This window comes from Vicia villosa, unplaced genomic scaffold (assembly GCF_029867415.1).
Source record: "Vicia villosa cultivar HV-30 ecotype Madison, WI unplaced genomic scaffold, Vvil1.0 ctg.000828F_1_1, whole genome shotgun sequence".
Taxonomy (NCBI): Eukaryota; Viridiplantae; Streptophyta; class Magnoliopsida; order Fabales; family Fabaceae; genus Vicia; species Vicia villosa.
The window spans coordinates 574,198-646,286 of record NW_026705364.1 but is presented as its reverse complement, the minus strand read 5'-3'; the positions used below and the strand labels follow the sequence as shown (position 1 = coordinate 646,286).

Genomic DNA, 72,089 nt, shown 5'->3' with positions numbered 1-72,089 from the left:
GAAGTATATCCTGCAAGTTAAAAGTCCAATGTCTATTGGCACCCCACAGAGTTCTTAACACTAAGGGGATTCTCCCTGGTGTTTACCTCTCCCGAGGTCAGAGACGAAGTTCGATTGACAAGTCACTGGAATATTCTCTAAAGGGCCCTCGTCATCTCTGCATATAGTAATCATTGCATTCACATTGCATCTACAAAAAAGCGTAGCATTTCCATGAATATGGAGCATTACGCCATGGAAAAATTCAAACATGCATCAATGCATAAGCCAAGTTTGTATGTGCTTCCAAGGCACAAAGTAACATATCCCCAAAAGAAATCTTTCTTTCTCCCTCCAGTGTGGATTGAATACAAAGTCTTTCTTCGTCAAGATCATTGTTTCTGTGGTTATTTCCCTTTTGCTGAGTTCAATCGTTTGAATAAACCGTACTTTGTGTGTGGCAATTCGAATGATTGTCACTCTTGTAGAGTTACACCCCGCCTTTTGGCCTGAGAGAATCATGTAGTTCTTATGTTCCATATGTAACAATACCTCTTTCAAAGCCCAGTGATTACTGGCATCCTATAATAGAGTCTGGTCGTTACCGGTCCTCTCTTTGTATTCACTTCTTGTGAGTCCCCTTACTGCCTTTTGCATAAGGAATATCTTTTGCTTCTTGCAAGTCTGCCTTGGTTATTTTCCCGCATGCCGCATGCATAATAGAGTGCGAATGAGGATGGGCATTCAACCCACCTCATTTTTCAATCATTTGAAATCCATACTATGTGTGTGGCAATTCGAATGATTGCCACCCTTGAAGGGTTACACCCCGCCTTTGGCCTGAGGGATCCATGTAATTCTTATGCTTCACAAGCATCAATATCTTCTTGAAAGCCCAGTGTTTACTGGCATCCCCTGATTGATTCTAGTAGTCACTAGCCTTTCTTTCAGTCAAGCCCAATGATTATTGGCATCTCTTTCCTTAAAGTCCCATGGTTATGGGCATCCTTCAAATTCTGGTTGTTACCAGCGAAAGTCCTATGGTTATAGGCATCCTTTGGTCAGTTCTAGTTGTTACTAGTCTGTTCCTTTAAAGTCCTGTTGTTACAGGCATCCTTTGGTTAGGTCTGAGTGTTATTAGTCCTTTCTTTCAAAGTCTGGTTGTTACCAGCAAAGTCCTGTTGTTATAGGCATCTCTTGGTCAGCTCTAGTTGTCACTAGTCTGTTCCTTTAAAGTCCTGTTGTTACAGGCATCCTTCGAAGTCTGGTTGTTACCAGCAAAGTCCTGTTGTTATAGGCATCCCTTGGTCAGCTCTAGTTGTCACTAGTCTGTTCCTTTAAAGTCCTGTTGTTACAGGCATCCTTCAAAGTCTGGTTGTTACCAGCAAAGTCCTGTTGTTACAGGCACCTTTGGTCAGCTCTAGTTGTTACTAGTCTGTTCCTTGAAAGCCCAGTATTTACAGGCATCCTTCAAAGTCTGGTTGTTACCAGCAAAAGTCCTGTTGTTACAGGCATCCTTTAAAGTCTGGTTGTTACCAGCAAAAGTCCTGTTGTTACAGGCATCCTTTAAAGTCTGGTTGTTACCAGCAAAAGTCCTGTTGTTACAGGCGTCCTTTGGTCAGTTCTAGTCGTTACTAGTCTGTTCCTTTAAAGTCCTATTGTTATAGGCGTCCTTTGGTCAGTTCTAGTTGTTACTAGTCTGTTCCTTTAAAGTCCTATTGTTATAAGCATCCTTTGGTCAGTTCTAGTTGTTACTAGTCTGTTCCTTAAAGTCTTGTGGTTACAGGCATCCTTCGGTCAGGTCCGATTGTTATTGGTCCTTTCCTTCAAAGTCTGGTCGTTATCGGCAAAGGTCCAGTAGTTGACTGGCGTTTTTTGTTTATACCAAGCATTTAATAGTATCCCTTGTTTGGAATCAGTGGTAACTGGTGTCCTCTTTCAAAATCAAAATTGCAAAATTCACCTCAGAGTTGTTACTCCAAAGTGCAAATTTTTGGGTTCTTTGGTATTCAATCCACTTACACCTCAAATGTCCAGAACTTGTGTCGTTCGTACATTCAGGTTTAAGAAGATTGAATAGGGGCAGCTGTTGCACCCCAAAATTTGCCCATTTATTTATATCCAATTGGCTTTCATATCACATTCATGTACATACCTCATATAGGTCATTCATACATTCATCCATATCACAGTTAAGGTTCAAGAAAAGTGACAAAAAGAGTTCCTATTAAGAAAATCTCTTGGTTCAGAAGAAAGGATCTGAAGTCTGATTATAGAGGATCATTTCCATCAGCATACTCCTAAAATCAGGTTTTGTTTCTCTCCAGTTCAAGGCTCTGATCAAAAGATGTAATCCTCAAGTTCAAGGTTTTCAAGATAGGGTTTTTGACCCAAGTCAACCCTGTTGACTTTCTGGTGAAAATATAATCAGAAGAAGATTCTAAATGCAAAATATGGTTGCCCTGAAGAAATATATTCATTGAAGCTTCTTTGGTTGAAAATCGATTGAGAATTAGATCGGAAGCGGAGTAATCGGGAAATTCATCTGAAATCAGAAAAATCAGGAAAATATTGACTTTTTAGTCAAAATCAGAGTCAACTGGCAAATATTGATTATTTGGTGGAAAATTGATCAAGAAAAATCAATAAAATAAATAAAATCAAGTAAATCATCAAAAATTCCATTTTTGGAAAGTTAGTTGAAATTTAAGATTTCTAAAAAGGGCAAGTTCTATACTTAGAAAAATTTGGGGAGTTTTGGAATTCTCAAAAATCAGAGTCAACTGGCAAATATTGATTATTTGGTGGAAAATTGATCAAGAAAAATCAATAAAATAAATAAAATCAAGTAAATCATCAAAAATTCCATTTTTGGAAAGTTAGTTGAAATTTAAGATTTCTAAAAAGGGCAAGTTCTATACTTAGAAAAATTTGGGGAGTTTTGGAATTCTCAAATTTAGCTGGGCAGCTGACTTCAGAGCATATTTACACAAGGATCTAGGTCTTATTTCAAGACAAGTTCAAGAGCAACATTGTTCCTTTCATGGCCCTCTACAACATTGTAGTTGGGAATTTTTTCATATGGGGCAAGGATCGAGAGATAAAGAGGCTCAAAATCAGAAGATTTCACTAAATCAAGGCAAGTTTCCAGGCAGCTTTTTCGCCAATGCATGCAAATGATCAAGCACGTGGCGTGCTGACTTTGAGATTGGTTTTAGAGAAATATAAAGGCTCACAAAGTACAAATTTAGTATGGATCTCTTCATCTCCATGTTGGCTATCCATTGATTCAAGAATTAAGCAATTGGGATGAATTTTGAATTATTTATAGAGCTCTAAAGTCGTGACTTCACCGAGCCTCGTTTTGACTAAGGCAAAGGCATGTTCCAAGTTACACTCATGAGGGCCCATGCAATGAGGATACAGCATATTTATGATCACATTGCTCATACTTCAAAGCTTTATTCCAGAGACCTACAAACATAAAAACTCTTGTCCTCCATACACTCTTTACAATGATCCCAAATCTGAAGCAAATGATGAGCTATGGCATGAGTTACACATGTTGGAAGTTGGTACCTTGGCCTGACATATATAAGGTTCACGTGAGCAATGGTCAAGGGAGAGATTATCACCATAATCCTGTGGCAAAAGGATAGTGTTTGTATGTCAGGGGTGGGCGCACCTATTTCCATTTGTAGCCATGCACAAAAGCTGAAACGAAAAGCACGTAAGAACTTACTATAAAAAACAACAACTTGCTCTTTAAGCTGGCAAAAGGAAGGGAATAAATAACTCATAAAAATTTGCTACACCTCATCCTCATGATACAACAATGAACCACCTACCATACACTCCATGCCCTCACTATAAAACCCGAAGTTCACACTACACCAAGAGAGGCTTCACCATGATTTTTCTCTCAATTTCAAATTCTCTTTCACTCTGATCTTTCTCTCTCTCATGACTCTCTCTACGACTCTCTCTCACTTCATACCTCTCTCACCGTAACAACCTCCTTCAACAAATTCTTCTTTAACCATCCTCACCCCATAACCGAAGCCACAAGGTCCTGCTCCATGAATCATCACCATCTTCAGCACTAGTAGAGTTGCCAAGATCCAAGGTTTTCATCAAACTTGAATGCTCCATAATCATCATCATCTCCTTCAAAGAATAAAGAAAGCAATCTCCTCAAATCTTGATCAATATCTCTCCAAGTAAGTGACTCTCTCCATTGCTTTAGAAGCATATAGGCCTGGAACCCGTCATCAGGGATTGGGTTAGGATTTAGACCACCATGTTTGCATTGAAGTTGTTGCATATTCATTGAGCATGTATGCTGTTTGCGTGATATAGACCTCTTATGAGTGTATGGATTGCGTGTTTGAGTTTCTTGCAGCATGAGGATTGCTTTGGTACCTATTTTGTGTGTTTTAGAGTAGATCTTGAATGTTAGGGTTTACATAATTTGGTTCGGTTTGAATGATAGAGAGGGAATTAGAAGAAACTAATGGTAGATCCTTGATCTACACGAGAAATAGAGTAGGAAGGTGGTGCCTTTTTATTTTTCTGGAAAATTTGACCGAGCTCCGCCGTGGGAGCAAACGGAGAAGACGACCGGAATAGTGATTCCGGCGTCTGTTTCTTTTTCTTTCTTTCTCCGATCTGGACGCGTGGCGCGACGGGACTGGTTCCCTTTCCCATTTTCTGGCTTTTGTTTTCTTTTGCATTATTGAGATGATGAGGTGTAGGCATGTGATTGGATTGTGGGTGTTCTTTGTCCTATATGACTTAAAATGTGGTGACCAATTGATTTCATGTGAATGTTATATGTGTCACGATACATTTTCTAAAAACTATAGAATAAACAAAATAAATGTTGCATGAAATAAAAGTGGGATAACAAAACAGTCTGGGCCTCAGCTTTTCTTTCTGCACCTCCTCTGATCAGGCCCAAACGCTAACAAATACTTTTTTTAGTTCAAATTGCTTTGCTAACACACCCCCTTTTCTAGACAGATTTTTGTTTTATGTGCAACTTGTTTCTCATCTAACTTTTGACTCATAAATCAGTTTTAGGTGAAATGAAAAATAAATAAAAATATGTTTTAAACAGAATAATGTGTGTAGAAATTTTTGATATTTTTGTTAGATTTTTAGAACTTAGTTTGTTGTTTTTAATAAATCATTTTCTTTAGTGTGTTCATTCTCCTTCTATGTTTGATATGTCTTGCAAATTAATTTTGTTTAATACCTTAGGATCAAAGTTTTATCACCAACTTTTATGTGACATCAGTAGACTCATATACCATATTGTGTGAAAAAATAAAAGTCTAATTCTATGTTTTGGTTAGGTTTTCATTAGATTTTCTATACCCGATTTATGTACGTTGCCAAACGGATAACCATGTGAATTTGACCTATAATTTGCTTTACCTTTATGCAATTGACTTAGTTTCTTTTTGTACATATAAGTAGGGATGTTTAGAGGTCCTAAGACCTGGAGTTGAATTTTTCAAGTCATGTTTTCTTATTTTACTTGAATCTTCCTTTCTTACTTGTAAATAACTCACCTTTGGTTAACGATTGCACCATAACTTGTCCGAATGACCTATAATTTTGTATGAAACTTCTTGACATGATTATATGATTGTTTAGACACCTATTATAGGTCATTAGCTACTGACTTATAGCGTTTGATCACATCTTTCTAACTTCACTCCTAATTTGAATTCTACTAACTAGTTTTGACCTAGTTTTGTATAGTTTTGTTAGAACTTTGTTTGTTTCAAGTTAATTGACTAACATAGATTGGTATAAGGCCTTGGACGTATAAGTGAACTAATAGCTACTGACTTTAAGCTTTGTTTATGTTTTCATTTCATTTTTGTTTTGATTAATGGATGTTTGTTCGATGTTTGTTCGCTAATCGTTAAGTAACGATTTAGGCGATACTTTGGTAACTTCTTGCGAATATTTTCGTGTGATGTCATGATGCTTTTGTGTTTGATTTAGGACACTTATTTCCTTGGTTTGCTACTGCCCTAGGGCTCTCTTCTCATCTTGTTGGAGTTGTAACTCCATTCTTGTGCCATGTTCCCTTAGACTCTTCCTTCTTTGTTAAGAGGAATTGAGATAGGTTAGGATAGTTATCCTTGACCTTAGGGCCATTTGTAGATTAGAATAACTTAGATTAGAAGATATGTTAGTTCCCATTTGTTCTTTCTTTTTCTTTTTCAATTTTAAAACACTAATAAATAAAGAGACGAATCACATTAAGAAAGTGATAGAGAAATGAGTGGGATTCATTCCCTAATCTGTTTCTCAATCACTTAGTGGCATAGAAATGAGTGGGATTCATTCCCTAATCTGTTTCTCGGTCACTACTTAATGGGAGAGAAATGAGTGGGATTCATTCCCTAATCTGTTTCTCAAACATTAATCAATGGGAGAGAAGTGAGTGGGATTCATTCCCTAATCTGCTTCTCGATCATTACATAATGGGATAGAAGTGAGTGGGATTCATTCCCTAATCTGCTTCTTGATCATTATACATTTTATGTGATTCTAATCGCAAATAAATTCCCCTTAAAAAATACTCAACCAAAAGCACTTAAAACACTTAATATAGGCTCAAATTAAAACAAAGTGACGAAGTGATGCGAAACCTTGTATTGGGTTTTGTTCATCATGTAGTTACATAAAAAACACAAACCCAAGTTCACTCTTTTGCCTTGTTAGGCGCTTAAGAACAAGTTAAGTCCTTTCCAAAAGTAGGCGTATAAGTCTCCAAAGGTCGAGCATCGTGGATTGTGACCTTAACCTCTGTTCAACTAAAAAACACAAAACAAATGGAAACTATGGAGCCGAACTACGGTCGCTCTGATTCCTTGTAAGGGATACGTAGGCATTGGGTCGCGGGGCCTAAGCGAGCACACTTGTAAATAATTCCTTCTTTTCCCCGTATTTCTTTTCCATTCATTTACATTTAGGTTTTAGACATTAGACACCCTTTAGATAGAAACAGACATAGGTGGATACCATCGAGTACGATGGGCGTGAGGGGTGCTAGCACTTTCCCCTTGCGTAACCGACTCCCGTGCCTAGATTCTCTGGTCGAAAGACCTTGTTCTTATTTCGAGTTAGGTTTTCTGATATTCCTTCCCCGCGATGGGATGAATATATTAGTGGCGACTCTGATTCCATTTTTCGCGGTAGCGACAGAGTGTTGTAGCCATGGATTCGATGAAGTTGAAGTTTGAACATGCATGAGCACTTGATAATGGCATTGAGCAATTCTCACGTGGAAGCTAACATGTTAGAGCCCAGATCCACCCTATAAGGCCTCATGAACTCATTAGAATGATTAGATTACATTGATATTGATTAAATGTAAGAAAATGAAAATTAATTATGCATGAAGGTGAAGAGTACTATGCACGTGTTATAACCCTTATAGGACCATATTATGAGTTCATTCTTACTCTATACCACTTCAGGGGATGATTGAAAGTGATTGTTTGTATTGATAATGGTTGGAATATAGAAAACGAAAATTACAAAGTTATGATATTTTTGTGAGAATTTTGTGAAGTTTCTTGCTATCTCCTTTGCTATTTTCGTGTGTCTCCTATTGTGGAAGTATGCTGCCTAATTTATAAGCTAAGAGGTGCTTAAAATCTAAGCTAGAAGCATTGATGAGCTTTGTTGAAACTTTGATTTTTAAATATTAATAATCTTTGAAACTTTGACCAAAGCTTGCTCTCCTTTACTTCTCTTGGTTTGTACTTCCTTTTGCTGCAGAAAATTGAAGATTCTTTGATGACTCATGCTTAGAAACTAAGCTATGCATTATCCTTCCATTTTCCTTTTTTAATTTAATCTTATATGTGATAAAATTAAATCAAAAAAAGAACAAAAATGATGTGGGCTTTGTCTTGGTCGTGGGAGGCCCTTTACATCATGGTAAACATGTTTGGATCATGGAAATTGGGTTTCATTTGGAAGAAAAACATTTTTGATCAATGTTGATTTCATGCATTTTCCCAAAATTTAGCCAACTTCAACAAGGTGTAAATCCCTCAATTGTTATCATATGAAGGAGTTCTTGCACTTTTTGGAAACCTCAAAGAGTCCTTTAACCAATGTCTTTGGTCTCATGTCAAAATGATTTTCCATGCTCCTTGTGTGTCCTTTTGAAAAAAGTGACTTTTTGTTGACTTTGAAAATGACCTGTAATGTCTTGATTCATATTTTTCAAATGGTGAATCTAATGACCACGGGACCAATTGCATTTGAAAGATAATTGAATTTCCTTCAAAATAAGCTTTGGTTTGAATTTTTTGGATGAAGGATGAGAGAGTTATGACCAGTCAAAGTTCAGTTGACTTTTTAGGAGAAAACCCTAATTTTGAAACTTAGGGTTTTGTTGATTTTTTATCTTTCCTTGATGAATTATGATCATCCAATGATCAAATGATGAATACTTTGACAAAATATGGACTTTGACAAAAAATTTCATTTTTGACTGTCTGTTGACTTTTTTGGTCAAACGGATCGTCTGTTGACTGTTTGAGCTGCTGACTGTGCGTCTGAGCGAATTAAAGTTTGAAAATTTGTATGATGGTACTTTGAGATATATGGAGGTCCATGAAATCCATTTGAGGTCTCAAAAACTTGTTCTCCTGAAAAAAATAAGAAACCCTAGTTAGGGACTGTTTGTGTAGGAGACAGTTAAGCGTACCTGATTTTTGTGCAGTGTTGAGTCTCTGCTAATCATGTGATATTCAGAAGACTTCTAGAACAAAAATCTTGGAATTTTGAAATGCAAAAGTTTGATTTGATTGATGGTACAAAACACGGAGAATTGCACTGTCAGCGGTTTGACTGTCAACTGACTGTTTAGAGTGAAAATTCAACAGTCAAAGTTAATATATTTTTTTTGTTTTTGTTTTGTTTTTGTTTTGTTTTTGGTGAAAATTTATTTACATGAGTGGTTAGTAAAACACAGACGTAGTAAATAAATAATAAATACTGTATGCGAGCAAAATTACCGACAATGACCCTGAAAATCATTTAATGCACAGAAAAATAAATATTTAACTGGCAGAAAACATACAAAATATTATCTGGATAATTAAGCAACAATATGACAAATAGTACGACATTTAATACTGACAGTATAAATATTACATACTATAATGAACAGTACGACGAGTAAACGGTACATTAAGAAATAAGAGATACGGCAAACTTTAAGAATGACGATTAATAACCCATGCTACAAACAGTAACATGTAGATGATTGGGAGTGTCAACATCCCAGGTCCACATTTTTCAGGGCTATGCAGACAGAAGAAAGACATGATTACCACCACGACGGTGATGATCATAAGAAAACACGTCTCTATCCGCTTTGCCATTTTTGCCGGGGGAAGAAGAGAGAATGAATATGAAGTAGAAATTTGAGAGATGAGTTAGAATTTGATGTGAGATTTTATGGAAAAACTGAGAGGTATTTATAGAATGAAAAGAAGGATAGAGACGTTGGGGAATGAAGTGATTCCGTACAAAAGGAAAATTTGAGTGGAAGTGAGATTTGAAAGAAAGTGTATGATAGTGTTGGAAAAAAGAGAGATGTATAGAATAAAGTTAGGATTTGATTTTGAAAGAAGAGATTTGAAAAGAAAGGAAAAGATTTTAAAAATAATGGAATATAGTACAAAAATTAGTGGGAAACAAAAAATTAATAATAATTTACTTGTTACTAGTACAGTCTGAATCCCCGGACTATGCGCCTGCAAAAGATTTAACTCTGTACCAATTGCGTCAGTACTATTTATCTGTAAATAAATATCAAATAAATAGCGTGTGTGAAGTAATAAACAGTAATTGGCATTTGCGTAAGAATAAATTCAACAGCGAGCCAAAATACCGTATAAGAAAAATTCTAAAAACCAAGTATTCATAAATCAGGATATGAAAATCCAAGATTATATGAAACTCTTAATTTTTAGATTGAAATTTTCTTGAAAAAAGATGCGGGCAAATTTTGGGGTATAACAGTTGCCCCTATTCAATCTTCTTAAACCTGAAGAAATTGTTTGAAATCTGAAGGTAGAAGATGATTGAATATTATATATGCCCTGAAAATTTGCACTTACCTTGCCCGGAAGTGATGTTGGAATTTGTCTTTGAATGTTGTCTGAGAAATGTTATTGGCAGATTGAAACATTACCTGAGATGGGCTTTCAGATGCCATCTGGGAGATGTATTTGATGGTTTGTTCACCAGAATGAATCCATTGATTATATCTTGATGAAGGATTTAAAACCTCTGCGTTGACTGTTTCGGAACCGTCCAATGTTACCGCTTTAAGTCTTGGAGGATGATCGTTACGGAACTGTCCAAAGTTTTTCCGCTTTAGATTTTGAAAATTGATCGTTGTGGAACCGTCTGAGGTATCAGCTTTAGATCTTTGATGGTAGATCGTTCTGGAACCTTCTGAGGTATCAGCTTTAGATCTTCGATGGTAGATCGTTCTGGAACCGTCTGAGGTATCAGTTTTAGATCTTCGATGGTAGATCGTTCTGGAACCGTCTGAGGTATCAGCTTTAGATCTTCGATGGTAGATCGTTCTGGAACCGTCTGAGGCATCAGCTTAGATCTGTGTTGGTATGTTTTGAGTTGATAGGTGATTTGTAAAGAGAGATCTCTTCAGAATGAATCTTCGGCTTGATTATATCTGAGAGGACTGCTTATCTGAATAGAGTTCAAGGGGAACATTGCATGTGATTGAGAACATCTTTGCTGAAGACATCCGTCTGCCTGAAAAAATCAAGTTAGTGATATGCAATGTTTATGATGTATGTAATGTATGAGATTCTCGAACTAAAGGAGAAATATGCATGTTATGTGGTGTATGAATATGTATGATGTATGATGTATGATGTATGATGTGTGATGTATTGAGCGTATCAAGCTTCTGATTGGGAAAATAAATCCCTGCTAGCCATCTGGAAATGAAGGCATTGTGATTGTTAATGATTTTTGTCGTCTTGTTTGAGTACCCTCGGCTGGGAACCTTTTTTGAGAACCATGGTGCTCTGTTGAAGAATTTTTTATTACCGCTCGGGGATGAAAAGTAATTTGAAAGTTCTGATTTTGATGCCCTTTAAAGTGGGAATGAGGAAGATGCATAATCCTCCGATGCACTATTTGACCAAGTCCTAGTGTGGAGATCACACCTTCTGGGGATAGTAATCTGGACAGCCCTGCTGGGGAATAAGATTCCTCGAATCACTTTGTTGGAGAGAAAAATCTCATTGAGGAATTTGCTGAGAAATGCATTTCTGTTGGGAATTTTTCTTCTGATGCTGGTTTCGGGATGATGTCCAAGTGATTGGGACATTACCTGAATGCTATTCCTGTTTTTCCTGGTAAACATCAATCATATTCAAACGCACATGTTCATTCAAAATTATCATTGGGACGTTTACGTATTCAAAACAAAAAAGTGAAAATGTTGATTTTGAGCATAAGATGTATTGATTTTTGAAAAAGAGCCATGATAGGCTGATTAGTACAAGGAGACAAAAATCCTAGTAGTAGGAAATTGTCATAAAGTTTTGAAAAGTATTTATAAAGAGAAATAGCTATGCGAAAACAATCCAGTCGAGTTTCAATTCTGCTATTGCCAGTCTGTCTTCGAGCATCTCATCCCTCACTTGTTGGAAGAAAGTAATTGGACTGATCGGTGTCTTTGATGTGTTGAATCTTGAAGGTGAGTAGGTAAATAAACGGAACATAGTTGTACGCTTTATTCCCTAACTTTTGCCTAGGCTGCCCTTTCAGGTTTTCAGCCTACCGGGATAATTTTATTTAGCCTCTAATTTTTGCCTGGACCGCCCTTTCGGGTTTTCAATCCACCGAGACGCTCATTTTTTGCCTAAGTTTCCCTTTCAGGTTTTTCAACTTAGCGAGCTTTTCTTTAAGCGAAGTACTTTTTGACTATGTCCGCATTCACAGGGTGTGGGAAATCCTCGCCATCCATGGTGGTAAGCAACATGGCTCCGCCGGAGAATATTTTCTTGATTATAAACGGTCCCTCATAAGTGGGAGTCCACTTGCCCCTGGGGTCACCTTATGGTAAGATGATGCGTTTGACAACCAAGCCACCAGTTTGGTATGCTTGACTCTTGACTTTCTTGTTGAAGGCTTTGATCATACGCTTTTGGTACAACTGACCATGACAAATAGCTGCGAGCCTCTTCTCATCAATCAAGTTTATCTGGTCCAACCGAGTTTGAATCCAATCATCTTCGTCTAGATCGGCTTCTTTCATAATCCTTAGGGAAGGAATCTGAATTTCAATTGGAAGAACTGCCTCCATTCCATAGACTAAGGAAAATGGAGTTGCCCCTGTTGAAGTACGCGCAGATGTGCGATAACCATGAAGAGCAAAAGGTAACATCTCATGCCAGTCTTTGTAGGTTATTGTCATCTTTTGTATGATTTTCTTGATGTTCTTATTGGCAGCTTCCACCACGCCATTCATCTTTGGTCGATATGGAGAGGAATTATGATGTTTGATCTGGAACTGTGTGCAGAGTTCAGTAATCATTCTGTTGTTTAAATTTGTGTCATTGTCTGTGATGATCCTTTCAGGGATGCCATACCGACAAATGAGATTGTGCTTGATAAACCGGGCCACAACATTCTTGGTGACAGAAGCAAATGAAGCCGCTTCTACCCACTTTGTGAAGTAATCAATAGCGACCAGGATAAAGCGATGTTCGTTGGAGGCAGTAGGCTTGATTTCTCCAATCATATCAATACCCCACATTGCAAAAGGCCAAGGAGCCGTCAGGATATTTAGTGGGACTGGAGGTACATGTACTTTGTCGGCATATATCTGGCATTTGTGACAGGTTCTGGAATGATGATGGCAGTCTGTCTCCATGGTAGACCAGTAATAACCTACTCTTAGGATCTTTTTAGCCATTGTATGTCCACTTGAATGAGTACCAAAGGCACCATCATGTATGTCTTCCATAATCTGTTCTGCTTCCTTCTTGTTTACACAACGAAGTAAAGTCGAGTCATGGTTGCGTTTGTATAGGGTTCCATTACTTAGGAAGAATTTGGCAGCAAATCTTCTTAGAAACTTTCTGTCGTTAATGGATGCCCCTTCAGGGTACTCCTGAGCTTCGAGATACCTTTTTACTTCATGGAACCATGGTTTGTCTTCCGTTCCTTCGGCATCGATCTTATTGCAATAGGCTGGTTCATCTTGTCTGTAAATGGTGATCATTGGCGCCTCGTTGTCCCACCTGACCTTGAACATGGATGACATGGTAGCTAAGGCATCAGCTAGTTGATTTTCTTCACGCGGGATGTGTTCAAAAGTGATCTCTTCAAAGTAAGGAATCAAACTCAGCACATATTCTTTGTATGGAATTAGGTTTGGGTGCTTCGTGTCCCATTCCTCTTTGACTTGATAAATCACAAGCGCCGAGTCTCCGTAGACCTCCAGGAACTTGATTCTTAGATCAATTGCAACTTTGAGACCTAGAATACATGCTTCGTACTCGGCTATATTGTTTGTGCAGTTGAAGCATAATCTGGCAGTGAAAGGTGTATAACTTCCGGCAGGGGAAATGATCACAGCTCCGATGCCATTGCCAAGTGCATTAGAAGCTCCATCAAAAACCATAGTCCATCGGGATCCTGGCTTGGGTCCTTCTTCCGGTCCTGGTTGTTCGTAGTCAGTGACTAACATAATGTCTTCATCTGGGAAGTCAAAGTTTAATGCTTGATAATCATCCACTGCTTGATGAGCCAGATGATCAGCTACCACACTTCCTTTGATGGCTTTTTGCGAAGTGTACTGGATGTCATATTCTGTTAAGATCATTTGCCATCGTGCTATTCTTCCAGAGAGAGCAGGTTTTTCGAACACGTACTTGATAGGATCCATTTTGGAGATTAGGAAAGTGGTGTGATTTAGCATATATTGTCTTAGTCGGCGAGCCGCCCATGCTAAAGTACAGCAAGTTTTTTCGAGTAGTGAGTATCTTGTTTCACAATCGGTAAACTTTTTGCTAAGATAGTAGATTGCATGCTCCTTTCGGCCAGACTCGTCATGTTGCCCCAGTACACACCCCATTGAATCTTCTAGCACGGTTAGGTACATTATCAGAGGTCTTCCTTCCACTGGTGGTAACAAGATTGGCGGTTTTTGGAGATATTCTTTGATCTTGTCAAAAGCTAATTGGCATTTGTCATTCCATCTTTCCACTTGGTCTTTCTTCAATAGTTTGAAGATCGGCACACAAGTAGTAGTCATATGGGCAATAAATCTGGCTATGTAATTCAGACGTCCCAAGAATCCTCTGACTTGCTTCTCGGTACGGGGTATAGGCATTTCTTGAATGGCTTTGACCTTGGCAGGATCAACTTCAATACCTTTGCTGCTGACGATGAAACCTAAAAGTTTACCGGATCTTACTCCAAAGGTACACTTGTTCGGATTCAGTCGCAACCTGTATTTCTTGAGTCTGTCAAACAGCTTGTGTAGATGACCCATATGTTCTTCTTCGGTGTTGGACTTTGCAATCATATCATCGACATAAACCTCTATCTCCTGATGAATCATATCATGAAACAAAGCTACCATTGCACGCTGATATGTAGCTCCCGCATTCTTTAAACCAAAGGGCATTACTTTGTAACAAAAGGTCCCCCAGGGTGTTGTGAAAGTTGTTTTTTCCATATCTTCGGGTGCCATCTTGATTTGATTGTACCCTGAGAATCCATCCATGAAGGAGAATACCTTGCATTGTGCGGTATTGTCAACCAGTACATCGATGTGAGGTAAAGGGAAATCATCTTTGGGGCTTGCCCGATTCAGATCTCTGTAGTCTACACACATTCTGACTTTCTCGTCTTTTTTAGGCACATGCACTATGTTAGCTATCCAAGGAGGATAACTCACAACTTTCATAAAGCCAGCATTGAATTGCTTTTCAACCTCGTCTTTGATCTTCTTTGACATATCGGGCCTACTCCTCCGCAATTTTTGCTTAACTGGAGTGCTACCTTCTTTGATTGGCAGGCGATGAACCACAATATCCGTGTCAAGGCCAGGCATATCTTCATAGGACCAGGCGAATATCTTGACGTAGTCTTGCAACATTTGAATCAGTCTTTGCTTGACACTGTTTTCTAGATCAGCCCCTATCTTGACTTCTTTCTTTTCTTAGTCGCTGCCCAAGTTGATAACCTCAATTGGTTCTTCATGCGGCTGTATAGTCTTTTCTTCTTGTTCTAACAGCCTTGCAAGCTCTCTTGGTACCTCACAATCTTCCTCACTTTCGTCCTCAGTTTGGTAGATCGGATTTTCGAAGTCATGACGGGCAATAGCAGAATCGTTATTGACTGGATCCAAAGTGAATGTGAATCTGCACTTATTTATGTGGGTGTGTGTAAGAAAACATAGCTATTTGAAAAAGCAAAGAAAGAAAAAGGATCATAAAATTTGAATATGCAAACGTCCCATGATTTTATTGAATGAACATGATCATGATATGACAAACCCTTATAAAAAGGACCAGTGTGCTTCGGGCAAGGCACACGGCTTTCAAGTTCATGGTTCGATAGTACAGGAACCATTTTTATCTTTGCACAATATAAACAACGAAAACAGGGAATTGCATTTACTCCTGATCAAAGGAGATCACATCCTCAGCTTCCCAGTTGTTCAATCCATTATGGTGAGCAGGGAGTATCCAGCTGTTCCAGTTGCAGTTGTCTTCTTCATCTTCCACATCATTGATTTCATTGGCGGGGAAATGAGTTGGTGATCTTTCAGGATAAGTAGGATGATCTGTTGGATATGAGGATCCAGGTTGTAACACCCATATATAATTACATGCATCAAATCATATAAATATACATGAATCCAAGTATTTGGTACTGAAATACCAATAAGTTCCTAGTCAACACATTATACATATTAATGCCCTAATACAAAATTCTACACAATGGCATAATACATACAAGATGTTCAAAATAAAATACTAAGAACTAGATCAAACAATGATCTCAAAAGGACTCCACAACGGAAGCTTCGCCAAACCAAAAGAACATAAGGAATAAGGGATCAAATTGCTTTCTCCTTACCCTTCGCGGAACCTGTAGTACCTGAAATCAATATATAATGGGGTGAGATATAAAATCTCAGTGAGTTCCCTATCCTATGGATCCTCTCGGCTTTACAAGGTTCTAACCTATAAGTCTCAAGTCATAAAAGGAAACTAGACCTTGAGCTCTCATACTAACATTATATGGAATCATATTTAGAGTTCAACAACTCAACACAAGATTATTAATCGGAAACCAATACCAAGGCATCCCCATATTCCCGTCCCCTTCTACGTCTAGGAGGTGGCACGAGTCATGAATCCTTTGGAAAAATCTTGACATACGAAATGGATTCGGACTCATGAGCCTTTCCCCATGAATCGTCACTTCACATGGCCCGTACACCATCACAAGTCTCTACCCGTAGGTTCCATTCGTACACAAAAGCGGGAATCAAACCTGCCAAGATTATGTGCCTCTCTGCACGGTGAATGCCTGTTAGCATTCAAAGGAAAAATAAAGAAATAAAGAAATACTACGGTTCCGATTAATACATCAACAATGGTGATCGCTTCCGCAAACCACTAGGCCTGTTAGCCTTTCATACTTTGGTGACCGCTCACGCAAATCACTAGGCCTGTTAGCCTTTCCTCATAAGATTCCAAACACGTATGTTCCATATAATGTCTCATCCTAGGTTTTCTTTGTTAAGCTACATAACCTAACAATTCCTAGTTTTCCTCACTTATCCTTTATTCACATAATAATGAAGTTATTCAACCCTCTTGATATAAACATATATAACAAGGTATACTAATCCACCTGCAATAGAACTCAATAACAATTATAGAGTACACAAGCATCATACCAAAAGCATAACGTTCTCAAGAATTCGAACGAAAACCAACCCAAGAAATCAAGAAATTCCCGACTCTCGATTAAATAATTCTCCCTTTGTTCCCAAAACCTACACTACTAGAAAGTACACGCTTCTAGCTTCCTATCACTTCGAACGGTGATTAAAACAGAGTTATGGTTCAAAAGTTACGATCGAAACAGTTTTATCTCATGAAACTAAAGAATTGGCTAAGTAACCTTCAGTTCGCGCCGCGCAACAGCTAGGTCGCGCCGCGAACCTCAGGCAGTGGCAAACCTCACAACATTCTCATAGTGTTCGCGTCGCGAACCCTTGTACGCGCCGCGTACTGATGACAGAACCAAGACCCCTAAAAACCTGCATAGCTCGCGCCGCGTAGCCCCGTTCGCGCCGCGAAGCGCGCGAAAATCAGAAATTCCAGATCTGTTTCTTGCTTTTCCCCATGGTTTAATCCAACCATCTCCATACTTAAACCTGTTCCAGAATCATACTAAAGCATAGAACAACTTATACATGGTACACTTGGGATATACAACACTAAATCATGAACATTCATGGTTTGATTCAAAACCTAGGTTTTTCTATAGAAAACCCCAAAAAGCATAACTTATGATTTCCATCCATAATCAAAAGCTATAAGTTTCTAACTAGAACCCACCTCGATTAAGAGTCGTTGATGTCGAAGATGAGTTGATTCGGCGGAGAAACGACGAAGATCCAAGCTTTTTTCCTCTTTCTCCTCTTGCTCTTCCTTCTCTCTACTTCTTCTCTCTAACTTGCCTTTGAAGAAGAATAATGAAGGAGAAAGCAAAGTGAAGGATATAAGAAAAATATCTTAAGTTAGCACTACTAACTCATATGTCCAAAAGTATCTCTAATACACCAATTAATAAAACCTCAGTGTCAGCTAATAACATTAGAGCATTTAATTTGATACGGGGTATTACATCCTCCCCCCCTTAAATAGAAATTCGTCCTCGAATTTAAGAATTACCTGAATAGATGAGGGTAAGCATCCCGCATTTCCGATTCAAGCTCCCACATAGCATCACCCGGATGCGTCGCATCCCACTGAACCTTAACAAGAGGAATTTCCTTATTTCGTAACACTTTAGTCTCTCTTCCCACGATACGGCTCGGTAAGGGTTCAAAAGTCAAATCTGATTCTAACTCAACTGCATCTGTTAACACTGGCTGAAAGGGATCGGGAATAAACTTCCGAAGTGGAGACACGTGAAAAACATCATGCATTTCCGATAGAGAAGGTGGTAAAGCTAAACGATAAGCTACTTCACCAATCCTTTCTAGAATCTCATACGGTCCCACGTATCTCAGACTTAACTTTCTCGACTTAAACTGTCCCTTCAACCTCAATCTCGGAGTAACCTTCCAGAATACATGGTCACCTTCTATAAACTCCAAAGGCCTTTTACGGTTACCTGCATAACTCTTCTGACGATCTTGAGCTCGTTTAACCTTATCACGAATCATTCTAATCTTGTCCGTGGTCTCTTGAATAATTTCGGGTCCCAAAATTCTATCATCACCAACTCCTGATCAACACAACGGTGTTCTGCATTTTCTCTCATACAATACTTCATAAGGTGTCATACCAATACTCGCGTGATAACTTTTATTATACGCAATTCAACAAATGGCAAAAGCTCTTTCCAATTTCCTCTACTTTCAAGCACACACGCTCTAACATATCCCCTAAGGTTTATATCGCTTATTCCGTTTGACTGTCTGCTTGAGGGTGATTCGACGTGCTCAACACCATTCAGATCCCGTGACTTGTTGAAAAGCTCTCCAACTCGATGTAACTTTGGACCTCTATCCGACACTATACCAGAGGGTACACCATGTAACTTCACCGTTTCTGCAATAAATAACCGTGCAAGATGACTTGTCTTGTAAGTAGTCTTCACGGTTAAGAAATGTGCAGATTTCGTCAACCGATCTACAATCACCCAAATAGAATCATATCCACCTTGAGTACGAGGTAAACTAACTGCCAAATCCATTGAAATACTATCCCACTTCCATATTGGAATCTCTAGTGGTCGTAACAATCCACATGTTCTTTGATGTTCTATCTTTACTTGTTGGCATACGGTACACTCCGATACGTACACCGCGACATCTCTTTTTCATTCCGGACCACCAATAATCTCTTTTCAAATCTTGATACATTTTTGAAAAACCCGGATGTATAGTGAAAGCACCCTTGTGAGCTTCATCCAAAAATCCTTCCTTTCAATAGCGCATCGTCCAGAACACAAATCCTCTGATTAAACATAATCACTCCATCCGTAGCTCAAGTAAACCCTGGTTGAACCAACACCTCTTGTAACTTAGCATCTGACACTTGTGCTTGTTGAACGTCATTTCTCAAAAATAGAATTAACATTCAAGTTTCCCCTCAACACTCCATTTTGGGTCCAAACAAATTGAAGGTTAAAAATCTCGAAATCTTTCCACAATGTATACTCTAACACCATCAATTCGGCTCTCTTTAACACCTTCCGACTCAATGCATCCGCCACTTTATTCGCTTTGCCTGGATGATACTTCAAGTCAAAATCATAATCCTTCAAGTATTCCATCCACCGCCTCTGACGCATATTCAACTCCTTCTGATCGAATAGGTACTTTAAACTCTTGTGGTCACTGAACATTTCAAAATGAACTCCATACAAGTAATGACGTCACACCTTCAGGGTAAAAACAACCGCAGCCAAAACTAAATCATGAGTTGGATAATTCTCCTCGCGGAACTTTAACCGTCGAGATGTGTATGCTACCACCTGGCCCTCCTGCATCAATACACCTCCTAACCCTTTCTTGGAAGCATCGCAAAATACTTCATAGGACTTATTTGGATCAGGAACGATCAAAACAGGAGCAGTCGCTAATCTTTTCTTCAAACTCATGAAGCTTTGTTCACACCCTGAATCCCAATCATAAGGACACTCCTTTCTGGTAGTCTAATCATCGGTAGAGCCAATTGAGAAAACCCTTTTATAACCCTTCTGTAGTAGCCGGCTAAGCCCAAGAAACTTCGGACTTCTGAGACATTGCTCGGTCTCTCCCAATTAATTACCGCTTCGATTTTTGTCGGGTCCACTGCCACACCTCCTTGAGATATAACATGACCAAGAAATCTTACCTCCGTCATACAAAACTCACACTTGCTTAACTTAGCAAACAATTGATTTTCTTGCAATACTGACAGAATAATCCTCAGGTGTTCTCCGTGCTCTTGTGGAGTGCGAGAATAAATAAGAATGTCATCGATAAAGACTACCACAAATTGATCTAAGTAAGGCTGGAATATCCGATTCATATAATCCATGGAAACAGCTGGAGCATTCGCAACACCGAAAGGCATCACCAAGAATTCATAATGACCATAACGGGTTCTAAATGCAGTCTTTGGCACATCTGAGCTTTTCACACGGATTTGGTGAAACCTGACCGCAAATCAATCTTCGAGAACACACAGACTCCTTTCAATTGATCTACAAGTCGTTTATCCTAGGCAAAGGGTATTTGTTCTTGATAGTGGCCTTATTCAACTGACGGTAATCAATACATAACCTCATCCCACCGTCCTTCTACTTTACTAACAACACCGGAGCTCCCCACGGTGAGACACTAGGTCGCACGAAGTGTTTATCCATCAGCTCCTCCAATTCTCTCAATCCAAGTGGTGCCATCCGATACAAAGAAACGGATATAGGAGTCGTTCTCGGTGTCAGGTCAATAGAGAATTCCACTTCCCTTTCTGGAAGGAAGAGAACTAACATCCTCGGGAAAAACATCAGGGAAACCACTAACAGCAATTGTGAAATCTCGAATCGCCACCCGTCTCCTTAGTAAGAACCAACAGAACAAACTCCTCTTTCTCAAACAAGAATTTAATCATGCCTACCGTACCTTCCTGTATAGTAATTAAAACATCTTCCGGAGTAACTTCTCTAGATGGAATAATGATTAGTTTCTCTCCACACCCAATGAATACCGAATTAGCAGAAAGCCAATCCATTCCCAACACAACATCTACTTCCTTAAGTGGTAAACAAATAAGATCAGTCTGGAAATTCTACCATCCACAGATAAAACACAATTCTCACACACCAACGGTGTCTCGACTATCTCATCCCAGGCATACATTCGACCAGTATTTCTTCCTTACATTTGATTCCTATTCTGAGGTCCATTCCTCACCACATGCCTTTCTTGTCAATAATAAAACATTTCACCCTTTTTAAGGTTACGCCTTCCAAGGTGATTCTTACCACAACCACGACACACCGGAGGTGCACTAAACCGAGAACCTTACACTTGTTTCCCTTAGAAAACTTGTGACCTAGGCCGAAACTGTTAGCTTGGCCTTCCTTTCTCATTCTGATTCTTCTTCAAATTTTCCTCAGCTTGAACTTTCTTCAAACTTGTCTCAGTCACATAACATCATCACAACAACTCCGTATAGGTAGTGAACTCCCTCTAGGACACACTATGCGAAATTTCAGCCCTTAAACCAAACAGAAACTGGCCCACCTTCCAACTCTCATCAGGAGCATACCCGGCCTCCCTAGAATAAGCAGCCAGAATTCCAAACTTCTCTGCATAAGTAGCTACCGACATATTCTCCTGCCTTAACTATTGGAACTCCGATTCCTTTTTAGTCCTCAGGGAACTAGGAAAATATTTCTCCATAAAAGTGGTCTTGAAATTAACCCACTCCTTAGGTACTTCTTGAATAGTCATCAACGCAGAAGCACTCTTCCACCATCTCATCGCTGGACCTTTTAGCGAATGAGAAGCAACACCACCTTGCCCTCTTCACTACAATGCACGATCTCCAAGATTCCTTCCACATTGGCCACCCACTCGTGTGCCTTAATAGGATCTAATCCGCCATGAAATTCCGGAGGATTCATGCGAATGAAATCCTTATAAGTCGCACCTGCAGCTTCGGGTACAACCACTGGAACATATGACCGCCATTCCTCTGTTGCATCATCTGCAGCATGAACTGATTCTGCTGCTGTTGCATGAACTGGGGCCACGGAAATTCTCGCCGCCATACGGTTGATTCACTTGTGGGGGTTGAGTGTGGGGGTCTACCACGAGTCCTGCGTCCGTCCACCATGTTCCTGGAGGTCATGAAAATGGGATTAAGTTGATCAGGCTTAATACCATAGTCATAACACAACCAAAATCATGGGAACCCAACACATCTTGGACAGAAAGAAACACTTATAATATCTCATGGCTAGGTCGAGGATACGACCTGCTCTGATACCAACTGTAACACCCATATATAATTACATGCATCAAATCATATAAATATACATGAATCCAAGTATTTGGTACTGAAATACCAATAAGTTCCTAGTCAACACATTATACATATTAATGCCCTAATACAAAATTCTACACAATGGCATAATACATACAAGATGTTCAAAATAAAATACTAAGAACTAGATCAAACAATGATCTCAAAAGGACTCCACAACGGAAGCTTCGCCAAACCAAAAGAACATAAGGAATAAGGGATCAAATTGCTTTCTCCTTACCCTTCGCGGAACCTGTAGTACCTGAAATCAATATATAATGGGGTGAGATATAAAATCTCAGTGAGTTCCCTATCCTATGGATCCTCTCGGCTTTACAAGGTTCTAACCTATAAGTCTCAAGTCATAAAAGGAAACTAGACCTTGAGCTCTCATACTAACATTATATGGAATCATATTTAGAGTTCAACAACTCAACACAAGATTATTAATCGGAAACCAATACCAAGGCATCCCCATATTCCCGTCCCCTTCTACGTCTAGGAGGTGGCACGAGTCATGAATCCTTTGGAAAAATCTTGACATACGAAATGGATTCGGACTCATGAGCCTTTCCCCATGAATCGTCACTTCACATGGCCCGTACACCATCACAAGTCTCTACCCGTAGGTTCCATTCGTACACAAAAGCGGGAATCAAACCTGCCAAGATTATGTGCCTCTCTGCACGGTGAATGCCTGTTAGCATTCAAAGGAAAAATAAAGAAATAAAGAAATACTACGGTTCCGATTAATACATCAACAATGGTGATCGCTTCCGCAAACCACTAGGCCTGTTAGCCTTTCATACTTTGGTGACCGCTCACGCAAATCACTAGGCCTGTTAGCCTTTCCTCATAAGATTCCAAACACGTATGTTCCATATAATGTCTCATCCTAGGTTTTCTTTGTTAAGCTACATAACCTAACAATTCCTAGTTTTCCTCACTTATCCTTTATTCACATAATAATGAAGTTATTCAACCCTCTTGATATAAACATATATAACAAGGTATACTAATCCACCTGCAATAGAACTCAATAACAATTATAGAGTACACAAGCATCATACCAAAAGCATAACGTTCTCAAGAATTCGAACGAAAACCAACCCAAGAAATCAAGAAATTCCCGACTCTCGATTAAATAATTCTCCCTTTGTTCCCAAAACCTACACTACTAGAAAGTACACGCTTCTAGCTTCCTATCACTTCGAACAGTGATTAAAACAGAGTTATGGTTCAAAAGTTACGATCGAAACAGTTTTATCTCATGAAACTAAAGAATTGGCTAAGTAACCTTCAGTTCGCGCCGCGCAACAGCTAGGTCGCGCCGCGAACCTCAGGCAGTGGAAAACCTCACAACATTCTCATAGTGTTCGCGTCGCGAACCCTTGTACGCGCCGCGTACTGATGACAGAACCAAGACCCCTAAAAACCTGCATAGCTCGCGCCGCGTAGCCCCGTTCGCGCCGCGAAGCGCGCGAAAATCAGAAATTCCAGATCTGTTTCTTGCTTTTCCCCATGGTTTAATCCAACCATCTCCATACTTAAACCTGTTCCAGAATCATACTAAAGCATAGAACAACTTATACATGGTACACTTGGGATATACAACACTAAATCATGAACATTCATGGTTTGATTCAAAACCTAGGTTTTTCTATAGAAAACCCCAAAAAGCATAACTTATGATTTCCATCCATAATCAAAAGCTATAAGTTTCTAACTAGAACCCACCTCGATTAAGAGTCGTTGATGTCGAAGATGAGTTGATTCGGCGGAGAAACGACGAAGATCCAAGCTTTTTTCCTCTTTCTCCTCTTGCTCTTCCTTCTCTCTACTTCTTCTCTCTAACTTGCCTTTGAAGAAGAATAATGAAGGAGAAAGCAAAGTGAAGGATATAAGAAAAATATCTTAAGTTAGCACTACTAACTCATATGTCCAAAAGTATCTCTAATACACCAATTAATAAAACCTCAGTGTCAGCTAATAACATTAGAGCATTTAATTTGATACGGGGTATTACACAGGTTGAGGTACCTCTGTTGGCTGAGCGAGATACTCGATAAGGCCGTCCCATCCAGTCGGGATGATGTCTTTGAGGGAGACTTGTGCATTCTGCTGAGTAGTGTACTGTGACAGAAAATAACCCTCGTTATTTGGTGTTTCCCTGGCTTCTTCAAGAGTGAAATTGTCGTCGTAATGTTCATCCCATCCAGTTTGGACAATGTCTTCAATGGCGACTTGTGAGCTCGGAGGAGCGGAATATTTCACCATAAAGTCATATTTGCCACTTGGCTCTCCTAAAGTATCCCAAACTTCTTTAGGTGGACTTTAATATTGCTCAGTGATGGAACTTGTGAAACTTTTGCCATTTTCAAATTGATTGCCCCATCCAGTTGGGGTAATGTCTTCCGCAGCAATAAAAGAACTCTGAGGTGTGGTATACTGAAAATTATACCCGCCGTTTGGTTCTCCCAAAGTATCCCAAACTCCCATGGGAAGGGGTGGAACTTCATTTGGGTATGGCTGGATGATATGGTTCAAGAACACTCCATCGTCTTCAATAACATTTACTCCTTGGCTGATGAAGTGTGACATTAATCCTCCAAAACAAGGACTTTGATCGTTCTTTTGATTTCCATTAGCATAGCCCAGGCCTAGCTTGTCGGACTTGTAAGGTATATCGAGGAGCTGTCCCCATACTATGCAACCACCTTTTTCGATCACAGCTTTGGCATCTTTGAGAGAAGCCATAGTTGTAGTTGGAGTAGCAGAAATATGCTTGGTAGTAGAGACATATTTGGAGTTACTCAGGTGACTAACCACATATTCCTCTTCGCCATAAATTGTGACAATCTTTCCTTTTACTGGATATTTCAACTTCTGATGCAGGGTAGAAGTTACAGCATTTGCCCCATGTATCCAAGGGCGTCCTAGTAAGCAGGAATACGCTGGGTGAATTTCCATTACGTAAAAGGTAGAATCAAAGATCTGAGAGCCCACTCTGATTGGGAGATTCACCTTTCCGTACACTGTTCTTGTTGACCCGTCGAAGGCTCTTACCACAACATCGCTTGGTTGTAACACAATTCCTTCGAAGTCAAGCTTTTCTAGTATTGTTTTTGGTAATACGTTCAAAGAAGAACCGTTATCTACCAGCACATGAGATAGAGTGGTGCCATTACATTCAATGGAGATGTGTAGGGCTTTATTGTGATTCTTTCCAGCAGGGGTTAGATCAATATCAGAGAAACCGAGGCCATTATTTACTGTTAGACTGGCAACACAATTTTCAAATTGATCGATTGAAATCTCTTGTGGTACATGTGCAGCTTTCAGGAACTTCATCAGGGCCTTGGCATGAGCTTCTGAATACTTTAGCAAAGACAGCATTGAGATTTTTGAAGCAGTGTGTCCCAGTTGTTCGACAATATTGTAATTGTAACACCTGAGGCCTGAGATGGCAAGGGTGGTCGCCACATCGGAATGAGAGGGATCCTGAGGCCGTGCAGGTATGGGACTGCATGGTTGAAGGAAGACTTGTAAGGATTGATAGGTACTACCTATACAAACAAGATGCGTCTTCTTTTCGGTAGCTCATCTCATAAGAACTCCACAGTTAAGCGTGCTTGACTTGGAGTAGTATTGGGATGGGTGACCTTCTGGGAAGTTTCCCGGAAAGCGTGCGAGTGAGGTCAAAGCATGCTGAACAGACCTGTGTTGGTTTGTGGGGTCAGTCGATCATCCCGAAAGCAGTCTGGGGCGTTACAGTAATCACTCTTACAGATGATTTTCAATATTTCCTCCATTTCTTGCTTTGATGGATCCTCAACAGTGACCTCCACCGGTATTTGAAATGGTTCAACTTGTGGCTCTTTGCCTCGAGTGTTGACATCTTGATTAGGAAATGGGACCTGGACTGGATTAGTAACCACATTTGGAGAAATTTCTGGTGAAAATATCCTTCCACTTCTCGTAATTTTACTGGTACCCACAATATTATCAACAGTTGGAGTAGTAAAATTCAGGGCCTCTTCGGTCAAGGTATCCTGTTTAACTCTATGGACATAAACATTAGTGTCATAACTCCACGGGATAGCTTTGTCTGAGGAGTATGGAAATGGAGTTGGACTGGTAATGATTACCGATGCCACTTTGGGTGTAGCAGAAATTTTGAAAGGAGCTTTGATAGGGATTTTCAATGGTATGTTGGAAACCACTGAGACATCCTCTATTCTCATCCCGTTTGCAAAGACTTCGCATAAAACATCCATGGAAGGTAGCCTCTCAAACATAATGATACGGCGATCCATCCACTTTTGAATTCCCATTCTCAGATTTTCACAACCATTGGGTAGGTGTGTGCAATAAAAGCAATCAGGGTCACAACCTGGAAAGTAACCAGTTTGGATTAGCTTTCTTTTGACTTCGAGGAGCGGAGTTGACAATTCTGTCACATCATAGATGTAAACCGTGTCTATGATTGCGTTGACGGTCTTGTCGTGCTTCGGCATAGGTGCAGTGATGACATTTGGAGTCTCTGGAGGATCGAACTCGATTTCCCCAGCATCTATCATGTCTTGTATTTTATTTTTCAGGGCCCAACAGTGATCTGCGTCATGTCCTAGACAGTTAGAGTGATACGCACATGTTGCATCAGGGCGATAACTTGGAGAGGAAGTGTTGACATTTTTTGGAGGGTCTTTTAATGTGATCAGATCTGCTTTTAACAAATGCTGCAATGCTTGAGAGATTGGCATATTGATTTTGGTAAAATTTCTTCTTGGCGCATCTGGTCGACGCATATATTTTGGCGGTTGATCTTTTTGAGGCGCAGATGCGGAGATCAGAACTGCCCCTACAGATTGGTGATGCTCATTTTTGCGACCTTTCAGACTTTGCATTGTATTGACCTCATTCCTCCCACTGATGGGCCTTTTTGTAGTACCAGAGGAAGAGCCTATTTGAATTTTTCCACTTTGAATACCGCTTTCGACACGTTCTCCAGTTAATATCAGGTCAGTGAAACCTGATGATGAGCTTCCCAGTAAATGACTATAGAAAGGGCCAATTAAAGTGCCCATGAACATGTCAACTAGCTCGCGATCTGATAAAGGTGGTTGAACCCTTCCAGCCAGATCTCTCCACTTTTGTGCATATCCTTTGAAACTTTCTTTTGGTGCCATGGACACGCCCCTTAGTTGAGTACGGGTTGGTGCAAGATCAGCATTGTATTGATACTGTTTGTAGAAAGCAGCAGCTAACTCTTCCCAGGTATGAACTTTTGTACTTTCCAATTGGTAGTACCACTCGAGTTGTGTACCCGACAGACTTTCTTGGAAGAAGTGAATCCACAATTTGTTATCTTCTGTATGAGGTTGTATCTTCCTTACATAGGACCTCAGATGTAGTTTTGGGCAAGAAACTCCATCATATTTTGCAAAGACAGGAACTTTGAACTTTGGAGGGATAACAACATCTGAGACGAGTCCCAGATCATCGAAATCTAAACCAGGTATTTTTTGTATCTCCATAGCTTTCATGCGTTCTTCCAACTGCTGGTATTTGTCATCATCCTGTTCGTCTCCAGAATGATAATCTTCTTTATTAGAAGAGAGGGAGGGTTTGGCAGAACCCTGGTTGCTGTGATTGTCTCCTTGTTCACCATCATCGACTATTTCAGGGATCGGTGGCTTTTTGGACTTTTTGACTGGGATTTTGATCTTCCTTTTCAGGTGACTCAAGCCTACAGATCCTTTGGGCTTCTTTTTCTTCTTGATTATCAGGGCTTTCAGTTCTTGTTGCCCCTTTGCTAGTTCCAGAATTGCTACCTGAACTTGGGCGTTCTGTGCTTCGAGATTCTTGATGCTTGTCTCAGATTCCATCTCTTCTAACTGAAATAAACAGCGAGGAGATGAGAAATCCGTCATGTGAACCTGTTATGCAATGTGTATGAATGAAATGCATATGCAATGTATGAAATGTATATGCAATGTTTTCAAGGATCTTAGAATTTAGATTTGTTAAAACAAAGGAGAAACAAACATTTATTAGTTAAACAGTTTATTTCTTTTTTTCTCTTTTTTTTTTCTTTTTTCTTTTGCCTCATTCGGGCTTACAAAACAGAAATAAATAAAGAAAATGAAGGATCCCTCAGGTCTCCTAAGTATTCTATCTTGCTTTGCCCAAATTGGCATTTCTTCCGGTTAGCCTTCAGACCATGTGTTTGCAGGATGTGAAAAACTTGACTCAATTGATTCATATGTTACTGCCAGTCTTGGCTATAGATTAAAATATCATCGAAAAACACTAACACCCCTTTTCTCAACTTTGGTCTAAACACTTCATTCATAAGCCCTTGAAACTTTGATGGAGCATTCATCAGTCTGAACGGCATAACTAAAAATTCATAATGCCCTTTGTGTGTGATCAGTGCATTTTGATGCACATTCCTTTATGTTTGTACTTAGGCATTTCTATGGTTTAGTTTGTTTATTTTTCTATTTTATTATGTTTTTATATTTTAATTTATTTTTATTGTTATTTGATTTTCGTATTTATTTTTCAGCTTTAGCAGTCTGCACGGAAACGGTCATAACTGGAGTTCCAGGAGTCCGATTGAGGCGTTCTAATAATCGACGGAAAGCTAAGAGAAAGAGCTACAATTCTTACGTTGGAGTCGAAGTCAGAATCGGACTGTAGAAGAGCCAGAAAATTCGTTGAAGTTGCAGCACTAGTTATAGTTAAGTTTCGAGTCAATTAGTTTTGGGCCTGGGTCGTCTGTTTGACCCAGCTGGATTGTAAAACGGGTTGTGCTATTGTCCCTTAGGTTAGCAGCCGCAGTACAGTAGCAACCATCTTCCATTCACGAAATTTTCCAAGCTTTTGACGATCCTGTAATGGAGAACTAATCCTAAGGGCTAATCTGCCGAATTCGAATTCCACAAAACTTTGAGGTTATTATTACTTTCAATTTAATTCAGTTCCTTTCCAATTTGTTATATGATTTCGTTTGCTTAATTCGTTCTTATAGAATATATTGGATTTAATTCGATTGATGCATGTTCCTTACTTTAATCGCGTTTAAACTTAGCTTATTCGTTAATTCGCGCTATCGATAACCGTTTGCTTAATTCGGTGAACCGTTTGCTTAATTCGGTGATTAGGAACATAACTCGTGTAGTATTGTCGACGCTTGTTTCATCAATATTGCAATCGAATAGGAATTGGTTCCGCTTAGGGAATTGAAATTGTAATAATCAATGATAAGTTGGAAGTAGAACCGGTAGATTAACCTGTTATAATCACTTATTTCAAAACAGCTTATTTTCAGAATCACTTTTAATAATCATTTTTTTCGACCAAACCAAACCCCCCTAAATCGATTTACCTTTGGTTAATAATCAACGAGAATCCTTGTGATACGATACGCGAGTCACTTGTCGCTTTCTACGGTTTTTTTCAAAACTACTCGTTTTTGATCCGCGCGCGACAGCGGATCAAATTGGCGCCGTTGCCGGGGATTCTTGTTATTATTAACTGATTTTAGAGTCTTAGATTTAGTGTTCATGCGTTTAGGCAGTAGTTTCCTCACGGTTTTGACCAATCCGCGTTTAGAGTCGAAAAATTCAGTTTTTGAAAAACTTGTGTTCGATTGTAAAAAGTTTTTGCCTACTGGAAGTAGAAAAATCGTGCGATCAATACTCCCTTACTCTAGAAGAGTAAGGGAATTCGACCCAAAATTGCCAAATTCATCGTTTTTCTATTTTTAATGAATTTTTTATTGTTTTCATAGAGTCGAAAAAATCCAAAAAAATTCTCAAAATTCTTATTTTATCTAATTAGATTAAATTTTGTGTTTTTATATTTTTCTGAACTTATTTTGATCGTGTTCCTTCATTCTATTTGTTTATGGCTGTTATTGTACATTGTTGACATTTTTGCATTTGTTGCTGCATTGCTTAATTGATTTTGATTCTGAACTTGATTTTGATAATATGGTTGATCAAAGAACACTAAGGCAGCTAGCTGCGCTTGATGTTAATTATAATGGTTTATGTATTGAATATGCTGATGTTGTTGTTCCCTTTGAATCGAAATCTGGTTTAATACACTTGTTGCCAAGGTTTAGTGGTCTTACAGGTGAGGATCCACATAAGCATCTGAAAGAATTCCAGATTGTTTGTTCTACATTATTGAGACCTAAAGGAATAACAGAAGACCATATCAAGCTGAGAGTCTTCCTGTTCTCACTTCAAGGTGCTGCAAAAGATTGGTTATACTACCTTGAGCCGAATTCTGTTACAAGCTGGAATGATCTCAAAAAAGTGTTCTTAGAAAGATTCTTCCCTCCCCAAGTTACAACTTTTGCATCTTCCAGACCTTCACTAGAGAATATTGTCAAACAAATGGCTGCAAATAATCTCTAGTATCAACAACAAATAGATTCTACTCTTCAAACTTTGCAAACACAAATTGGACAGCTTGCCACTTTGATGAATGTCATGCAACAAGCTAAAGGATCAAACCAACTACTTTCCCAAAAAGTAGTGAATCCAAAAGGTCCTAATGTAAGTGCGATTTCCTTGAGTTTCGAAAAGAGTGTTGAATCGGTTGAACCAGCACCAGAAAAAAATAAAGAGGTGGTTAAGTCCATTCCTAAACTTGATTCTGAAATTGTTGGTGACACTTATAATGATTTGTTTGCAGCTGTCAATTTTCCATCTTTTTCTGGTTTTGATGATGTTTACTCGTGTTCTGATTGCACTGACACTAACGTGTGTGTTGTTTGTGCTGAGATTAATGATGCCTTGCAGGGTGACATTTTTCCTACAGGTGAAGTTGTCAATGAAGTTTTTTATGCCGTTGAACTTGAAATCTCGGCTGCCCAAAACACACCATCCGTTGAACAACCACCTTCTTTAGAGTCTGCACTACTTCCTGAAGATTTAAATTATTCATCAAAGACTGAATTTGAGAATGAAGAGAAATCATTGAAGAAACATAGAAATGGAATTGGATGGACTTTGATTGACATTCTTGATATTATTCCATCATGTAATGAGCATAAGATCTCACTTTCAGATGAAGAAAAATTAGTGAGGCAGCCCTTTCAACCATTGATCTTTGATGTTGTGATAAATGGCATCACTTTCACGTGCGCATTCGACACTTTTACTTTTAGAAGAACATTCTTTGATCCTGGAATAAAAGGCGAAGGAGCTAAACCACTTTTTAAGGACGATGAACATTACCGAAAGTTACTCCATGAGAGCCCCACTTTGGAAGAAGAGAATATAGAAGATCTCTCTTTGGGAAAGGCAGCTTATGTGATCATTTATCCTCCTTGACTACTCGGGTGTGTTCTTTCCTTTCTCTCACTCTTATTTTATATTAATGTTCTTTCATTGAGGACAATGTATGTCTTAAGTGTGAGGGAGAGAATCATTTATTTGTTTTGTTTTCTTTCAATTTTTTGTTTGTTTTTGTTTTAATTTCAACCAATAAAAAAATGCATCTTCTTGAAAGTTTTAGGCTATAGACTGATTTGAGTCGAGTTTGCGGAGACGTGGGAAAAATTCACAAGATCGGTATCGTTCTAACACCGTAAGTATCCTGCATATGGAAATCGATTTGAATTTTTTATTATGTTTTAGCCTTAAATTCTCATTCTCTAATAGCTCTTGAGTAGTTTATTTTAGCAGTCGGCACCATCTCTCACACACTTTACGCAGGGAAGCCGATGAATATAAGTGAATGTCCCGAAAAGAAAAAAAAAAGAGAAAAGAAAAAGGTAATACACCTTTTAAGTTTGGTGATCCTCACCCGGTCACTTAACCCAACGGTTGTGTAATCTTCAAAAAAAAAAGTTTTCAAAACTCTTTGTTAGTTGGTTCAGCGGTTTCTGGTGCTGAACTTGGTAGGGAGGATTACGGTCCGATCCCCCGCAACTACATCTGAGTAAGCAAAGGGTTATGCCACGTAAGTACCGGAACCCCGTGCAAAAGAGGATCAGAGTCACTAACCGGTCGTCCTGCTATAAGTGTGTGGAGATAACGGGCTTAATGTGATTGCGCCTGAATGAAAAATAGCAAAAAGGATGAGTAAGTTAGGCTATGGTATAATAATATGATTTGAATTGGTTTGTGTATTTAGGAGGCTTATGTTTGCATATCTGTGTATAGTGTTCTTACGATGTCCTTAGTGTGCAAGATTAGTACCTGTCGATGTAAACTTACCCGAAGAAGATTTGTAGCCTAGGATGAGTAACTGTTGATGTATTTGTGCTTTCTTTGTTTTGTTTTTCATTTTGCTCGGAGTGCAAAAGTTCAAGTGTGGGGGAATTTGATCAGTGCATTTTGATGCACATTCCTTTATGTTTGTACTTAGGCATTTCTATGGTTTAGTTTGTTTATTTTTCTATTTTATTATATTTTTATATTTTAATTTATTTTTATTGTTATTTGATTTTCGTATTTATTTTTCAGCTTTAGCAGTCTGCACGGAAACGGTCATAACTGGAGTTCCAGGAGTCCGATTGAGGCGTTCTAATAATCGACGGAAAGCTAAGAGAAAGAGCTACAATTCTTACGTTGGAGTCGAAGTCAGAATCGGACTGTAGAAGAGCCAGAAAATTCGTTGAAGTTGCAGCACTAGTTATAGTTAAGTTTCGGGTCAATTAGTTTTGGGCCTGGGTCGTCTGTTTGACCCAGCTGGATTGTAAAACGGGTTGTGCTATTGTCCCTTAGGTTAGCAGCCGCAGTACAGTAGCAACCATCTTCCATTCACGAAATTTTCCAAGCTTTTGACGATCCTGTAATGGAGAACTAATCCTAAGGGCTAATCTGCCGAATTCGAATTCCACAAAACTTTGAGGTTATTATTACTTTCAATTTAATTCAGTTCCTTTCCAATTTGTTATATGATTTCGTTTGCTTAATTCGTTCTTATAGAATATATTGGATTTAATTCGATTGATGCATGTTCCTTACTTTAATCGCGTTTAAACTTAACTTATTCGTTAATTCGCGCTATCGATAACCGTTTGCTTAATTCGGTGAACCGTTTGCTTAATTCGGTGATTAGGAACATAACTCGTGTAGTATTGTCGACGCTTGTTTCATCAATATTGCAATCGAATAGGAATTGGTTCTGCTTAGGGAATTGAAATTGTAATAATCAATGATAAGTTGGAAGTAGAACCGGTAGATTAACCTGTTATAATCACTTATTTCAAAACAGCTTATTTTCAGAATCACTTTTGATAATCATTTTTTTCGACCAAACCAAACCCCCCTAAATCGATTTACCTTTGGTTAATAATCAACGAGAATCCTTGTGATACGATACGCGAGTCACTTGTCGCTTTCTACGGTTTTTTTCAAAACTACTCGTTTTTGATCCGCGCGCGACAGCGGATCAGTGTGTTCGAAACGCTGTCTTGTGCACATCCTCACTCTTTACTCTAACTTGGTGATACCCGGATTTTAAATTCAATTTGAAGAAATATCGCGCGCCGTGTAATTCATCTAACAACTCTTCAATCACTGGAATAGGGAATTTATCCAGAATGGTCATCTTGTTAATAGCACGATAGTCTACACACATACGCCATGTGTGTTCCATCATCTTCACAAGTATGACGGGACTGGAATAGACACTTGAGCTGTGTCGAATGATTCCGGTTTCTAGCATCTCTTGAATTTGTCTTTCTATTTCATTTTTATGAAGGTGGGGGTAGCGATAAGGTCTTACATTGACCGGACCTTCTCCTTCATGAATGTTAATCGCACGTTCCCTCCTCCGTTTAGGAGGTAACCCGACCACCTCTTTAAACACACTGTCATAAAGTGTCAACACCTTATGTAACTCCTTTTGTTGATGTAAAGGTAATGAAGCTTCTGTCATGTTTTGTTGATCCTTATTCATGGACCACAACACTCCTTCATTCTTGCCTCTACTCCTGATCAGCAAGCTTTGTAGCGCTTCCTCCCTATCAACCTTTCTCCTTAGCCCTTGCAACGTAACCCACTTTCCTCCACTCGAAAAATGCATAGTTTGTTTGTCCCAGTTGACGATTGTGTCGCCAAGAGTCTTCAACCATTCAACTCCCAAGATTAAGTCAGAACCTCCTAATTCAAACAAATGTGGTGTGCATTCAATCTTCACTTCTCCCATCTCTACTTCCATGCTCTTGCAACGCCCTCTAGTTATGGTTTGGAACCCATCTCCTAATTTGACCGACATGTCGGGTGTGTCCACAATCTCCCAACCCATTCTTCGCACTAGTTTTTTATCAATAAAGTTATGTGTCGCTCTGCTGTCAATTAAAATTAAAATCGGCATGCCTTGAATCTTGCCTTGAAATTTAATTGTTTGAGGTTGCCCACGGCTGGGTGTGATGAAGTTATTCAAGCTCATTACGCTCATCTCTCCATCAGTGTCGACATCTTCCTTTTCATTTATTTCCACCGCCAAAATATTTCCTTTTTTAAATCTTCATCTTCTTCTACTATTAACACCCTCAACTGCTTGTCTTGGCATTAATGCATTGGGTGAAAGGGCCCACCACATTTAAAGCACAATCCCTTTTGTTTCCTTTTCGATAACTGTGGGTATGTGAGGTGTGAGAAACCTCTGTCTCGTGGCCCAGCTCTCCTTCCTTCATTTGGGCCCACTCTATCTCTCTTGGGTCCAACATAATTTTTTGTACTGTTGCCTGTTTCACGTTCTTGGGCCCCTTTCACAAAAACCCAATCTGATCCCCTTTCACGACCCGCTCCACTAATGTTGGGCTTATAACCCGACCCATAAGATTTGGATCCCCGGTTATAGCTTAAACCCATCTCTCCCCTAACCTCCTTCTCTACCGCGCGTGAAACTTAGAGAAGTTTTGCGCGTGTCATACCACCCATCGTCATCAAGCTTCATACCTTCCCACGGATTTCACTCTTCAAGCCATGTAAAAGTACCCTTGGAATTGTTTGTCAGGTAATTTTGGGATCAGAGCAATTAAGTATTCGAAATCGGTGATGTATTCCTCAACGGTACCTTTCTAACGGAGTTCTGAGAGTTGTTCATAAACGTCACCGTCACCGTTTCCTCCATAACGTTCCAAGAGAGCACCCTTCAACCCTTCCCATGTTAACACCTCATCTTCATCTAGGAGAGAATTGAAGAAGTGAATCGTTGCGCCTTCCATACACAGTTGTGCCAAGTTTACCTTTACTTCCGGTGAGGTATCTTGCACCCGGAAATAGACTTCTGCTCGCAAGATCCACCCTGCTGGATTCTCGCCGTCAAACATCGTAAGTTCGACTTTCTTCACAGAATGAAGAAACTCCGTCAACACATCCCCACGAAGATTGTTGATAATGGTGCCATGTGGTTCTCCCTTTTTCGTTCCTGCCGGCGAACCTTTAACAGAACCCATCGTCTCTCCGTCATCCAACGTCAACGTCTTACCCAAGCATTTCTCCAACATTGCTATCAAGTTAGCATGATTGGTTGTCACCGTATTCTGCACTTCGTCTAGAGTTGATCGTACCTCCGAAATCTCACTCTCTAACATTTCGACCCTGGCTTCCATCTTCGTGAACGCCAGTAACATCACCCTCTTAGGTGGCATTCACTGGCTCTGTCGTTGCGAATCCGGTAGGTCGGACCAATTTGTTAGAAACCCAACAAAACACAAACAGAAATATTAAGAGAAACAGGAACAACACACAGAAAAGAATGATTGTTTTATTATGTGATGAAAAAAAGGAAATACAGAGAGGGAAATGACCTTAGATCTGACACAGAGCAAGCTCCTTTAGGGGGGTAGAGCCTCCTAATCATGACTAAGCAACAAAGTATTTTCCAAGGTAAACCTCTCAACCTCTCTTCCATTCCTTATATTGTAGAAACGTACAATCATTCTCTCTCTGCCTTTCTAACAGAATTCCTGCTCTTTCCCCTTTTTGCCCCTTCTAGAATATACTCTCCACACCTTGGGCCCATTGGACTGATTATAAACCATAACCTCATTTGATTCATCTCCTGTCACGTGGTCTCTATCAAATCACAACCGCATGTGCAGGCCGTTTCTATTAATCCCGATATTCTACTTTCTTGCCAAATACGACACTCAAGGATGGATGATAACATTGTCATCCTTTTTAGGGCTTTCAAATGGATATTTAACTGTGTGTATCATGACTTCTGCCCCCCAAAGTTACAAGGTAAAACTTACAAAGTCTTATATTAAAGTTTAGGTAAATTAAAATTTCGGATATCCTCTATCTTAATCTTTTTTTCTATTTTAATAGGGTTCCGAACAAAACTATCTGGAAAACTTGTTGGTGTTGTTCATGTTAAGTGGAGTTTTCGCAGGGGTGACATTAGATTTATTGTGGTTAATTGGTAAGGGATGGTGAGATATCTTAATGATCACAAGAAGATCTGTTTTATTTGTAATAAAAGAAAAGAATATTGGTGTTATCTTTTCTATAGACATGGTTTGGTTTATATAGACACGGTGAAATTACACATGATGTGTATGTGTTATTTATGCTTAATAATGTTTACAATTAGTGTTATGTTTCAAGACACATGATATGTGTTATTTATGTTTAATACTGTGTAATTAGTGTCATCTTTCTAGAGACATGATATGTGTTATTTATGTTTAATACTGTCTAATTAGTGTTGTGTAATTATTGTCATCTTTCTAGAGACATGATATGTATTATTTATCTTTCGAGATCATCTAGGAGATTTGTCTATAAGCTTAGCTGATACATGCAAATTTTGCATATATAAAGTCAAAGATCATGAAATCCTTTACCAATCTGCATCTCTTTAAGGGCACAACAAGCTTGGAAATGTGTAATTATTTGGCATTAAAGATGCATGACACATTTCAAGAAACAGATTCAAATTAACCTGGTTTTCTTCATTTTCAACTTCCAAATATATAATATCACTCCAACTTGAAATCTTAAAACCTCACTAAAGTCGGAATTTTGCAAAAAACATATCTACCATTATTTGAGTCTGAACATAACAACTTGAGAGAAAACTAGTTTTGATGAAAAGTGAAAAAACTCAAATTCCAGATAGTGGGGCCTGCAATGCAACACATGCATTGCCTAACTCCCAGAACAAAACTCATTAGGCTCATGAGCAAGATGAACGAGATGATATCTACAATGTTTAACTCCTAAAATTTGATAAAAACCAAACAAATGCATCCTACAAAACATCTCCATTGGCTTCACAAGCAGAATTACAATCATAACCAGATATCATGACATTCCAAGAAACTTTATTTGGAAGAGTAATGGTATGAAACAGCTTGTGAGCAGCGATCACGTCATTAGATTTACAGAATATATCGATCAAAGAGTTCATGAAGAAGATACCACATTGTAAATAATGAGTTTTAAGCAAATAAGCATGCAAAATTTTTACGTTCCAACTGTTTTACTACCCTGAAAACTTGTAGCCACTCAATGTTACAAATGGGTTTGGAACAAAAGACGGGAGAAGTGGTGAATTTACATGAAACGAGAACACTTTTCGTATTGATTAGTGTTTCGGGCTGGTCATCATGTCCAGTAGAATACGAGGCCCAATATCAAAATAATGCAAAGCATGACAAACAGTGATAAGGCGTACGACTCTAGCCTTTGGAAGAGTGTAGTGAGTATATGGCTGGCCCTGCAGGAGATTCTAGCCTTTGGAAGAGTATAGTGAGTCTCTGGCTGGCCCTGCAGGAGATGACTTTATGGTCAGTTGGAGATGGAGAGTTTGTACATGTTTGGAATGACTATTGGATTACTCGTGGACTCGAACTCAGTAATTTTGCTGTTAGTTTGAATGAAGTTCAACAAAATTACAAAGTCTCGGATCGGGTTGCTGCTAATGGTGAGAGGAACTGGGATTGGTCTTCCTGCCTAGTGAAGTTATGAAGAGTTTGCTGGCCATTATTCCGCCGAGTGTAGATAATGGCCCTGGCATCTGCCTGTGGAGTGGTACAGAAAAAGGAAAGTTTACTGTGGCTAGTGCGTTTGAGCTGTTTGGAAATAACAACATTGATAGCACTGAAGAAGACTGCAGGGGCTTCCGGAAAATTCAAACTCCAGAGCGCATCACAACATTTATTTGGAGTATGCATCACGAATGACTTAAAACTAATAAACTGCTGCGTAGAGTGCAGTTAAAGCACCCCTATTGTATTGACTGTGCAGGGACAGTCGAAACTATTATGCATACCATTCGAGATCGCCGTGCGGTTTGGCATATTTGGCTTACATTGCTGAAGGAAATGTAATGGGATCCTTTTTTCAATCTTAGTCTGCATGATTGGATGTAGTTTAACATGGAACAAAAGCTAGGATTCGGCAATCTACATTGGACAGCATTATGGGCAACTGCCTGTCATTCTACATGGGGCTGGAAAATATGGAGATTGATAATTCGATCTGCACGGAGCATAATGCTAATTTTCCAATAAAAAACAAATTTTGATATTGCAGGTGTTTCCTATAAATGTGAAGGGAATTGCTGGAAGTTTAGTGGTTTTGGTAGCCTGGCTAGGAGCTTGGGTGGTTTCATATACCTTCAATTTTCTTATGAGTTGGAGTTCTCCTGGTAAACTCAAAGCATAATACATAGAATCATCATGATTAGTCAACAAATACTAATGCTTATAATTGTATTGCTTTTTGGACACAGGTACTATGTTTTTGTATGCTGGATGTTTTCTCTTAACCATTCTATTTGTTGCAAAAGTAGTCCGAGAAACCAAAGGAAAAACATTGAAAGAAATACAAGCTTGCATTAGTTCTTAGGGAATAAGCAAAACATATATATGAATTGGATACATTATGGTGCATCACTGTCTGTGATTCGTAATTTAGTCGCTTACAATTATGACTATTAGAATTAAGAATTAATGAATTGAAGTAAACATGATGAATTGGGTAAATGGTTCTCTTAATTGATTCACAAGCAAGCAAGGAGTATTTATACAAACGTTAACAACACCATAAGCTAACTTGATACACACACAACATATAGTAACTTGTATAACTATAATCTCACATGATTGGGGTAGCTATGGGTCCAGCCAATGTTCAATGAGTTTTACAGTGGACCGTACCAAAGAATGTGAAAGGAGTGAGAGGTTTTCTTGGTCTTATCGGTTACTACAGAAAGTATATTAGAGAGTATGGAAATTGGCAAGCTAGTCAAGCCACTGACAAAGTGTGACAACAGCCCCCGTTTTAGCATTGCCAGATTTTTTTCATGAATTCTACATTGAGAGCGATGCTTCTGGTAACGGTTAGGGAGCAATTTTGTTGCAGCAGGGGCGTCCTATTGCATATTTCAGCAAGGCAATGGTGACAGAAATCTTACAAAATCAGCTTATGAAAAGGAACTACTGGCAACAGCGTTATCCATCCAACACTGGCGACCGTACTTAATGGGGCACAAGTTAACTGTGTGCACGATCAGAAGAGTTTGAGACAGTTACTGCAACAAAGAATCACATCAATGGATAAGAAAAAATGGAAAGCAAAGTTGTTGGGCTATCGGTTTGACATAATATACAAGCCGGGTTTGAATAACAAAAGGGGCCGATGCGTTGTTTCGGATGATTGACAATTTGGAGCTGCAATCTTTAGTGCATTATCCGACTTGGTTGGAGACTGAAGAAGTGTTAAAGGAGGTGCATTCTGATGCAGTTCTGAAAGATATCATTGCAGCTTTGCAAAGAGGAGAACCAACAAAATCAGGCTTTGCATATCGCAGAGGGGTTTTGCTCTACGAGGATAGATTGGTGTAGCCTTCAAATTTTGTGTGGATTCCCTAGTTGTTAGCAGGCTCCTCCCAACTGAAGTTTCACTTGAACCAAGCTGATCATCACCGCACTGAACGGGACTTTGTAGTAGGTGATTGGGTTTTTCCCAAGTTGCGATCACATGTGCAACAGAGTGTGGAGGTTCACATCAGTACTAAACTTGCCCCCAAGTATTATGGCCCCTATAAGATTATTGAGCGTGTTGGAGCTGTGGCTTACAAGCTCAAATTACCATATACAACAAAGACCCATCCGGTTTTTCATTGTTCTCTACTCAAGAAGGTAATATGTAACTACAGAGAACTCCCAGCTAGCTTAGATGTTGATCCGGGAGGAGTGTGGAAACCTGTTGCAGTGCTGGCCAACAAGTCTGCGCTAGCTTAATTCAATAATACTACCATTACATACATTTCTCTCTAAGCTTGATTGCATATTGCTGCGTTTCCTGCGTGAGGTCTGCAACAACACTGCATTTGTTATTTGTGATAACTCAATTCAACAAGTTTTAGGCTAGGGTCTAGATAACAAACATAGAAGATAAACCTTCTTTTGCCCTTCTTTTGACACATTTATTTTCTCTATAACTTTTTGTCATTTCTCATCTACATGCATATCTGCCATGGTAAAAAAGCTCATCAAGGTGCATGGATGATAAGACGGCAGTCATGGAGCCATTGCTTTATGCTGTCAGTGTTGATCTAGTTCTTGCTGGTCATGTGTTCGGTACACCATTTATGTTGTAGTCTTCAATTTAATTTGTAAGCATGATTTAATGGAACTTGGGTATGTAGTGGTGCTTTGTCTGATTGACAGAATCATATGAATAATGGAAGATCGGATCTTTGTGGAGTTGTTCATATAACTATTGGTGACGGTGGAAGCAACAAAGGCTTAGCTCATAGGCAAACATAGAAGAAGCTCTAAATATTGTAACATAGAATGTTGTTATCTAAATATTTTGTTGTGCAAAAAAAAGCTCTATCAAGGTTGTTTATAAGTATGAATATGGCCTTCAATATGCATGTCCTTATATCATAGTTTTTTCATGAGTGGAAGGTTTTAAACTCAACTCATGCCTTCTAGAGTTTGCATAGAAATGATAATGTTGATCCAGTAAAAGCTAAGAATGTGTAGAGACATGAGCTTAGGAGTATGCTTATGACCTATAGATTGGTCTGTAAATCAAATTCTCATGAGAATGATTGGTTATCAGCATCTAATAATTACATGCCTCTTTCAAAATGCTCAATTTTACTTCTTACTCTTCATCCCTTTAAATACTACTTCCTTATAATACAAATGAGTGATCTAACCAAGTAGCATAGTTTCCTTAGCTATCTACTAACAAAACTCCAACCTTACTAATCATTCAACATGCAGACCTCACTTCTACACGCATAATAATTTATTTTCTGACTACTTTAGATCATCAGTTCCAGATTTAAAAGAAGAAAGGGCAATTCTATTGGCTCAACCTGGAGAGCTAAGTGATGTTAGCTTAGTTTAGTCTATGCTACCCAAGAGCTCAAGAAGAGAAGGCAAATTTCACAGGGGATGGTTCTTCTAGGTAAGTAACTAACTCATTGTTTGTCTTTGAATGGTTTACAAGGGTTCGTTTATATGGCATTATTCCTCGGTTTACAAGAGTTAGTTGACTTGTTATTGCAATAGTACTTGATATGTCGAAATCGAAAAAGGTCATTTGTTCAAAAAAATTAAGGACATAATAGCCAATCAAATAATTGTTAAAGACAGGAAATTTACTTTTCAATCAACCCTAAATGTGTACATAATTTTACTAGAAACTAATGGAAATAACAAACTTGACTATGATTTTCCAACTGTCCATAGCCAACCAAGAGAGACGCCAACAAGTATACCACTTAACAACCACAGCGCAAGCAAATTGCCCAAAGTGTTCTGCTCTGGACCCTACAAAACAGTAAAATTTTGATTATAATAATTCATGAACTTCTACATTTTTAGTGAGTGTTAAAAAAGACTCTAACCTTGTACCCCTTAGGGACCAATGTGTAGATGCATACAGTGAGATATCCATTGGATAATCCCAAGTATGATACCAGAAAAATCATCCATCCTTGATCACCATATTTAGCCGTGAAGTAAAAGGCCGGAATCAACAAGAATCTAGAAAGAGATGTGATTAGCAATCCCTTTCTAGATTCCCACTTCAAGCACTTGAAGATAGGAATGTAGGATGAAATCAAATCAGTGATGTTGTACACAGAGATCAAAACAAGTGGGTACCTAAAATTCACAAATGCTTTTTTTTGGTTAAAATTCCCTAAACTTTGAAGCATAAAAAAAGATAGTGTATGATAAACTATTTACCATTCTCCTAGCCCATGCAATCCGGTATCTTCGTACAAAAATCCGGGCATAATAGATAAGGTCAAGACATATGTTAGGAATAAAGAAAATGCGTGGTCAATGTTTTGAAGAAAAAGCTTTTTAGTGCTTAACCGCTCTTGTTCATTAGGATCACATTCAACCTATACACAAAGTTAAAAATCTCTAAGTATACCAGTTAAAAAACATATTGAAGATAAGCTATATAAATATAAGTTTGAAACACTACAAGCATAAAAAGAAATTGTCAAGTTCCAATAAATTACTTGTTGGTTTGTCTGAATTCCGGCAACAGCAAGATCAGCTGCAGCTGTTGTTGCTCCCTCTGAAACTGCTTTTGAACGATAATACTTAACTATAGGCAATTTTGGGAAGTAAAAAGCATATGCCACAATACTTAGCAGTTCACAAAGTGTTGAGATGGCTAGGCTTAGCACTGTAATGTAAAATGAGTTACTAAAATATAAAATAAAAAATGGAAAAACTTTACGAGTTAACAATGAATAATAACATACAAGCTCCTTTGCGAAGACCATTCTCCGATTTTTCAAAATAATATTTTGTGAAAAGTCTTATTGCGCAAGCAATCGCTCCAGAGGCTGTTATTCCACCAATAAAGGACTTCATAACAACAAAATTGTTAGATTAGGACTGCTAAAGAGGACAGTTATCACTAAATGCAAACAAGTTAAGTTTCAAATTCTTTTTATAAGACTAACTTAAGAGAGAAGAAGGGATATATTAGTCCAATAAACTTTAAAAGCTAGAAATCTAATACCATTGTCAACCCTACATAGAACTTAACAATATTATATTTTACTATTAGAAATGTCTACCTGGATGAATTCCGGGCACATATAGGAGAGATCCCCACATATTCCCCCTTGGACAAGTGCATGGGCAATTCCAAAAGAAGCATAAATTGTGCACAGACCAATATATGGTCCAATCCCCCCAGCCCCGGATGTCGCTAGATCTAACTACAAAACCAAATAAGATAGATGGAATATCAATAGAAATTGTTAGGGTAACACAAAATTTAGAGGTAATTCAGAAATACTTACAATAAGAACCAACAAAGAAGAGGTGAAGAAAGTTGTATATCCAGTCAGGTTCCTCTTCCTGGTATTGATTTTTGCCTCATAGTGAGCCAATATCAATGTGGCCACCAATGCAAATGGTTGATAAACAATGGTGAACACTCTCACCGGATGATATTTCTTCGTAGTAGAAAAAGCTTATTAGAAACCAATAACCTCATAATATATACAAAAACAGAGAGAAAAAACACAAAATTCTTACAGGAAACACTTTATAGTAATAGTCACCCATAGTCCACATGTTGTTTAGCATAATAAGAGACCCAAGTCCTAGAATGAAGCATACAACCATTGCTTGACATTTACCCTGTTTGTAACAAATGGCTAGAATTTAAGTTATTTGAAGCAAATGAAAAGGAAAATAATTGATTTCATACCTCAATTCTTCTTGGTACCTCACTTTTAGCTGAAATAACCATTCTAAATAATGGTCTGTCACAGCAACAATGGAATTAGCATTTGCAATCATTTGAGTTAAGAGATAAAAAATAATTAAAGATTGGAAAGAGTACAAACATTTTATTTTTTCAAAAAAAAAAAAAAAGTAAAATAAAGTAGTATTTGAACGTGAGTAAGATATTTAACTTGACGTAGTGTTTTGACAAAAATCAGAAATCAAAGGGAATGTTTTATGTTTTAAAATTGAAAACACACAAGAAAAGTACTCTCAAATCAGTAATGCAGGTGAAAACCTTGAAAATCGAAAGAAAAAAAAAAAAAAAGAAGCAGATGTTTTATATTCTTTTATACTCTTTAAAGCAAGGAAAAAAAATATGATACTCACATGAAGAAGAAGAAGAAAGAAGCTATAGCAAAGGAAGAATGCTAAGAGGAACAGTGGAATAATGAACAAAAGCTAACACTATACATAAATTTAGGGTAAAAAGATCTTTTACTAATTTTAAATTGAATATTTAATACAATTTTAAGCGAAAGATTGTATTAATAGTGGATTAATGAGAAAATTAAGCTAAATCAACGTTATTGGTTTTAGGTTAAATCAATAAAATATTTATGGATGATTGGTAAGATTTATAAATTTCAATGTTAGGGAATGAAATCAAATATTGATTATAGAAGATTATGTTTACGGATGATTCGTAAGAATTTACAAGTTTTAATGATAGGGTGTCAAATCAAATGTTAATTATAGGAAATTATTTGTAATTTTAGTCGGTTTTAAAAACCAGACCGAACCGGCCGGTCAGACCGGGAACCGGAAGAGTCATCGGTCTGGTCTGATTGCTGGATCAGATATGCTATTGAACCGGAGAGAACCGGCCAAAACCAGAAAAAAACCGGTGAACCGGCGGTTTTAGAAATTCGGTGGTTCAAATGCATACTCTTTTTTTCGCACAAAACGACGTCGTTTTCATAATTTTTTTAATAAAAAATATAATTAAATTTTATTCAAACGTTATTTGGAACAAATTTTTCTCTGTTTGTAATTAGACTTGGTTTAAAATGTATTTAAATTTATATTTTGTATTATTTTGTTGTGAGTGATTACTACATTTAGAATTTGAATGTAAAAAATAAACATGTGAAATTATGATATTTTAAAATTGTAAAATTTTGTAGGTGTTGTGATATTTTTTAGAGACTAAATCATCCGGTTTGACCGATTTAATAAATATATAGTATTGCAATAGAGACCGGTTTATTCAACCGAATTATCCGGTTTAATCCGATTTAATCATGCGGTTCGACCAGTGACTAAGTGGTTCAATCAATGAACCAGTGACCAAGTATCCTCACCGATTTGATGACCGGTCCAATTTTTAAAACACTAATTTGTCTTTGAAATTTTTTAGTATAATTTTTATATGCTAATTAAACTTAATTAGTATTAATTATTGTAATTATGCAAACAATTCATTTTCAATTAAAATCCGACTCCCCCTCCCTCATTATATATAATAATTCGTTTATATGCGATGCGCGGCTGTTTGCATATATAATAATTCGTTTTCAATTAAAATCAAACAATTCGTTTATATGCGATGCGCGGCTGTTTGCATATATAATAATTGAATGTGTATTTTAAAATAAGCTAAAGATTTTATTTAAGTTTATTGTATAATAATATGATGTCATTCATGCTTGATAAAAAAATTGTAACAAAAATTTCTGTCTTCATATATTGTTAATAGATAATATTATTTAGTTATATTTAAATATTACTTTTTATTTTTAAAGACAATCAATTCTTTTGCATTAATTATGGTTTATATGAGAATTAAATGAATTGAAATGGTTAATTAGAAGTTTTAAAAAGTAATAGATGGATTTTAAATAAATTGTATATTAAAAAAATTAATAGAACAAAATAATTAGTTTATTTAAAAAACCTATATTCTGATTAATTGTTTTAACAAAAATTGTTACATTTTTTTCATAATGAACTGTGATGATATTTAGTTCAAATGTAAGAATTTAGAGTAAAAAGTATGACTCTTTCAATATTTTAATAGTGTTTGAAATTACCGAATTTAACGATTGTGTTTCAAACATTATTATAGCATTGAAGAGTTAAAATATTATATACATAAATAAAATTATAGAATAGCATGTTTGCAAAGAAAAACATAGTGACAGAGATATACTATAATACTGACATCAATTTGTTCAATTTTTTATTATTGTTTAAATTTAAAGTGAAATATTTTACTTATAACCTTTATCTAATAGGAAAAATATCGAAATTGCATATTATTTATAAAAAGTAGTTTATAATGATATAAGTAATTATCAAATATCAATTAAAATTCAATTTTTAGATATAAAAGTTTAATATATTAAATAGTTTTTAAATTTTTATATTGAAATGTGTACAAAATCAAACAACACGTTAAGATAAATTATATTTTGTAAAATAGAAAATATGGTTTATTATAAATAACAATTAATATTCAAATTTTAGATATAAAATTTCAATATATTTAATTGGTATTAAATTTAATATTAAAATATGTACAAATTAATGGTAGCTCAATTTCTCATTGTTATCGGACAAAATATGTGATTCAACTTGGAAAAAAATTATAATGGATCAAATCTCCTATTTAATATATAATAAAAAAGTTAAATGAAAATAAAGACAAAAAATGAATACACTTGAAATTTCATACCTTTTTTATTCTTCCAATTATTTATAGAAAAGAAAAAAAAAGAACTCAAATAATAAATTAGCCTAATTCTCCCTTAGCCTTTTTCAATCCAAAGTTCAATCTTATAACTATATGTGATTTATCAACTCACTTTTTCTCGATAAAAAATATGATTCATCATCTCTTTATCCGTCTGACAAAATATGTGACTCAACCTGAAAAAGTAAAGAAATTACATACCTTTTTTTATTCTTCCAATTAATTACAGAAAAGAAAAAGTGAACTTAAATAATATATTAGCCTAATTCTCACTTAGCCTTTGTCCATCCAAATTTTAATCTTATAATGATTTACCAACTCACTTTTCTCGATAAAAAGTGTGATTCAACCTGAAATTTCAAAAAATAATAAAATTTTAACTATTCAAATCACATACATGAGATAATAAAGTTGAAGTATATAGAGTAGAATGAAAATAAATCTTCAAAATTACATAAATTTCTTATTCTTTTTTTAACTATATGAAGGAGAATGTAAATTCGAATAATATATTAGACTAATTCACAGCTAGCATTGTTAATTGAGAAAAATGAAGGAGAAAACTTTTAAAAGGGAAATGAAAAAAAGAATGTTATTGAAGATCATTTCTTTTGATATTTATAATGAATGCATAGAATTTAAATTAAATAAAGAGTAGTTGAATAGTAAAAAATGCACATTAAAGTATATTTTTTTATATTCTTAACCGAAAAAGTTAATAGTTAACCCATTATTTGTCAACATAGTAACTGATAAATAATAATAAGTATTGCATAAAGGACCTATTAAAATGGTATTTTTATGGTATCTTTAATGAAGATTAAAAACTGACGAAAAAAAATTAAATATGGTAGGAAGTTATGAAATAGAAAAAAATTAGTATATATTTATAATAATTCAAACCAAAATATATTATTACTCTTAGAATTATATTGTCTGTTTTATAAGAACTTCTAAATCTATATATTACCTAAAATTATATTCAGTTAGCATTGTCAATTGAGAAAAATGAATGAGAAAGTTTGTAAATAGGGCTGGCAATGAACCAAACTAACTCGAAAATAGTTCGAAACTCGATTCGAAAATTAAATCGTTGAACTAGGTTCATGAACCAAATGAGCTGAGTATGAGCTAAAAACTAAGTTCGTTAACTAAATGAGCTGAACTTGAACTATACATAGTTCGACTCGTTAGGTTCATGAGTCAACTCGATTATATATGAGATAGATTATATTGTCTTTAAGAGTAGGTTTAAAGATTTGCTCTAAATCTTAGTATCATATTTTATTTTAATCTAATAGTTATAATTGATAATTTATATTCTCAATTGAGAAAAATATTTCTACAAATAAAATTAACATCGTATAAATTCCAATCATATAACTTTTAAATCCGTGAAATAAGCGAGTTGAACCTAACAAGAGTAATCTAACGAGTTTAACCGAGATGTTCGTGAACTTCTAACACGTCGAGTTTGAGCTGAAAAAAAGTTCGTGATAAACTCGAACTCGAACTGAAACTCGGTCAATTCTTAACGAGTCGAGTTTGAGCTGAAAAAAAGTTCGTCTTAAACTCGAACTCGAACTCGGCCAATTCTTAACGAGTCAAACTGAGCTGAGGCGAGTTCGACTCGACTCGACTCATTTCCAGCCCTATTTGTAAAAGAGAAATGAAAAAAAAAAAGAGATTGAAGAACATTTATTTATGTATTTATCATGAATGCATAGAATTTAAATTAAATAAAGAGTGATTGGATAGTAAAAATTGCACATTAAAGTATATTTTTTTATATTCTTAACATAAAAAGTTAATAGTTATTTGTCAAAATGGTAACTGATTGTGATAAGTAATAATCAATATTAAACATATGACTTATTAAAATATTATTTTTATGGTATATTTAATGAAGATTAAAAACTGAAAAAATACTAATAAAGATAGGAAGTTATGGAAAAGAAAAAAAAATTGATATATATATATATATATATATATATATATATATATATATATATATATATATATATATAATAATTCAAACTAAAATACATAATTACTCTTAAAATTATATTGTCTTTTTTATAAAAAAATTTAAATCTATATATTACCTAAAATTATAGTTTATATAGAAATGCCTATTTTATTAAATCATTCCTTAATAAAAATATGACCAAAAATAAGACCAAAAGAAATAGGATATCAAATAGTATTATAATTTTATTTAGTATATCAAAGACTACTATAATTTTATATTATATTAAAATTAGAATATTTTAGACTAAACGATGTTAAAAATATTTTTTCAATATTTAAATTTAATTATGAATAACTTTATACACAAAATGCAAGGGGAAGTAAGAAATAAGACTTCAAAGAAAAATACATTATTACTATTAGAGTTAGATTAATATTTAAAGTTAGAAATAAAATTAAAACATAAGAATTTATATTTTTTAATAAATGAAATTAATTTTTTATATTTTATTTTTTATATATTATCTACATTGAAGAGTTTTATAAATAAAATATAATTATATCAATTTTATTGATATAAAATATAAAGATTGAAGAGTTTTAAGATGATTTTTAATAATAATAATAATTTTATTTTTTATATTTTATTTTTATATATTATCTACATTGAAGAGTTTTATAAATAAAATATAATTATATCAATTTTATTGATATAAAATATAAAGATTGAAAAGTTTTAAGATGATTTTTAATAATAATAATTTTATTATTATTATTATTTATAATTATTATCATTATGATTATTAATTATTAATTATTAATGTAGGGGTTTAATAAAAAATAGTATTTAAATAAGTAAGTTATTTTCTATGAATAAAAATTTGATAAATTAGATGGACAAAAAAGTGAACATAAAATTAGGGTTTGGGTAAGAATTACTATGAAAATGACACATCACCATATATGCTTAGAGTTGCTATGAAGTTGACATGTGGCTAGGGTTGCCATCATGACAACCTTGAATTTATATATACTAGCTAAATTACCCGTGCGTTGCACGGGTTTTTTCAGACTATATAGTTTACGTTTTTTTAATTATATAAAAATGATAATTTTAATAAATTAAATTAAATTATTAAGTAATTTTTTAAATATTGCAATGTTCATGTATTTAATATTAAACTTTATAAAAATATAATAAATTATTTAAAATTCGAGAGTGCATCTAAATATAGATTGTAAATTTTATAAATATTTTAAAGTTAATTAAGATAATTTTTGTTAACTATAAAATGTTCAATAAATTTAAATAATATATTATATTGAATTATAATATTGCACACATAAACACTTTAAGTATATTTTAGTTGTTGTAATTGTTTTTATATTTTATCTATTTATTATTATTTAAATTTTTAATAGTAACTCATTTGTGTTATAATTTTTTAGGAGACATTCAGTGTGCAGTGCATTACTTTTAACCTCCTATGATAAATATTAACGAAATAAATTACAATGTTTATTATTGATTAAATGATATGAAATAATATTATAAAATAATAAAATAACAAATAGAAGATAATTTTTAGGATTCCATATAAATAAAAGGCGGGAGTGATATATTTAATTTTTTTAAAGATTAAATTAATTTCTTTTAGTATAATAAACTTATTTGAACTTTTTTATTATCACTTCTCAAATGTTATATTGATCAATGTAAATAAATTTAATTAATGTTACTATTAAATTTTGTTAATAATCATTAAACTTTATTAATACTCATTAACTTTTATAAATTTTATTACCATTTATATATTTCAGAAAGTGAATATTTCTACTCATTAAATTATGCGTTAAAATCCCAAAATTTTTACTTACATCATTATAAACATTTTTTAATGCAATTTAACATTTTTTTCTTATTTTAAAAAAGGTAAGAAAAAATATTTAAGAAATTTTATTTCACTATTATAAGCCTCGATTATTAGAAATAAGCCTCGATTATTAGAAATTTACAAACTTAAAAATTATAAATTTATAAATATAGGTTGCAATAAAATTAATAATCAAAATCCTTCACTTTAATCGTAAGACGAAATCAAGAATTGAGCCTCATGATTAGAATATTTTATTACTGTGTCAAATTTTTTAATTATGTTATTCTATTTTTCTTACATATCCTTCTATAATATTGTTTCTATTCGTTATTTGATATGAACTCTTCATATTTTAAACTCTTAAATACTCTATCAAAATTGTATTTTTTTTATTAATAATGTTATTATTATTAAATTTTTATTTTTCAAATTATTATTAACTTTTAATTTTAATTATTATTAAAATATTTATGACCCACTCTCTTTACTCTAAGATCTTATTATCACAATTAATTATTAAAATACACACCAACTATACATTTTTATGCCAAATAATATATTTTGTAAATTAAAAGTTAAAAATATCATACATTACATGACTCTTACAATGATAATAGAAGTTACAAAGAACAATTTATTACTAAAATATGGACCAATTATACCTTTGTATGCAAAATAATAAATATTAATAAGACAATAAATTTTATTAAAAATTATAACTCACAATTTTATTAATTAAAATTTATTATTAATTAATATCATTTTAAGTGATTGATTTAATATTTAAGGAATAGAATTGAAAAATATTTAAAAATTAGTGTAATTAACAAATATTATTACTAAGATTTTCTTATTAATCATATAATAAAACACCAAATAGGGTTACATATATACCTGTAACAAAGTAACCACATATTTTTAAAAATTGATATGTATGTATAAAATCAATGGAGAAAAAAATAGTATACAAAAGATGGAATATGTTAGCAACCAAAAGAAATAATGAATGTGTTATTTGATGATTAAAAAATAATATATTCTCACTTACCCAATTTACACTCATACCAATTAAAAAAAATTATTTTGTGATGTGATTCAATTCTTTTTTGTTGATAAATATGTAATTCAAATATGAAAAGTTAAAAATAATTAAATTATAGTGTATTAAGTCACTTATATTTAAAATTAAAAAGGTAAAGAAAGACCAAAAAGGTAAATTTCTAGAATTACGATAATATTTCTACTTTGACATGAACAGTTGTTTTTTCTTCAATTGGGTTTTATATCAATGATAAACCCAACTACATATAACTAAAAAAAAATGTAATATATTTTATATATAATAAAAAAACTATTAAATATAAGGCTAAATAGTAACATAACAAACAAATTCAAAAATGTAGCAAGAGATTTTTCTGTAATCGCATTCTTGAGTAGTTACTTTTGTAGCACCATACCATTGAAGCATTGAAGAGTTATTTTCAACCTCATATTTTGTCTTAGTTTTTAATACCTTAAAACCTTCGATAACATAAATCATCTCTTCTTCCAAAACGTTTTTTTGCATGAAAACTTTCTTGGTATCATTGCATGTATGTAATTGCTAAAAAAAAAATTTAAAAAGCAAAAGAAAATATTAACAAAAAATAATTTAATAAAGGAATAGATGAAATGAGTGTACCTTTTCATCTATTAAGATCATATATGTGCTAATTAATACTTTTCTTCTAGTAATGTTCATATTATCCCACATCTGACTGATTCTAACTTTAATCATAGTATTTGACGTAGTATTAGTAAGATTGTTGAGAAATATATGACTGGAATACGTGGTGAGAATAAATAGGATAGTTGAGAAGCAAAAAAGATGGGACAAAATATATAGAATTGAAGAATAAAATGAGAAATACATTGAATATGTAAAAGGTCATCTTAAAATGAATAAGACTAATTGAAGAATAAAATTGAAAATTAATTGAATGTGCAAATAAATTTTATAACCGATGGAATGAAAGGTCTAATGAATGGTAGGTGGTTATGGAATAGGAAAGATGAAATAGATTAATTGAAAAAATTAAAAATGAGAGATTTAAATAGATTAATAATACAGTTCTATTTAATATTTTGTTGAGATATTTTATTAGAGATTAAAAAATAAATAAATTATTACAGAAATAGCATATCAAAACAGTAATTTTATGATATTTGTTTTTAAATAATTTGTTTTTAGTTTTATTAGAGATTAAAAAATAAATAAAATTGTTATTTTAATTATTAATATTGTGTGACTTATTAAATAATATATTATTTATTCTTTATTATTTATATTATTGTTTATATTATTCTTATAATATTTCTATTATTATTATTGTTATTTTAATTATTAATATTGTGTCAATTATTAAATAATATATTCTTTATTCTTTATTATTTTTATTTTTATTTTTAATATTATTGTAATAATTATTCTTATATTTATAATTAGTATTTATTTTTATATAGGTTCAAATAAGTAAAATTAAAATTAGGGTTTATGCTTAGATTGAAGAGTTTTTATTATTATTATTATTATTATTATTATTATTATTATTATTATCGTTATAATTAATTATTAATGTAGGGTTTTAATAAAAAAAATATTATTTAAATAAGTAATTTATTTTGTATGAATAAAAATTTGATAAATTAGATGGACAAAAAAAGTGAATATAAAATTAGGGTTGCGCAACAATTATTAAGATGATACATCACCATATCTACTTATTATTATTATTATTATTATTATTATTATTATTATTATTATTATTATTATTATTATTATTATTATTATTATTATTACTTTTATTATTATTATTATTATTAATAACATTAATAACTATTATTAATATTATTTTTGTTACGATTAGTATTATTTTAATTATTATTATTATATTATTAATATTAATAATAATTATTAATATTATTTTTGTTATGATTATTATTATTTTAATTATTATTATTATTGTTGTTATTATGATTATTATTTTAATTATTTATATTTTGTATTTTTGTTATGTTTAGTATTATTTTAATTATTATTATTATATTATTAATATTAATAATAATTATTAATATTATTTTTGTTATAATTATTATTATTTTAATTATTATTATTATTATTGTTATGATTATTATTATAATTATTTATATTTTGTCAATTAAAAACTAATAGATTTAAGATTGTGGCGATAAATATATATTACTTATTATTTATTTACATTATTATTAATATTATTTTTGTTATTAATATTATGATTATTATTAATAATGGTATTATGATTATTGTTATTATATTTATTCTTAATGTAGGGTTAAATTAGTAAAGTTAAAATTAGGGTGTGAGGTCAAATTAGTAAATTTAGAATTAGGGTTTGGGCTTAGAGTTGCTATTAGGTTGACATGTGGCTAGGGTTGCCATCATGACAACCTTGCATTTATATATAAGATTAAGATTAAGATTAAGATATACTTGCCTTTAGTTTCATCTAATTTTTATGAGCTTTATTGAGCAAAATTGTAAGTTAATATCTTCTAAGAAAAGAGTTTATCATATATCCAACAACTTTTCAAAGTAATCTATATGCTATTTGAGAGGGAAATTATATTAGAAAGTAATTTACATGATAGGATAGTGTAAATTAATTTTACGGTATCAATGAACAACAATCATGAATTCCGTCACTATCATGATTTTATTTTAAATTTTTTTAATAATTGGAATGAGCTTTATTTCTTGACTTCAAGGGGTACCCTAAGTGTTTTTTTGATCAAAAGCCAAACAAATCAGGATTATTCGTATTTGGCCAAAAACCTTTTGGTATTTGGACAAATAGAATTATTTGTAATTTTGTCCATAATTTAATTTTTAAACCCCAATTCTTTTCTTGTATTATTATTATTATTATTATTATTATTATTATTATTATTATTATTATTATTATTATTATTATTATTATTATTATCTTTATTATTAACATTATTATTATTATCCTTTTTTGCAGGTACTTCCTTTAGCCATTAACCTTGTTTTGGCCAAACACTTTGTTGGCCACTTTCCCATGATGCACCCTAAAGGATTGACACATCAAATCTTAGCCTCTTACTTTTGGTTCTATTTTGTTCCTTTTTTTTCTTTTCATTTAATTAACCCTCTTTTATTATTAATATTTAATTAAAAACCAAAACCTTAAATTTTCTCCTGTTGTCCATTTTCATGAATTAGGGTTAGGGTTTTATTTTTAGGCTAATAATTATTTTTAGGCTAATTAATTTAATTTTTGGATTTATTAACTTTTTTTATAATTTTAATTAATTTAGCCAAATTAAATTTTCTCCCTTAACTAGATGTTGTCCATTTTCATGAATTAGGGTTAGGGTTTTATTTTTAGGCTAATTAATGTAATTTTAGGATTTATTAACTTTTTTTTATAATTTTAATTAATTTAGCCAAATTAGATTTTTAACCTTAGATAGGTGTTGCCCATTAACATTCGTTTAGGTTTTTAACCCTGTAGGATTATTTTACCCATTAGGCTAACCTTCAAGATTTAGGGTTTATCACCATAAAAACCTCTAACCCTTATTTTCTTTCAACTCGATCTTCTCTTCTCATCTCTTATTCTAGTGTATGTCGCATGCCTTTAATTTATTTTATTTATCTATTTTTGCCATTTAAATTCTAGAAAATGTGTATAGACTTGCCAAGTTTTTTGTAATAGCTTAGGACTTTTAATTTCTACCTTTTAATTTCCCGCATTTTTATTTTCTGTCTTTTCCCCGGGTTTTTGGCTATGTAATCCCCTATCCCGAAGCCTTGTAATAGCGTAGGATTTTACATTCCGCATTTTATTTTCCGCGAATTATAACTGTTATTTAACTGCGTGGTTAGTAATTTAGGGAGTGATAACCCGTTAATTAATTTAGATCACTAACTTTATAAGATAAAATATCTGAATATAATCACGTGGTTGTTGCACCCACGCACCTTTAAGGTAATCCCTCTTATTGCTGCCTTTCGATTAAAAATAGTCAAGTCCCTCGAATACGAGGATACCTTAGCAATGTTGCCCTCAGTTCATTATCATCATCAAAGATCATAAGTCCCTTCGATGTTGTCTTCGGTTTATATGATCTTGTCCCTCGAGGTTGCCTGCGATAAAATGATGATTGTCCCTTCGAATGCTAAGGTATCCTCACTAGTTGCCTAAATGACTATTTCATCCTTTCCTGAGACTTCCTACCCTCTTTATGGTATGGATAGCCTTATGGCGAACGATAATTCTCGATGACCCTTCGATGACCCGAAAAGACTACCTACCCTCCTTATGGTATGGATAGCCCTTTCAAACGAAAATCTTAAAGAACAAAAAGACATTAAACTTAGGGTAGGTGTTTTTAACTGCTTACTCACTATTCAAACTCAAATTACTTTTCACACCCCTTTTTCAAATCAATTCAAAAGGCTACGCTTATTTACAAGCTAAAGTCCTTTTTCAAAAATCTTTTCTAAACACACACGACACGTTTCAAACAAATCAAACAAACAAGTGAGCTAAGCAATTAAGAGCCCATGGATAACCATGGATACAAAGGGTGCTTACACCTTCCCTTTGTATAACTTACCCCTCGAACTCAAGTCTTTTTTAAAAGGTATTTCCTGTTCTTTTTGCCTTTCCAAATTGGATAAAATAAAAGTCGGTGGCGACTCTTGCTATATGCACATTTCAAAAAGTCAGTTCTCCCACCGTATTACAGAATGTTTTTAAGGTAAGAATTGAGTTACCTGACCCTCTCAAATGAGAATGTTTTTATATTGCCCCCAGCGCTTGGCCATAGGTCAAGATTTTGGGCTGGATCGAGGATCCAGGCCCAAAATGTGTGACTGCCAATAATATATACGTATGACTAGGAATCCTGGAAGGCTGTCCGAAAATAGCCGTTGGGTCGAGAAGAGACACACTTATGGGCAGTGGAGGTGTCTAGTGAGTAGAAGGTTATTTGTCCCTGACTAAAGGGCATAATAGATGTCTTGCTACTGGCGCATGTGTAGGTCTGGTCGAGGACAACGATGGCCTACTGTCCTTGGGTCATGTGAGGATATGTCCTCAACAGAGGGGCATAAAAAAGACGCAGTATTTTTATCTTGGTTCGTTATAACTCAACTACCCCAATCCACCCGCCAAGGTGATTTCACCTCTCTTAATCGAGGACTTAATCCACTAATTAAAAACTGAATACAACGATCCACGAAGGCAACAACCAACATCTTCTTGAGAATCTTAACCACAACTTGGTTACTCAGGGAAAACAAACTTTGAATTCTTTAAAATCCTAACCACAACTTGGTTACTCAATAAATAATTACAGACAAAATTTCTAACAAGTGATCTTAAATGCTTCTTAATTTAAGCTGTATCACAACTGTGATTTTTCACTAAGTTTAGTACAATGAAGATGAACTTAAACTGATACTTTGAACAATAATTTTTTCTTTCAGTATAAGTGTTCAAGTATGAGATATTTTCTTGGAGTGTGCTTGCTTGTATCTTGCTTGTATTGTTTATTTCATGTATGAGCGCTCTCATGTTATCTTTTTCCTTTTCAAATGATCTTCTATTTATAGCGTTTTGAAGATTTTGTCCGATGCTGGATAATAGGCTAGCTCAGCATTTCATGATTGCGTGTTATCTTTGATAAAGTTGCTTTCTACGCTTCTTGAGACTTGTAACTAAATATGCTTTTAGCCATTAATAATCATTACGTCTCCAACGATAATCTTTCTTCTGTCAGAGTATTTTATTTTGTATTTCTTCAAGAAAACTTCTTTCTGGATTTGTAGAGATAACGTCTATCAGAATTATGCTTTAGCGGTTGGTGCTTTTAAGAAGTTTCTTCATTAGAACTTCTTTAGACTTCAACGTGATTTTCTTTCAGTATTTGTATGTAGTCCAAGTTCTGATGGTACTTGTTTTGCTTGAACTTCAACATACGTTAGAACTTCTTCTGAAATAAGAGATATATAATTAGAGTACCATATAAAGCCTAGCCTAGCCTATTTCTACCCCTATCCATGGAACATATCCATGGTAAAATCTATAAGAAATAAACACGTTTTTTTGGTCAAAGCAAGATTTTGAGAATGGAAGCTCAAAGCAAGATTTTTTGTCGATTTTGGGAAAACACAGGGAAAATATTAAGTTTTATCATGAAATTACATGTTCCATGTCATTTAACTTCGGTTTTTCAATAGCTGAGATGAAAGTTTTGTCATGAAATGTATTATTTGTAGTATTGAGATAGTGAATTATTTGATCTTCCTTATATAAAGTTCTCGCGTTGCACATAACAGCACAAACACATCCACGTGGACAAGCACATTGAGGTATGTGACTAAATTGATCAAGTTCCTCCCACATAACTCACGTTTCAGTGAAATACACAAAAACTCTTACGTATCCTTGTTTGAAATTCGAGATATCTTGATACAAAGCAGCTACACGAACTTTATCTTCTTGTACTTTCCTTGAGATCATTCCAAATGACTACAACATTTTTTATGTACACAACACACTTTCACAATCTGTGATTTCATGAAATTAATCATCCATGAATGCATAAGATTGTTGCATCTCTCCTATGCAACAAAATTACGATCATCTTCTTTTGTACTAAAATCGAACCATGAACAAACAAAGTTATAGCAAAAGGGAATTACTAAATAACTTATTAGAATTGATGTGACTGATATGGATGGTCCGATACTGAATAAACAAATATCTCCCCTAGATGGAATAAGATTCTCTTTGAATAGTAGTTTTGTTCCGTCTGTTAGAGCTTGAAGAATTCCAAAAGGACCGGCGTATTCAAGTCTAATACGCTGTTGTACCCCCGCAAATATTTCTCTTTCTAACCATACAATTGCTATTACACTTATTATGATTCCCAAGACAAGAATCAAAATTGGTACAAGTATCCATAGAATTCCGTAGACCTCTTTGAAAGATTCCAATTTGGAAAAGGAGTTTATATCTTGGACTTCCGTTGTATCAATTATCATTTCAACGATCAACTTCTCCCATAATGATATATATGCTTCCTAGTATTGTTATAATATCAGCCAATTTCATTCTTTTAAATAATTGAGGGAGAATTTGCAAATTGATAAAACCAGGTGGACGAATTTTCTGAATTTGTTCTTGAGGCAAGAACTAGTTGCATTCTCTTCGCCCATCTATGGTAGTTGGAATCCCCTTCTAATTGTGGCGTGACACAAACTATTGTTGTATTCCCTGATGGATGTATGTAGTAAGGAACAAATGCAACATATGGATTCAAATTTTCACCTTTGTTATTGTTGTTCCTCGCCATTACAAACGCAAGAGCTAGAAGAAGAGATGGTAGAACAAACCAACGATACCATAAAAGTAAAATTGAATGAATTCTATTTAGAATGAAAGAAGCAAATGATTCATTAGTTTGAGAGAGAAAATCCAACTAGCTTATATAGATGCTAGTGGTAATTACTGTTGGTGCACAATGAATAAAGATGGTGACAAAGAGAATAAAGGAATAACGGCGCAAAAAGGGATGAGAGAATAAAAATTGTATTCTATTATTAATGATAGCTATTACAAGGCTATTTATAAGAAAAGAAAATCTTGCCACATAAGCCCTAAAACAGTAAACTTAGTGAACAAGTCTAAGGTACAAACAGTACTACAAAATATTAAAGTACCCTTACTACTAAACAGCTAAGCTAGTGGGACCCAAAAGATAACATCTTCTGGTCAACGACATCTTCTGAGTAACCATCAGGAGATCAGCCCACATCACAACTTCTGAATATTGAATTACTCTTCAATACCATCCCTTAATTCATATTCTTCACTCAAAGCTGACAACGCCAATTCCATCCCTCAAGAGCAGAAATTGATCCGTCTTGATCGCCTTCGTCAGAACATCTGCCACTTGCTTCTGAGTGCTACAGTGCACAACTTCTAATGTTCCATTCTGGACTTGGCTTCTCAAGAAATGATACTTAGTCTCAATATGCTTGCTTCTTCCGTGTAACACCGGATTCTTGGCAAGATTGATTGCAGACTTGTTATCAATCATCAGCTTCAGAGGCTTCTTCACTCTAATCTTCAGATCTTCTAATAGATTCAGAAGCCACACAGGTTGATAGAGCAACAACAGGTTTCTTCTTGGAACTCCAAGAGATAGGGCCTCCCAGAAACATGAAGAAATATCCAGAAGTACTCCTTCTATCAACTCTGTCTCCACACCAATCAGAATCAGAATAACTCAATAAATCTGATTCTTCCTTTCTCCCAGAAGGAAACAATATGCCAAACTTCAGAGTTCCCTTGACATATCTCAAGACTCTGACAGCAGCTTGGTAATGGGACCACTTAGGTTTACTCATGAACCTACTAACCAATCCAACTGCATAGCATATATCAGGCCTGGTATTACACAAATACCTTAGAGAACCAACCAGCTGTTTGAAGACCGTAGCATCAACATCTTCACCTTCAGAATCAGAGTCCAACTTCTGATTCACTTCTGACGGTGTAACAGCAGCTTTGCAATTCTCCAACTTGAATTTCTTCAGAAGTTCTAACTCATACTTCAACTGATGCAGAATGATACCATCTTCTGAGTACAGAATCTCCATCCCTAGAAAATATGACATTTTCCCAAGGTCTGTAATCTCAAACTCATTCATCAGCACCTTCTTGAACTTCATCAGATCTTCTAGACAACTCCCCGTAAGCAATATGTCATCAACATACAGACACAGCAGAATCATATTGCTTCCAGAATGTTGCACATAAACTCCATATTCCATCTCACACTTCTGAAACCCTTGCTTCTTGAAAAATGAATCAATCTTCAAATTCCAAGCTCAGGGCGCTTGCTTCAGTCCATATAGAGCTTTGTGTAATTTGTACACCATCCCTTCCTTATTCTTTTTCACAAAGCCAGGGGGTTGTGACACATATACCTCCTCTTGTAATGGACCGTTCAGAAATGCAGACTTTACATCCAGATGCATCAAGGACCATCCTCTGTTCGCAGCTAACGCAATCACCAGCCTGATTGTTTCATGTCTAGCTACAGGAGCAAACACCTCAAAGTAATCTAGTCCAGGTTTCTGAAGAAAACCTCTAGCCACTAGCCTCGCTTTGTGTTTACCAACTGATCCATCTGGCTTCAGCTTTACCTTGAAAACCCATCTGACGCTGATGGCTTTCTTCTTCTTTGGAAGTTCTGTCAGCTTCCAAGTCTTGTTTCTTTCTATAGCCTCAAGTTCTTCTTTCATGGCATTTAGCCAGACCTTCTTCTTGAGCGCTTCTTCTATACTCACTGGTTCAGAATCTACTAACATGGCGCACTGAATGACCTCTCCTTCTGAGTCAACTTCTGTGTCGTGCAACATGTCAAAAACTGCAAACCTTCTTGGTATAGTTCTGACTCTTTGTGGTAGCTGAGCTACTTCAGAGTCAGCTACTCCTGAGTCACCACCTCCATGATCATCTCCAGAAGCTTGTCCTCCAGACCCTATGTCTTCAGAGTTTTCCCTTCCAGAATCATGACTACCACCAGAATCTGGATCAGAATCAGATTCTCCTTCTGACTCATCTTCAGAAGATGCTTCATCTTCTGACTCGTCTTCAGAAGATTCATCTTCTGACTCTAACTTTTCTTCAAAAGTTATCTCTACATCAGAATTTGGTTGAGACTCTCTCCAATCCCAAACTTCTGATTCCTTCACAATGACGTCTCTGCTGACTTCAACTTTGTTAGTCTCTGGACAATAGAGCTTGTATGCACCTGTACTGTGGTACCCTACCAATAACATCACTTTGCTTCTATCATCCAGCTTCTTCCTTCTAGCTTCTGGAACGTGTTTGTAACACACAGAACCAAAAACCTTCAGATGACTAACACTCTGTTTCGCTTTAGTCCACTTCTCTAAAGGAACAATTTCCTTCAGCCTCTTCGTTGGACACCTGTTGAGCACATATGCTGCAGTAGCAACAGCTTCTCCCCATAGATTATGAGGAAGCTTCTTCTCTTTAAGCATACTTCTCATCATATCAAGCAAAGTACGGTTTCTACGTTCAGCAAGACCATTGTGTTGAGGAGTATAAGGAGCAGTAACTTCATGCTCAATTCCATTATCATCACAGAACTTCTGGAATTCTGTAGAGTTATACTCGCCTCCACCATCCGTTCTGAGAATCTTTATCTTCTGACCACTCTGCTTCTCAGCCTTCACCTTGAACTTCTGGATTTCTGTAAACACCTCATTCTTAAACTTAATGAGAGTTACCCACGTCATTCTTGTGAACTCATCCACAAAAGACACAAAATACCTATTTCCTCCAAGTGAAGGTTCTGGAAATGGTCCACACACATCAGAGTGCAATACTCCCAGAGCATGCTTTCCTCTTGGAGAAACTTCTGATACAAATGGCAATCTGGGTTGTTTGCCTTTCATGCATACCTCACATGACTTCTCAGGCTTTACAATCTTAGGAATGCCACGTACGAGCTTCTTAGAACTTAGATGCCCCAGACTTCTATAGTTCAAGTGCCCCAACCTCTTGTGCCACAGCTTACTATCACCTTCTGAGCCTTCAACACTCAGACACTCTGTTTCAGCTGTTTCTACATTCACCTTGAATGTTCTGTTGATTCCCTGTTCAGATTTCATAATCAACTTCTGATTGGAATCATACAACTTCAAGAGGTTGTTCTTCATAACAACTGAGAAACCTTTCTCAATAAGCTGACCCACACTCATCAGATTGCTTCTGATTCCAGGAACATACCAAACATCCTTGATCAGAACAGTCTTTCCATTCTTCACTTTGGCTTTGACATTTCCCATACCTTCTGCATATAGGTACTTATCATCAGCACATCTGATCTTTGTCCTCCTTTCAGAGTCAAAGTCTATCAGCCATTGTTTGTTTCCAGTCAAGTGATTTGAACACCCAGTGTCCATATACCACCATTCTGACGAACATCTTTTGTCCGACTCTGAAGCCATCAATAGCACAGGTTCATCATCTGATCCTCCTCTGGCTATATTTGCTTCTTCTGATCTCCTTCCTTTGTTTGCCAAACAGTCTCTAGCAAAATGGCCAAACTGTTTGCAACAGTAACATTGAACTTTCTTCTTATCCTTTCCCTTCTGATATCTCTTATCATCAGAAGTTGAGGCTTCCTTCTGGAATCTATCACCACGTCTATGCTTCTGGTCCTTCTTGACAAAAGAAGCCTTCAGAGCTTGCTCAACTTCTCTCTCAGAAGTTCTCTCAGTAAGACGCAACTCTTGTGCTTCTAAACTGCTTTGCAACTCTTCTATTCTCATGGTTTCCAGATTTTTAGAATGTTCAATGGATACAACAATATAATCAAATTGAGGAGTAAGTGACCTCAATATCTTCTCTATGATTACTTGTTCAGAAAGAGTTTCTCCACAAGACTTCATCTCATTAGTGATCACAATCACTCTAGAGATATACTCAGAGACTTTCTCATTGTTCTTCATGTTGAGATTCTCATATTGCTTTCTCAGGGATTGAAGCTTCACCTTCTTCACTGATACGTCACCACCGTAACACCTGACCAGTATATCCCACGCCTCCTTTGACGTCATAGAATCAACAATCTTCTCAAACACATTCACATCCACACACTGATGGATGAAGAACAACGCCTTTTGGTCTCTCTTCTTCGTCTCTCTCTGCGCTTCTCTTTGTTCTTCCGTTGCATCCGCTGCAACCGGAATATATCCTCCAGTGACAAGATCTAGAACATCTTGAGCACCAAATAATACACGCATTTGAATCATCCATCTATTCCAGTTTTTACCATCAAGAACTGGAAGTTTGGTATTCAAGTTGCTTCCACTCATCTTTAAACTTGTGCAGACAAAAACAGATTTCACTCACACTCACACAGTGTTTCCCAACCCACAAACAATCAAGAAAAATGTGATTCAACACAACTTTGTTTCCCAGAAACAAAATCAATCACACAGTCACACAAACTCACGTTCACTCGTGTTTCCCTGTGTTTGGAACCAGGCTCTGATACCAATTGTTGGTGCACAATGAATAAAGATGGTGACAAAGAGAATAAAGGAATAACGGCGCAAAAAGGGATGAGAGAATAAAAATTGTATTCTATTATTAATGATAGCTATTACAAGGCTATTTATAAGAAAAGAAAATCTTGCCACATAAGCCCTAAAACAGTAAACTTAGTGAACAAGTCTAAGGTACAAACAGTACTACAAAATACTAAAGTACCCTTACTACTAAACAGCTAAGCTAGTGGGACCCAAAAGATAACATCTTCTGGTCAACGACATCTTCTGAGTAACCATCAGGAGATCAACCCACATCACAACTTCTGAATATTGAATTACTCTTCAATAATTACAAGTTGGTTAGAGAGAGATAACAACCCAACAAACATTCTAACTAACCAAAATAGAAACCGAGTAACTTATACAACAAGTACAACTAAGGCAAAACATTAACGCTAAGATCAATAATGGTAACTTTCACATCAAGTTACTAATTTTCATCTTCTTCTCCTGTACAGAGTTTTTTAATACAATTATAAATAATAAAAATTAATTATTTGCCTTAACATTTATTACTCCAAGCTCTTGTTCAACGTACTCTCCTGCAATGATTGGTGGATATTTGATTGCCAACGGTGATCTCTCAAAATATCCCAACGGCTTGAGAATTTGATGAGAAGCTATGTGAGCAAACAACTATATAAAAAAAAAAATTAATTAAGTCTCGACCTAAAAATCATATCATAAATAAAAAATAGAATATTTAGACACTATCACACGTGACACAATATTGTTTTCACATTTTTTTTAAAATTAATTTTTTAATAATTCTTTTCCATTTCATTATGCTAGGATTTATCTGTGGTTGGATGAATTTAACAACTCCCACCATCACTTGCAATTTTATGCTTTTTATTTTTATTTTTTTTGACAAAACTGCTTCTCCTTCACCATCAATCATCCTTTCCATTAAATACTACAAGATATTTAATTACCGGTGAGAGACTTAATTGAACCATCCCCTTAGACACCACCTTACAAATAATATTTGTTTTAAAATAAATGAAACAAATTAATTATTATTATTCATTTGTATCATTTAACTACTGCAAAAAAATTTAATAGTTTATTAATAAAAATATTAAAAAAATTTAATTTTTGTTTATATTTCTTAATTTATATGCAAAAAAAATTTAAACAATATTATTTTAAAATAAATATAATAATATGTTGGTATCATTCAAATTAAGTCCACTAAAAAATCATTCTCACTGTTGATGAGACTCTCCACAAGCAACGTTTTTGCTCCTGGGCTTCACTGATGGCTTCAATAGTGTGGTTGGTCACCACCAATTCATGCATGCTTGCCATACATTCCCCTCCCGTTAACCACTCCATCTATATTAAAAAGTTATGATATGAAAATATAGAGGGTATCAACAATTTATAAGATTAAATGAAATTAATTAAAGTTACTTTTAAGTTACCTGCTTTCCGGTTTGAACAAGAAGACATCCAAATGGAACCTTTGCCGCAATCTTTTTTCCATTTTTCAACCATACATTTAAGCCAGGAAAATTACTTCTTCCATGTATGGTTAGAAAGTTAAGGTCATAGTGATACCCAGCCAGAACCGTTCCCTCCTTCCCATATTTTTCAAGGTCACTCCCTGTTGGAGCTAACAGATGTGGGCCCTAGTACATCACAAAAAAGACATGCAATTTAATCAATCGCCCAAATATATTATAAAGTTCCTTGAAGCAAATTGATGTGAGTGGAGACCTGTTTCATAAGAGAAGTAAAAGAATCTTTTGGAAGATCATACCCAATAGCTGCCATTTCAGCAACCACCTATATTTAAGGAATTAACAAAATTAAAAATCAAGCTAGTTAATAGAGGATGATGATAATAAAATTATTATTATTCAAATGACAAACTTCAATTGCTGCCATCATCTTTTGTCCCCAAGAATTCATGGTTTCTTCCCATTCAAGAAAACCTTCAGGTATTACTGATTGAGAACAGCTGTTGGGTCTCCAAAAGTATCGCCATTTGAGATCAGCACCAAGAGGAGCACTTGGTCTATTTTCTTCCGACATTTTTTGCATTTTCTCTTTCATCTCTTCATCCACCAAGCTTCTGGGTACTTCTATTCCCTCTGGTGTGACCCCAACCTACAAACAAACACTCATTTCATTTATATTCTTAGCTATATTGTAAAGGAGAAAAGAAAAGAAAAGAAAGGAAAGCTGTGTTACAAATAACTACCTGGTAATGTAACTGAGGTCTTTGGTGGAGGAGTTTAAACTGTAGAGAGCTAGAGAAATACTTCTCCACCATTGCAACAAAACGATCACTGTCTTCTAGTGTGCATCGTGGATCTTTTAAGAGCAGTGCTCCCTTTTCCCTCAAATTGTAACTCACTTCACAACAAAGGGCAATCAGTTGTTCATCACATTCACCGGACATTGCAAGATAAGGAGTGATATCAATTACATTAAGCTCAGAGTCCATGTTTTTGAGATTAGTTGGGACATGGGAAAATAAATATATCTAAACAAGAGTTTTTGGTGAATGGAGAAACTAGACAATTTTAAAGAGAGAGGAGAGGATATGTGATGTTGAACTACAAAACTCTGCAATATATATAGGGCAAAATATAAGTTTCCATCGTTTAGAAAACAAATCTGATATGCTTCTTTTATTAAATATATTATTATATCAAAATAGATATAAAGCCGTGAGCATGTGATAAAATAGGGGTGTAATGTGGTTTGAGCGGTTTTGACATTAAAAATCATTTAAATTGTAAGAGAAAAAAATTTGCGGTTTAGTTTGGTTCGGTTGACTTTTAAAAATAAAACCAAATCAAATTAATGGGATTTGGACTGGTTCGGTTGATTAGGTTTTTAAAAAAAAAAAATATTGAACCATACTTACATATTTAAAAATTATAATTTTGTGTTTTATCATTCATAGATTTCGATAAAAAAACTTATAATTATTAAATAAATTTAAAATTTGATATATATAAAATTCGGTCTTACAAGTTTATCTTAAATCTAAAAAATTATATACATGAAGTTGTATTTTTAAATAAATATCATACAAAGAATACAATAAAATATATATTATTAAGTATTTTTAAATGAATAATTGGTATTATAATTTTTTATTTTTGTTGATAGGTAAATTAAAATAAATATTTTATAAAAGAATATGATAAAATATACACACAATAATACTTGTTGATTTCTCTATAAAAATTAAAAATATATATTGATTAGTAAGATTTTGTAATATAATGCGGTTTGATTTATTTTAGTTCGGTTTTAAAATACAAATCACAAACCGAACTAAATCATGTAATTTTTGTTAGAAGATGACCTTAACACATCCGAACTAAATACAATTTTTACGATTTTGGTTTGGTTCGATTCAGTTTTACGATTTTTTATTGGGCCGGTTTGTGAACGCCCCAATTATAAGAGACTGCAAATTAATAAGGCACATGCTATTGTAAACAAAGACTTTCTTTAGAAGAAGCTCTCCTCCTCTTCTACCCTAGCCGTCACTTTTCTTCTTTTTCCTTCCTCTCTCTCAAAGAGGGGTGATTTAGGATCAATTTTGATCCAAAATCACCCCTCCAAATCGTTTTTGTTTATCTATTACTTAAATAAGTAATTTTCACACCTTTTCTTTTTGTCTTTTTTGTGATTTCGTGGGTCATCGTTTGTTTTGATTTCCCATATTTCTGTGGTGTATTTTGATTTCTCGTCTTCGTGCGGGTATTTTGTTTTTCCGTTTTTGTGCGGTGTTCATTTGTTTCAGATTGAAAGATTAGTTTCGATCTAGTGCAGATTCAATCAATGACTTTGGTATCGTCAACGCTACAGATCCGGAAGCATGAATATTTCGGACATCTCAATACAATCAATACATTAATATTTGTAGGCATATGCAATTTACCGTTTTATGCTATTAACATGGATGCTGTGGATTTGTTCGCAGATTCATCCTTTTTGTTTTTGGCGATTTTGAATTTGTATTGCAACAATATACTCTATCGATTTGAATGAATTAATATCATTTATTTTCTGTAAAAAAAGCACATGCTATTAGAAGATTAATAAGGCACATGCTATTCATAAATATATGTAAGCTACTCTTATTATGGTGATTTTTACTAGAACAACACGTGACCGCTGGGCAAGATTTACAAAATTGTACAGGTGTTTTAAGAAAATATATTGTTTTATTATAGTCCTTTAACTTTAATAATATATAATTTTGTCTATTTAATCTTTAAACTTATAATTTTGAATGTTTTCGCCCTCAAATTACAAAATGCTAAGAACTTTGATACTTTAAATAAATATTTATTTTATAATTAAAATGAAGGATAGTGATATGAAAACAAATAGAAGTGAGAGGAAGAAAAATGGAACTAGAATATAATAAATAAAGAACAAATAATTAAGAATGGTAAAAAAAAGGGAGATGAGTTTTTTTTTAGCATGATTATAAAAGTAAAAAAGTAAATGAAAAAAAAGGAAAATGAGTCCAGTTTTTATGTTGGAACATTTAAGGCAAATAGTAATTGTATGATTTTAACATTGTTTGGATAAGGTAAGTAGTAATTGTATGATTAAAAGAGTGTTGCACATCATGTTTCTATTTCCAACTTGCTGCCGCCATTGTAGGCCATAGCTTATCACATGGTTTGTTCAGAGAGGATGAGTGATGTGAGAGAGGGAAAAAAACACATCAAATTTAAACAAGAAAGGAACATATAAAAAAAGGGTTATGAAATATATCTCAAATTAAGAATAGGAAACAAATTAAATCTGGGTGCATAAAGTAACTATTAGAGGAAGACAACGGTGAAATAGAGAGAGAAAAACTCTTTAAATTCAGAAAGAGAGTAGTAAAGAAGAATAATTAGATTTGTTGAGAAATACATTTTGTGACTTAAGAAATGGACAAGCATAGTAATTTTAGTGTATTTAGTAAAGTTTTATGAAATAAAATCACCATTATAGTAAAGAATAAATAAATAAAAATTGAACAAGAAATAAATAAATCAATTTTAGTAACATTCGAATAAATGTTTTAAAAACCGAACTGGTGTTTACGGTGATTTACGGTAAACAATCGCTAGTCCTTCAAACTATAAATATACTTTGGTTATTCGTATGATCGACTAGATTGATCCTAGGACATAGTCAAATAGTTGTCTTTTGAGATAATTTGGTTCATGTTCGTTGGTCTTTTGTTTTGCTTCGAAAACTTGGTTATGGTATGAACATATAAATAATTTGCAAAATAAACTAATAAAATGAACAACCGAAAATATACTGGTGATAAACGTAAATGTAACTTTGACAAAAAATGTAAAAGAAATGTAAATTTCAGAAATGTAAAGTACAAGAATGTAAAGACTTATCGAAGAAAATAAAGAAACTTGAAACAAAGGAAAGACTAGACGAAAAATTAAAGGAAATTTAAAGACATTTCGATTCTGTAAATAGAAATACAAACATATTTAAAGTGTTGGTGTCATACGTACATTTCTCAGCGAACTCTTTCTCTTAACACTTGATACTTGAGTTATTTGTGAGTGATTTGTACATAATGAACACACTGGATCCTGATACTAAGACCCTTATTTATACTAATTCGACCATAACGGTCCTACACTAGCGAAATGCCACGTTGCTCACATGCATGCGTTTCGAATCCCCGAAGCGCCATCTGTCCTCGTTGAGTTATACAGAATATTTCGAATTTCAAATCTCCCGCCTGAATCCTCTTTCCGATACGTGGCAACGTGTTCTTTAGTGAGAATGCAACGAAATACTACAAGTTTCAGTACTTTCGTATTTCAGAAAAACATTTAAGTCTTGAAGACAACATATCTCGATTCAGCTTCGATTTTAGGCATCTTCACCATAAATAACATTCTCGAGAATGGCCATTGAAAGCCATTTTTCTTCGAACTCTAATTCTTCAAGAAACATATTCTTCAATCGAAATCTCGAGCTAACAAATTGCCCCCAATAAATGTCTGTTTCGAAAAACTAGAGAAATAGGCGTTTCTTGTCATGATGAGATTTCGCTTTACTCATACCTTTTAGAGTTCCAAGACATCTGACTAACGTCATAATCATTTATGACTTATCTTTCAAAACGTCTTGTCATTTTCAAAAACGTCTCCTCAAAACGTGCGTCCCCACGTTTTTGTCATTACTTATGATCATTGCTCCTAGATACTAGGAGTAAGGCTAATAACTGTTCGACCTCCGTTAGATTAAATCAGCTTTTGACGTGTGCCCTTTTGACCTTTATTCAAAAAGATTTGAACAGTTTTCACTAAACCTTTAAATACCAAAGCTTTAGCCTTCAGGGTTTTTTCCTCATTACACAACCTTGTTCTCCATCCTTCAGAATCTAAACACACAAAAACCCTTTTAGGTTTCAAACCTATTTCTTGAAGCAACTTCATCCATGGCGTCTTCCACCGTCCGAAACCCTACATCGGAGACTTCAAACGCTCTCCAACCTGTTCAACAATTTTAACACCCTACACAGGTGGGTAATCAGCAATACATTCCAGACCCAAACTTAGAAGAAACTCGTGCTATTTATGCTTCTTAGGTAATCATCCATTTTCTTCTTTCTGGAAGAACTCATGCTTTTATGGGTCCTTTACTTGGGGATAATAGTTCTTCTCAGGGCAAATTCTTTCCTGCTTATTATAAAACTAGGCCCTTAGTTAGTAAAAACCAAATAGACCAAGGGGGTAACCCAATCTTAGCTGACACCACCAATGTAGACGATGCTTCGACTGAAGCCGCCGTAGTTCCAGAGAAAATTAGATTGAATTACGCGACCAACTTCCTCAAAGTGTTTAGATCAATCCCTTTAGCAAAGGATCCTGAACTTTATTATGCTTGGTTGGCTAAGGTGGAAACCAAAAAGGCTTCATTCTGGAAAGAATTAGGAATTTAAGATTTGATCCAATTATCTAAGACGGGCTTAGAATATAACCAAACCATGTTAGTAGCATCTGTATATTTCTGGGACGCTTCCCATAATACCTTCCATCTTCCTTGTGGGATGATTACCCCGACCCTTTTCGACATAGCCGCTATCACAGGGCTTCGACCAATAGGGGAAGTTTTCGATCCCAACTACATGGACACCGATACCATTCAATTTAACGAAACCAAAGCCACTTATATGAAGGATAGAAAAACACTTAGAAAGGGGGGGTTTGAATAAGTGTAGCTTTAAAAAACTTGACAGATAAAAATAAATTGCACAGTTATTTTTATCCTGGTTCGTTGTTAACTAAACTACTCCAGTCCACCCCCGCAGAGATGATTTACCTCAACTGAGGATTTAATCCACTAATCGCACGGATTACAATGGTTCTCCACTTAGTCAGCAACTAAGTCTTCCAGAGTCTTCTGATCACACACTGATCACTCCAGGAACAACTGCTTAGATACCCTCTAAGACTTTTCTAGAGTATTCTGATCCACACGATCACTCTAGTTACAACCTGCTTAGATAACCTCTAAGACTTCCTAGAGTATTCTGATCCACACGATCACTCTAGTTCCTTACAACTTAATGTAATCAATTCTAAGAGTATTACAATTGCTTCTTACAAGCTATAATCACAAACTGTGATATTTCTCTTATCGTTTAAGCTTAATCTCACTAATATATTACAACAGCAATGTAGTGAGCTTTGATGAAGATGAAGATTCTGAGCTTTGAATAGAACAGAGTTTCAGCAAGTTAATAGGCGTTGTTTTTGTTTAGAATCGTTAACCTTGCTTCTCATCAGAACTTCATATTTATAGGCGTTGGAGAAGATGACCGTTGAGTGCATTTAATGCTTTGCGTGTTCCGTACAGCATCGCATTTAATGTTATACGCTTTTGTCAACTACCTCGAGCCTTGTTCACGCTGTGTCTACTGACGTTGCCTATAATAGCTTTTAACGTTCCTTTTGTCCGTCAGCGTAGCTTGCCACTTGTACTTCCTTCTGATCTGATGTTTGTGAATACAACGTTTGAATATCATCAGAGTCAAACAGCTTGGTGCAAAGCATCTTCTGATCTTCTGACCTTGAAGTGCTTCTGAGCGTGATACCATCAGAACTTCAGTGCTTCTGATCTCATGTTCTTCTGATGCTTCCATAGACCCATGTTCTGATTCTGCTTCGACCATCTTCTGATGTCTTGCCAGACCATGTTCTGA

At 35.3% G+C, this 72,089-nt stretch overlaps 2 protein-coding genes across 2 annotated transcripts; both read right to left on the bottom strand.

Moving 5' to 3' along the window:
• Nucleotides 1-41,872: 41,872 nt before the first annotated feature.
• LOC131631458 (equilibrative nucleotide transporter 3-like) lies at nt 41,873-44,165 on the bottom strand. The gene is made up of 9 exons (XM_058902253.1): nt 44,048-44,165; nt 43,873-43,977; nt 43,635-43,790; nt 43,407-43,550; nt 43,086-43,191; nt 42,837-43,006; nt 42,553-42,713; nt 42,210-42,468; nt 41,873-42,132 (listed from the first exon to the last, which is right to left on the bottom strand). Exons 1-9 carry the CDS (start codon nt 44,087-44,089, stop codon nt 42,028-42,030), a joined length of 1,248 nt encoding a protein of 415 aa, XP_058758236.1. The 5' UTR covers nt 44,090-44,165; the 3' UTR covers nt 41,873-42,027.
• A 19,984-nt stretch (nt 44,166-64,149) lies between these two features.
• Nucleotides 64,150-66,419, bottom strand: LOC131631457 (uncharacterized). The gene is made up of 6 exons (XM_058902252.1): nt 66,084-66,419; nt 65,753-65,989; nt 65,597-65,665; nt 65,302-65,508; nt 65,087-65,212; nt 64,150-64,510 (listed from the first exon to the last, which is right to left on the bottom strand). Exons 1-6 carry the CDS (start codon nt 66,327-66,329, stop codon nt 64,364-64,366), a joined length of 1,032 nt encoding a protein of 343 aa, XP_058758235.1. The 5' UTR covers nt 66,330-66,419; the 3' UTR covers nt 64,150-64,363.
• Between the last annotated feature and the right edge of the window lie 5,670 nt (nt 66,420-72,089).

What these genes read in the sequence shown, in the direction of transcription:
- LOC131631458 (XM_058902253.1), bottom strand. Translation starts at nt 44,089, where the DNA reads ATGGTTATTTCAGCTAAAAGTGAGGTACCAAGAAGAATTGAG. An exon ending in CTTCTTTGTTGGTTCTTATT is followed by an intron (nt 43,551 to 43,634) that starts GTAAGTATTTCT and finishes TTGGTTTTGTAG; the next exon opens with TTAGATCTAGCGACATCCGG. An exon ending in TGGTCCCTAAGGGGTACAAG is followed by an intron (nt 42,133 to 42,209) that starts GTTAGAGTCTTT and finishes ACTGTTTTGTAG; the next exon opens with GGTCCAGAGCAGAACACTTT.
- LOC131631457 (XM_058902252.1), bottom strand. Translation starts at nt 66,329, where the DNA reads ATGGACTCTGAGCTTAATGTAATTGATATCACTCCTTATCTTGCAATG. An exon ending in GACCTCAGTTACATTACCAG is followed by an intron (nt 65,990 to 66,083) that starts GTAGTTATTTGT and finishes GTTTGTTTGTAG; the next exon opens with GTTGGGGTCACACCAGAGGG. An exon ending in TTGTTCAAACCGGAAAGCAG is followed by an intron (nt 65,213 to 65,301) that starts GTAACTTAAAAG and finishes TTTTTAATATAG; the next exon opens with ATGGAGTGGTTAACGGGAGG.